At 45.8% G+C, this 71,230-nt stretch overlaps 1 protein-coding gene, 2 long non-coding RNA genes, 1 other non-coding gene and 2 pseudogenes across 9 annotated transcripts; 2 read left to right on the forward strand and 4 right to left on the reverse strand.

Annotated features, from left to right (window-relative positions):
• Window positions 1–9,401: 9,401 nt before the first annotated feature.
• On the reverse strand, window positions 9,402–13,355 carry LOC139034089 (uncharacterized). Its single transcript, XR_011486546.1, has 2 exons — window positions 11,045–13,355; window positions 9,402–10,679 (listed from the first exon to the last, which is right to left on the reverse strand). It is a non-coding gene; the product is annotated as an uncharacterized lncRNA (long non-coding RNA).
• Window positions 13,356–13,738: 383 nt separating this feature from the next.
• Window positions 13,739–47,569, reverse strand: ZNF250 (zinc finger protein 250). Of its 6 annotated transcripts, XM_070464350.1 has the most exons (6): window positions 23,554–23,618; window positions 19,792–19,856; window positions 17,877–17,970; window positions 17,531–17,657; window positions 17,329–17,442; window positions 13,739–15,322 (listed from the first exon to the last, which is right to left on the reverse strand). In XM_070464350.1, the coding sequence occupies exons 3-6, from the start codon at window positions 17,919–17,921 to the stop codon at window positions 13,998–14,000; spliced, it is 1,611 nt and encodes a 536-aa protein (XP_070320451.1). In that variant the 5' UTR covers window positions 17,922–17,970; window positions 19,792–19,856; window positions 23,554–23,618; the 3' UTR covers window positions 13,739–13,997. The 6 variants fall into 6 exon arrangements, with proteins under 6 accessions (XP_070320451.1, XP_070320453.1, XP_070320449.1 ...); XM_070464352.1 differs by lacking the exons at window positions 17,329–17,442; window positions 17,531–17,657; window positions 17,877–17,970; window positions 19,792–19,856; window positions 23,554–23,618 and adding exons at window positions 32,532–34,248; window positions 44,646–44,845; window positions 46,217–47,163 and having other exon boundaries at window positions 13,739–15,048; XM_070464348.1 differs by lacking the exons at window positions 13,739–15,322; window positions 17,329–17,442; window positions 17,531–17,657; ... (1 more) ...; window positions 19,792–19,856; window positions 23,554–23,618 and adding exons at window positions 32,147–34,248; window positions 44,646–44,845; window positions 46,217–46,424; window positions 46,752–47,152.
• Window positions 23,802–27,973, forward strand: LOC139034086 (uncharacterized). Its single transcript, XR_011486543.1, has 2 exons — window positions 23,802–24,192; window positions 26,099–27,973. It is a non-coding gene; the product is annotated as an uncharacterized lncRNA (long non-coding RNA).
• A 496-nt stretch (window positions 47,570–48,065) lies between the features above and the next one.
• Window positions 48,066–48,138, reverse strand: TRNAG-CCC (transfer RNA glycine (anticodon CCC)). The gene has a single exon. It is a non-coding gene; the product is annotated as a tRNA-Gly (tRNA).
• A 6,154-nt stretch (window positions 48,139–54,292) lies between these two features.
• Window positions 54,293–55,869, reverse strand: LOC139034076 (zinc finger protein 252-like; annotated as a pseudogene).
• A 550-nt stretch (window positions 55,870–56,419) lies between these two features.
• LOC139034082 (protein SET-like) lies at window positions 56,420–57,975 on the forward strand (annotated as a pseudogene).
• Window positions 57,976–71,230: the final 13,255 nt, after the last annotated feature.

A 71,230-nucleotide genomic window follows, 5' to 3' on the forward strand; every position in this document is an offset into this window, starting at 1 on the left:
GATAAAATGATGATAAGAAATACAGTTAAATTTTAGTTGGTTTAATAAGCTGATGATTATGAAAGCAAAGCCAGCGATCATGTAGAGACCATGCAAGCCTGTGGGTGTCGCAAGTGTTAACCTTGGTCCTTCATCTGATGTTGTAAACGCCGCTTTGTAGTATCCTGAGGTTTGCAGCAGTTGTAACCTCCTGAAGAGACTGCAATAAAATGGGTTTGAAGGTATTCTAACGATTTCCATCCACCATTCTGTGGTGAGCTCAAGGACAGAAGGACTCCAGAGGACAGAAGACAGACAGGTTGGGAAGACTTCTACTGCACTTAGGGAGAAAGGGCATGTGGCTACTCAGCCTAGTACAAGTGCAGAAGCAACACCTCAGTGATTAAACCTTTTAAAAGTCAATAAAAATGAGAACCGGTATGAAATAGCCTTCAGAAGTGCTTTCTCAGATCTCCCGTCATAGATACAAGCATAATAAAATCATTGAGTTTACATGGTCTCACACAATTAGACTAACTGATGACAATGGCTTGAGAGGCTCCTATAAGACACTGGGATTGGGATTTACTGCATGATACACCTTGGTTTAACGGGTCACTATGTGTTATGTAAGCAGAGGCTTACTAACTAATGGAGAATATGTAATCTCAAATAAAACAGCATGAAGGCTAATTTCATGAAGTCTACTACTTATTTGGCCAGGATTGCCTCTCCCATTAAGTACATAAATACATGGCCAGTTGTGATATTAGCAATTAGTTGTATCACTATTAACTCTCACTTAGAAAAATAACCTAACATTTTCAATGTTTACTACCACAAGAATTACAGTTACTGGTCCTTGTAGAAGACAGTCTGACAGATACGCTTTTGTTTTATCATAGAAGCTGCTTATGACACATCCTGCTCACAAAGAGACTGTTATTTCCAAATTTCTGGAGAGTTATGTGGAGATTATACATAAATGTGGTAACAGATCTAGTAAGTGTGTCAAGCTAATAAAAAGTAATATAAATATTAATAATCAACTTTGTCTTCTATAGTTATTCATGTCCAGTATTTGCTTTGAGAGGAGTTGAACTACTCATTGTTAAAGAAAAATGATCCTTTCTTCTCTGAAGATTTGTTAATCATTCAGTTGGGTGTGGTGAATAAAATACTTAAGGATCTAAAACATAAAATAGGATCAGGCAAAGCACATAGATTTTTCATTTACTTTCTTTCTCAAAGGATGGAATACTTTGTATTTGCACTGATTTTATGTCTTGACTCCATGTACAATTATATATTGATATTTTTAGTTGAAATACAATAGGACTAAAAATATTGATATAATACTAATAAATCATGTTGGCGTATGTAGTTGTCACATATGATTCACAGGAAGTTTAAACTCTCAATTGTCAACATAATTAATGCTATTAAGCTTCTTCATGAATCTATACCATGAACAAAGAGCATTTCTCAAAATATTTCACTGAGGCAACTACAATGAGGCATAAAACTATGTTTTGACTCACAAATTTCTGAGCATTGCTCACAATACAGATCTGATTTTCAATATTAGCGTTCTTTAAGTGCCCTTGACTACCATTTGCTCTTATGTGTACAGAAGAAAAAAATTCATTAGTGTAAAACTTGCTCACATAAAAATATTGTGTGAATTGTTATCTTCCCAACCCGGGATCGAACCCAGATCTCTTGCATCTCCTGAATCGGCAGGCAGATATTTTTTTACCAACTGCACCACCTAGGAATCAAGATACCTTTCAAGAACCACTATCGTCAGCATCTACTCTTCATGACAGAAGTAGGAGTAAGAACACTGGAAGAAGTACTCAAGCAGATATTTAGACAGAGGATTATATGGCTGGATGGAATAACTGACTCGACGGACATGGGTTTGCGTACACTTTGGGAGTTGGTGATGGACAGGGAGGCCTGGTGTGCTACAATTCATGGAGTTGCAAAGAGTTGGACATGACTGAGCGACTGAACGGAACTGAACTGATCCATCATAATTGGAGGACTTGTAAACTGATTTGTCCCGGTAATAATTGGAGTACCCTGTATAGCATTTCCTTGAGAGTCCCTTGGACTGCAAGGAGATCCAACCAGTCCATCCTAAAGGAGATCAGTCCTGGGTGTTCATTGGAAGGACTGATGCTGAAGCTGAAACTCCAGTACTTTGGCCACTTCATGCGAAGAGTTGACTCATTGGAAAAGACCCTGATGCTGGGAGGGATTGGGGGCAGGAGGAGAAGGGGATGACAGAGGATGAGAGAGCTGGATGGAATCACCAACTCAATGGACATGAGCTTGAGTGAACTCTGGGAGTTGGTGATGGACAGGGAGGCCTGGCGTGCTGTGATTCATGGGGTTGCAAAGAGCTGGACATGACTGAGAGACTGAACTGAACTGAACTAAACAAATAATCCATAGATTGTTTACATATTGGTACATATGACTTGTACTTCATGTATAATGAATTGCTAGAAATAAATCTGTTGTGACTTCATTTGCAAAATATGAAACAAATAATAGAAATTTCATTATGATGAAATATTTGATGGGGATGGTAGATCAATAACTGCACTATTGCCAATTATGATCAACATCTTTTTTGTTCAATTATGATTAACATCTTGAATTTTCAAATGTTGGTCATTACTGTTCTTACAGTCAAAACACAATGATGATTTTTCATTTCATTGCCATGTTTCCATTCCATGTAAGAATACTGATGACATTCATTGTATTCTGTTGTTAGTTTTATAAGGTTTTTTCTTCTAAATCTTCATAAATTATAGTGGCCTTGGATTTATTAACATGGTAGAATTGGTTGTGTTATCCTAATGAATTTTGATGAGTGATTTGGGGGATTAATTTTTTTTAATATATAGGGTAATTGTTAGTAGTTTTTGGTAATGCAACAGCTATGGCTACTAAGCAGGATGCTGAGGTTTGAGTTAAAAATTGTCTTAGGTATATTTCCTTTCTGTAATGATGGAAATACAGATTAAAATCACAATGCAATATTTGTTCACATTCACTAAATGATTATAATCAAGATCAAAATATTAACAGCAATGTAGAAAACTGGAAACCTTACACTTTGCTTGTGGATATGGAAAATAGTACAGACTATATGTACAATAGTTTGGCATTTCCTCAGAAAGATAAAAATATACTTACTGTTTACTTCATCAACTCCACTCTTGGATATACATGTCAATGAACTGAAAACAGCTGTTCAAACAACAACTGGTACACAAACATTCATAGCAACATTATTCACAATAGCCCAAAGGTAGAACCCATTCAACTGTCCATCAGTGGATGAATGAATATGCAAAATAGGGTACATGCAAAAGCTTCAACAATATTCTACCATACAAAAAATACAGTGAAAATGTACAGCCACTGTCCAAGGGGTTTTTTTTTTTTTTTGGTTAAAATTCATAAACAAATTGACATTATGTCAATTCCAATTCAGGTTATGTACCCAAAAGTTTTGAAAAAACAGGCTGAAAAAATAAACATATTTCTACACTCATATTCACAACAGCATTATTCACACTGGCCAACAAATGGAAGGAATCCAAGTGTCCATGGACAGACAATTCCATAAACAAACTGGTATACACACAATGGAATATGATTCAGCCTTTAAAAGTAGGTAATTCTGACAATGCTACAATGGAGATGAACCTTATAGTCATTATGTTAAGTGAAACAAACCAGACCAAAAAAGGACAAACATTCTGTGATTCTGCTAGTATGAGATAGTGGAATCATCTCAAAGCAAGTCAAATTCAAAGACAGAACAGGAGCTGAAAAGAGCTGATGTTTCATGGGTGCAGTTTCACCTGGGGAAACTGACTTCCCAAGACATCTCCAAAACCTGTTGTATAAATAACTGGAATCCATATGCAATCAAATGAAAGTAGAAAGAAATTTTATGATTTATACCAAATTCATTTAAACTTCTCAACAGACAAAATGCAAAGCTGTATTTACAGTACTTCAGTTTTGCTTATGAATTTTAACAAACAAACAAAAAAAAAAAAAACTTAAGTCTATCCCAAAAAAGATACACAACTTAAAACATGACCTTTAAAAAATTAAAAATTTAAACTCTGTAAAAGACCTTATTCAGAAAACCTAAACACAAGCCACAAACAGAGAAATACATATCTGATAAAAGGTTGTACTCAAATAATACCAAAAAATCTGGAACAAACAACCTCATTAAAGATGTATAAATCTGAACACCTGGCCAAAGGAAATATACAGATAGTAAATAACCATATCAAAAATACTCAAAATCATATATCATTAGGAAATTACAAACTAAAACAACAGTGAAGTAGCACTGCACACCTATTAGATCCAGTAAACTCAAAAAAAAAAAAAAAAAACCCAGGGGGGGGGGCTTCCCTGGTGGCTCAGTGGTAAAGAATCTACTTGACAATGCAAGAGACTCAAATATGATCCTTTATCTGGGAAGATCCCATGTGCCACGGAGCAACTTAGCTGTTTTTTTTTTCCAAAGTAAACAAGGCTCACCTGAGGATCAAACATTGCACATCTAGTATTTAGAAAACAGCTTTGAAAAAGTGTCCAAATAAAAACTATCATGCAATAATGCATAGCAGCTCTACTTGTAATACCTACAAACTTTCAAATATCAGGCTGTCTTCCATAGATGACTGTGTAAGCAAACTGGGGTACATCCAAAGTGAGGGGGAGCAAATGCAACCCCAAAATACACCTCTTCAACATGAGAATTCAGTTCAGTTCAGTTGCTCAGTCCTGTCCGACTCTTTGCGGCCCCATGGACTGCAGCACGCCAGGCTTCCCTGTCCATCACCAACTCCTGGAGCTTGCTCACACTTATATCCATCAAATCGGTGATGCCATCTCATCCTCTGTTGTCCCCTCCTCCTCCCACCTTCAATCTTTCCCAGCATCAGGGTCTTTTCCAGTGAGTCAGTTCTTCGCATCAGGTGGCCAAAGTATTGGAGTTTCAGCTTCAGCATCAGTCCTTCCAATGAACATTCAGGACTAATTTCCTTTAGGATGGACTGGTTTGATCTCCTTGCAGTCCAAGGGACTCTCAAGAGTCTTCTCCAACACCGCAGTTCAAAAGCATCAGCTTCTTTGGCACTCAACTTTCTTTATAGTCCAACTCTCACATCCATACATGACTATTGGAAAAACCATAGCTTTGACTAGACAGACCTTTGTCAGCAAAGTAATGTCTCTGCTTTTTAATATGCTGTCTAGGTTGGTCATAGCTTTTCTTCCAAGGAGCAAGCATATTTTAATTTCATGGCTGCAGTCACCATCTGCAGTGATTTTTGGAGCCCAAGAAAATGAAGTCTGTCACTGTTTCCATTGTTTCTCCATCTATTTGACATGAAGTAATGGGACCAGATGTCATGATCTTATTTTTTTGAATGTTGAGTTTTAAGCTAGCTTTTTCACTCTCCTCTTTCACTTCCATCAAGAGACTCTTTAGTTCTTCTTTGCTTTCTGCCATAAGGGTGGTGTCATCTGCATATCTGAAATTATTGATATTTCTCCCAGCAATCTTGATTCCAGCTTGTGCTTCATCCAACCCAGCATTTTGCATGATGTACTCTGCATATAAGCTAAATAAGCAGGTGACAATATATAGCCTTGACGTACTCTTTTCCCAATTTGGAACCAGTCTTTTGTTTCATGTACAGGTCTAACTGTTGCTTCTTGACCTGCATACAGATTTCTCAGGAGGCAGGTAAGGTGGTCTGGTATTCCCATCTCTTGAAGAATTTTCCACAGTTTGTTGTGATCCACACAGTCAAAGGCTTTGGCATAGTCAATAAAGCAGAAGTAGATGTTTTTCTGGAATTCTCTTGCTTTTTCTATGATCCAATGGATGTTGGCAATATTGATCTCTGGTTCCTCTGCCTTTTCTAAATCCAGCTTGAACATCTGGAAGTTCACAGTTCACATACTGTTGAAGCCTGGCTTGGAGAATTTTGAGCATTACTTTGCTAGCATGTGAAATGAGTGCAATTGTGTGGTAGTTTGAACATTCTTTGGCATTGCCTTTCTTTGGGATTGGAATGAAAACTGACCTTTTCCAGTCCTGTGGCCACTGCTGAGTTTTCCAAATTTGCTGGCATATTGAGTGCAACACTTTCACAGCATCATCTTTTAAGACTTAAAATAGCTCAACTGGAATTGCATCACCTCCACTAGCTTTGTTTTTAATGATGTTTCCTAAGGCCCACCTGACTTTGCATTCCAGGATGTCTGGCTCTAGGTGAGTGATCACACCATCATGATTATCTGGATCGTGAAGATCTTTTTTGTATAGTTCTGTGTATTCTTGCCACCTCTTCTTAATATCTTCTGCTTCTGTTAGGTCCATAGCATTTCTGTCCTTTATTGACCCATCTTTGCATGAAATGTTCCCTTGGTATCTCTAATTTTCTTTTTTTTTTTTTTTCTTTTTTTTTTTTTAATTTTTATTAGTTGGAGGCTAATTACTTTACATCATTACAATATCTCTAATTTTCTTGAAGAGATCTCTAGTCTTTTCCATTCTATTGTTTTCCTCTGTTTCTTTGCACTGATCACTTTACTGATCACTTCATCTATATACTCCAATTCAAATTTTTTTAAAGTAGAAGAAGAAAATACACAAGACATACTAACTCTATTCCTTTAGGCCATGGTGACCTGGGCTGGTATCACATCCCTGGAGCCAGAGCAGGCTTCGGTACCAAGGCTGGAGTGTTGTGGAGCTGAGGGAGCTGGGAGGATGAGGAAATGTGCCCCCACAATGGACCTGGAGTGCCTCTTGCTTTCAGATTGAGTCCCCAATCTCTGTATCCAGAAGGGCCCTCCAGCAGAGAAATCAAGCCTACTGCATCGAAAGAACGGTGGAACCTCTGGGCTGGAAGAGCTTTGAAAAGTTCCCTGGGCTCCACGTGTCCTCTGGGCTGGGGTCCCCCACCCCCCCACCCCGCCAGCACCCTTCCTTATGGTCATCCCACCTAAGAGTGACAGCACCCTCCATAGAGTGGTGTTCCAGGAATTGGGATGTGCTTTGGGAAATAAAGGGGAAGGGAAAGAAGGAATGAGATGAGACACAAGCCTTGAGCGTTGCTTCTGGCGCGCTGCACTCTTGACCATCTGCGAACAGGATCTTATGTCCCTGCCTGCGGAATGAGCCAGAGTTGGGCACGAAGAAATGCTGTCGCCTTGTGGTCACTTTTTGTAATAACTTTTGAATCTCTTGAAGGTGAAAGAGAAGAGTGAAAAACCTGGCTTAAAATTCAACATTCAAAAAACTAAGATCATTACATCCAGTCCCATCACTTCATGGCAAATAGATGGGGAAACAATGGAAACAGTAACGGACTTTATTTTCTTATGCTCCATGATCACTGTGAATGGTGACTGTAGCCATGAAATTAAGAGATGCTTGCTCCTTGGGAGAAAAGCTATGACCAACCTCAACAGCATATTAAAAAGCAGAGACATTACTTTGTCGACAAAGGTCATATAGTCAAAGCTATGGTTTTTTCCAGTAGTCATGTATGGATGTGAGAGTTGGACCATAAAGAAGGCTGAGCGCCAAAGAACTGATGCTTTTGAACTGTGGTGTTGGAGAAGACTCTTGAGAGTCCCTTGGACTGCAAGGAGATCAAACCAGTCAATCCTAAAGGAAATTAACCCTGAATATTCATTGGAAGGACTGATGCTGAAGCTGAAACTCCAATACTTTGGCCACCTGGTGCAAAGAACTGACTCATGGAAAAAGACCCTGATGCTGAGAAAGATTGAAGGCAGGAGGAGAAGGAGACGACAGAGGATGAGATGGTTGGATGGCATCACCAACTCAATGGACATGAGTTTGAGCAAACTCCAGGAGACAGTGAAGGACAGGGAAGCCTAGCATGCTGCAGTCCATGGGGTTGCAGAGAGGTGGACACAGCTGAGCAACTGAACAACAAGCCATGAAGTCAGTGGCATTTTGTCACAGCAGCCTCAACAGACTCTGACACCCCAAAGAATTGAAAACTACTCATATAAGCACTGATGAGCATGTAAGCACATGTATAAGCATATTCATAGCAGCATTATATACAATAGCTGAAAGGTGGACACCACAAATGTCCATCAGCAGATGAATGGACAAACAACTTTTGTTATATAATACAGTGGAACATTACTCAACCATAAAAAGGAGTGAAAGAATAAGACAGATACAAAAGGTAACATCATGTTTTATTCCATTTATATAAAATATCCAGAATAGATAAAATCCATAGAGAATGTAAATTAGTATTTGCAAGGGCTGAAGGGAGGGAATATTGGAAAGAAACTACTTAATGAAGATGTTTTACTTCAGCATGATGGAAATATTTTAGATTAGAGAGAAGTGATAGTTGCACAACAATGTAATTGTTTAAATGGCACTGCTTTGTGTACTTTAACATGGATAACTTTGTTATGTAAGTTTCACCTCAACAAGTATTAAGAGAGACTCCAAAGTGGTGTTCCTGTGTGTCATAATGAAATGACATTTAAGAAGCAGGTAGATCTGAGCAATGTAGGGCTATGTGGCCACAGATATTGCTGGCATCCAACCTGAACACTTTTCCCCTACCTGCTTCGAATGTTGAACTCATAGCTGCCTTTTCCTCAGAGACCTGCCCTTGCTCAAACAAAAGCCACTTTAAGCTGGACACTACAAGTCATCCCTTGCACCTCTTCCTCTTCACACACTTCACTAACTGGCACAAAAATCCCCCTGGTGGTGGGGAGTCAACCCTGCGGGACAGGCTGCCCTCCAGAGCTCCCTCAGGGAGAGGCAGGCGGAAGCTGAGACAGAGAACTGCCCCAATAATTCATCTAACCAAGATTTGTGGTCTGAGGCTTTCTTTCTACAGGAACTGATGCAAAATGGTTATGTAAGCCCAATACTGATGGTGAATTTTATCGTATTCGAATCATATCTCAACGAAGCCATTATTTTTTAAAAATACATTATTCATTTATAATAAAGGTTTTTTGTTGTTTTTCTTGTTTTTAAGAGCCCATCTCACCAGGGTAACACATTCCTGAATTCCCTAGTCAGATTGTTTCTTAAGTTGAAATTGCAAGCATCAATAATTTAAAGAGTAAAAATGTTTGTTCTTGACTCCCAAACGCCCATTCTTTTAAAACCCTAAATTCCACTGAAATGATCTCTGCAACAATAAACGAAGTTAACCTCGTCACCCCTGCTTGACAAATACAGCTGTCTCCCCCCATTAACGCAGTTGTTGATATACTCGTTCTCTTGTTACTTCTTGCTTAAAAAAAATCCATACCCACAAAGTAGGCACATTGATTCAGTGTTTATGTAATTCAACCTTTATTATAAATTTTAAAAAATTTTTAATGGAAATGATGTACAAGATGATCATAAAAGCATTCTAGTGAGCGACAAGTCCTGGAGATAAATGGAAAAGGCAGCATGACAGTTCTTAGCAGCCCTTGCCACCCAAGGAGCTACAGTGTCCACACTAGTCCTCAGAAAAATGAAGAAAAGCCTCCTATGTTGAAATATGGGTTTTTTAAATAAGTTTTCCTAAAGTCAATTTCTTATAATGCAAATGCCTGTGATGTGCCTTTACTGACCCTTGATGTTCACAATGACGTTTGTCTATTATTGTGTATGGCCAGACCAGGAACCTGCTTTCACTAGCAAACTTGGGCCTGTGATCTTGGCCTCACTGTTCATCAAAGTACTGGCCGTATCCAGAAGAGTTCTACAAAAACTTATGGAACAAACAGCTCTCCGTTCAAAATCATTTCTTAAAATGATTGGCTTAGTTGAGAGATTAAAAAGGAAAAAGTCAGGAATCAGAAACCAACCCCTTGGTGGAAATGCAATGAATAGGCCCTGACATCAGTTCTCAGAGGGGGAGAAATAAGACACCTAAAGATCCTTTTAGAATATTCCCTGATTCTCTTTACTGTCCCACATGACCTGGAGGGTCCATCCCTAATTTGGCTTCAGGGTCTGGTATGGGCCTTACACCTGTTAGTGGCATGTTCTGACGCCGACCCACAGGGGAGGGAACCATGTGGAAGGTCAGGTTTCACAGGCCATGGAAGTGGGGGGGTGGAGGGGAGGGCGGTGCAACCAGGACAGCTGGGTTTGTAGGAGGTAGAGCAGGGGACAGCCTGGAGGTCTGTCTCAACTGAGAGCTGAAGGATTCTCAAGGGAGGGGTCTTCTGAACGGCCCCCCTCCACCAGGTGAGCCGTGGAGAGGCCTCCTGTGGCTCAGGAGGGAGAAGGGCTCTGGATGTGGCCATGCTGCTCTGTCTGGCACATCCTCCTCCTTCTGCTCCAAGTCAGTGTTCTGTGAACAGGCAGCAGGTGAGGCCTGGCCTTGCATTTGCCCAGTTGTAGCTCCGACACCTCTAGGGGCCATGCCCACAATGAGCATGTTCTGCCTGCAAAGTCAGTCTACTGGCTTCTGCACTGCACCCCTATGGAGAGAATCCATTTTCTCCATGCCGGCTGACACTTGTGCTGGACCTACCTCAAGCTCCTGCAAAACCTTGTCCATGAGGTCCCGGGAGTTCTATTTGTAAGATACAGCTAATCGAATTGCATCATTGAAGAGCTGGGGTGGTGGGAAGGAAAACAAGGCTATGGGCACCAGTGGCTGGGACTCTGCCTGCCCTGCACCACTGGCCCATCGTCATCACGTGTCCACACAATACTCCACCCTAAAATCATCACCTTTTCCCCATCCCCTGACTCCATGCTGGTCAATATGTGTTTTCTTCACCAGACCCAAACCATCACCTCCCCTACTGTCGACACTCACAATGACTCCTTCCTGTCACCACGTGCTCACCAGGACCCCTCAGCAATGCCTGTCCTCACCAACAGCCCTGCAGTCAGCCACTTCTCTACCACTTCCCCAGAAACATCAGCACCAGGCCTTCCCCACCTCACTAGACCGCCTCTGCAGTCTCCTATTACCTTCACAACACTGGTACCATCGGCAGCTGAGACCAAGTACAGGAGCGGGGAGAACTTCCGAGCAAGTAGGGCCACCTTCACGTCTGCTGCAGAGAGAGGGTAGGACACTGCCTGTCTACCAAGGAAAAAGGAGAGTTTTGAAGGGTTGGTCACTGGAGGTCCCATTCTAGGAAGTGGGACAACCAGGGACAATTAGCAGACATGTCATAGAAGGAGCTCATTTAACTGGGATCTGTGTCTCAAGGAGGCAGGTTGGCTCACGTGGATATTACTGGAAGGGGAGTTATGGCAAGCAGCCAAGGGATCTATATTGGGAAGAACAGATCACTGATGGTTCGATGGCCCAGGAAGGAGGAAGACATGTCTGATGGTGGGTTCCCCTATGAATTGCTGGCACCCAGATGTAAAAAGCAAAAACACAGATGTAAAAGCAGACATTACTTTGCCAACAAAGGTCTGTCTAGTCAAAGCTATGGATTTTACAGTAGTCATGTATATGGATGTGAGTTGGACCATAAAGAAAGCTGAGCACCGAAGAACTGATGCTTTTGAACTGTGATGTTGGAGAAGACTCTTGAGTCCCTTGGACTGCAAGGAGATCAAACCAGTCAATCCTAAAGGAAATCAGTCCTGAATATTCATTGGAAGGACTGATGCTGAAGCTGAAGCTCCAATACTTTGGCCACCTGACGTGAAGAACTGACTCATTGGAAAAGACCCTAATGCTGGGAAAGATTGAATGCAGAAGAGGACAGAGGATGAGATGGTTGGATGGCATCACCAACTCGATGGACGTGAGTTTGAGCAAGCTCCAGGAATTGGTGATGGACAGGGAAGCCTGGCATGCTGCAGTCCATGGGGTTGCAAAGAGTTGGACACAACTGAGAGACTGAACTGAACTGAGATGTAGGGGTGGCCTCACTGTTGATTTAATCGGCCACCACAATGCATGGAAGCTCTGGCCTGTACCAGGTGCTCAGGTTCTTTTGTGATTTCCCTCTGCACATCAAATACCTGCAATCAGCAGAGGAAAGAAGACAGCCCAAGTGCATCAATGTCTCTGCACACCACCCCCAGGTGACATACACACGGGCTTGGGAAAAACCGGCTTGGGAACTCGGACCACAGACCATTCTGGGCTGCAGCTCCTGTATCCACAAAGGCTACACCATGCCCACCCTTCTCAGAGAATTACTCTAGAACTTTCATCTTGTCACCAAATTTAACAATTTTAACCAAACTGTATCATTTTACTTGTTGCACCATGTACTTACTGATAAGTCTGTAACAAACTGTAAGCTTTTTGGTTTTTTCCTAGTCTAATTATTGTTTAAACTTCGTTTAAAAGCTCCTTTATGATAATTTTAACTATTGCTAGAATTTCCTTTCAGTTATTTTGATTTACCTTTAATTATAAACTTTTAAATTTATATTTTAAACTTTAAAAAGTAATTTTTGCCTTTTATTATTCTGCAGCTTATCATAATTTTATGAACTGTTTACAATTTATAATTTTTACCTATTCTAAAAATATCAGCAAGAAGCATGAACACTGTGACTAGCTCTAAGGGACGCTTTCATCTTCACCAGTGACTGCTATGGACCTCAGGATCAACACTCTACTGCTTAATTTTTCCTGAGGTGATAATGCTCTTAACATCAAGGAAAAAAAATTCTTAAAAATAATGAACAGGGGCTTTTGGTGGTCCAGCGGTTAAGACTCAGGGTTCCCAGTGCAGGGGACACAGCCTCAATCCCTGGTCAAGGAACTAAGATCCCACATGCTGCATTGCTTGGCCAAAAAACAAAACTTATGAATAAACTAGATTTATCACAGTATATGACAACGGATACTAGACTCTCTTGGAACCAGAAGTAAAAAATGAAGAAAACCCTTCATCATAGGTATAGAAATATTAGAAATAGTAAACAAAAAGCTATTCGAGAATTTTGTTTTAGAAGTGTGTGCCAAAGACTTTTTAGTAACATTTCTGGGAAACACCATACTGTGTAAAAAAGAGGCACCCAGGTGGTACAGCAGCTGTGAGGTCTGCGCTCTGAGTACAAAGTCACCTCCTAAGCCCACATGGGCCCAGAAGCCTAAGACATCCTATGAATCTGCAAAGGTTTTGGGGGAAAGATCCATTTTTGAGTTGAATTTTCACTAATAAGTTAGGACATCCCTTCTGATCTTAACTAAAATTAAAGGACCAGATGAAGGGTTTTCTAAATTTATATCATTTCTCACTAATTAATCTTTAGACCATTTTCATAGAAAACAAGTAGTTCCACACAGTTAGGATTTTCAGCCATATTACATGATGACACTTGGTAACAATATTTTTTAATATCATTTTATCTACACAGTACTTTACTGTTTAACAGAATACTGAAAATATAGTCCAACATCCCAGTTTTAAGTGCAATAATCAGAACCACCATTGTATTTAGGAAGTGAGAGTGAAAGTGAAAAGTCGCTCAGTTGTGTCTGACTCTTTGCAACCCCATGGACTGTAGCCCACCAGGCTCCTCCATCCATCCATGGAATTTTCTAGGCAAGAGTACTGGAGTGGGTTGCCATTTCCTTCTCCAGGAGAGGCATATAATATTCTAAGAAAAACAACCTTTATTTGGAGTGTGAGGAAGTTTTGCTGGGACAGTGGTCCTTATGCTGAAACTTCCTTTAGTTTCTCATTTCTAACAAACTAACATTAATGAATCATAGCTGTCTTTACCAAAACTCACTACCACTGTGAGACTACTCTGCGACGTGACTTCAAGACGGTGAGAGAAGCAAATGAGGCATCCTCTGAAGTTCTTCCAGAGACGCTTCAGTGCTGCTCGTGAGTTCCTCGGTGACACTGAGTGTCACTGGCAGGGGCTTCGCCCGGACTGGAGGCTTCCCAGGGCTGGAAGCCCGAGTTCCCAAGTGTGGCTTCACATGCAGGCAAGGTCACAGCTTCCTGTGCACCTTCTGGTGCTGGATGAGGTGGCCGTGCTGGTTGAAGGCGCGGCCGCACTCCCCACACTCGTAAGGCCTCTCGCCTGTGTGGATGCGCTGGTGCTGCACGAGCACCGAGTACTGGCTGAAGGCCTTGCCGCAACGGCTGCACTCGTAAGGCCTCTCGCCCGTGTGGGTCCTCAGGTGCACAATCAGCGTGGCCTTCAAGCTAAAGGCCTTGCCACACTGTGCACAGCGGAAGGGCCGCTCGCCGGTGTGGACCCGCTGGTGCTGGACCAGGGACCTGCGGGCACTGAAGGCATGGCCGCACTCGCTGCACACATAGGGCTTCTCCCCGGTGTGGACCCGCTGGTGCTGGGTCAAGTGGGAGTGCTGCACGAAGGCCTTGCCGCAGGCGTAGCAGCCGTAGGGCTTCTCCTCCGTGTGGATGCGCTCATGGTTCAGGAGGGTGGAGCGGTGCCGGAAGGCTTTGCCGCACTCACCACACTCGTACGGCTTCTCGCCAGTGTGCACGCTGTGGTGCTGGATGAGGACGGAGCGGTCACTGAAGGCGCGGCCACACTCGCCGCAAGCGTAGGGCTTCTCCCCGGTGTGCACCCGCTGGTGCTGGAGCAGGGTCCTCTTCACGCTGAAGGCGCGACCACACTCTGCACACTCGTGTGGCTTCTCCCCCGTGTGCACCCGCCGGTGGCTGCGCAGCACGGTGCTGTGGTTGAAGGCCTTGCCACACACACCGCACACGTATGGCCGCTCGCCAGTGTGGATGCGCTGGTGCTGCAGGAGGTGCGAGAGCTGCGTGAAGGCCTTGCGGCATTCGAGACACTCGTGTGGTTTCTCCCCTGTGTGTATCTTGTGATGCTGAGCGAGATCCGAACTCACTCGAAAAGCCTTTCCACATTCATGGCACGCATAGGGCTTCTCGCCCGTGTGGATCCTCTTGTGCTTGCTGAGCACTGAGCTCTGGCTGAAGGCCTTGCCACACACACCGCACACATAGGGCCTCTCCCCAGTGTGCGTCCTCTGGTGCTGCAGCAGGTGGGAGCTCCGCCCAAAGCACTTCCCACACTCCACGCACCGGTAGGGCCTCTCCCCGCCAGGAACACCCGGGCGCTGGGTGACCGGCACGCTGGGACTCACGGCCTGGCCTTCAGGGGGGCAGGCAGGGCTGGGACTCAGACAGAAACTCTGCTCAGGTTCGTAACTTCCTGGATCACTCCACTCGGCAGGCGTTTTCCTCAGAATCATTGAAATCTCCTCTGAAGTGAGCGGCCTCAGGCTGGAGTCTATGTTCTGGTCCTGATCCTTGTGCTCACATCCTGAAACAAAACCAAAACCAAAGGGAGCGTGTTCAGCCCCTCTGAGACTGCAGAGTACATTCCACCCTGCAGGGTGGCCCTCGAGTGCCCCAGGCCAGAAGTCACCAGCGGGTGACAAACAGGAAAGTGTCCACCTGACAGTGTGGCTGGAGAAGGGCCAGGTCCAATTCGAGAGCCTGTGAGGGGCACACGTGGTCACAGCCCCAACCCTGCCCTCCCTGGAGGGTCCAGAGGCCATGAGAGGTAGAACTGAGGCGGGACTGCACCTACTACTGTGCGGGGCAGGGAGCGGGCTGCTGGAGCTAAGCGCGAGCTCCTGAGAGCCCATCCTGCAGACCCCACCTGGGGACAAGACGGGGCTGGCAGGTGGCGGTGAGGGTGGCCAAGAAGGCGGGGGTGTTTCCACACTCAGGTCAGGGGCACTGCAGGTGGTGTGGGCACTGCAGGTATGCTGAGGATGACAGATTTCAAATCTTGAAGACAGAGCCACTGAACTGACAAGACATCACCAGAAAACAGGACTGTCCCAGGATTGGCTACTCAGGACGATGCTCATCCAGGATACTTGACGGGCGAGCAGGGCCGTGACAGCAGGGGACAGGGACAGGACAGAGGCAGTCCTCCAGGCCCATCTCAGCAACGCCTCTGCTGCTTCCTCCAGTTCCCACAAGGCCTGGCTGGGGACAGTGTTAAAATGGTCCTTGAGGGATGTCCTAGAGCAAGAAGCCCAGTGGGCAGAGGAAGACCTGAGGGGGGCACACCTGGGGGGAGGCTTAGCCAATGGGAGAGAGCTGGACCTTCTCAGTCCAAAGGACCCACGTTCTGCTTCATGGCCAAGACCCAGAAGCCCTCCCTACCTGATTCTGGGGGGTTAGGGTCTCTCTGGGGTTTCTTATTAGGAAGCATACTGAATGGCAACTGGCCACATTCACTGAATTTTGCTTTTTCTGTAACACGGATATTTTCAAGCCCCATCAATTTTCCCTTTTTTTGGTGGTAACAGTATTACTGAGATGTAAGCTTCACTGTTAAACTTATTTAGAACTTAGAACAGGTGCTGTGCAACGGACTTCCTCAAACCCCAATGAGAGCCCCTGAAAAATAGCAGGCTCCAAAACCAAGCAGTCCCTACACCAAGAAAGGCACTTCCAAGACAGACTCTGCCTGAAGCATCTGCAGGGGTCTGTGCCTAGGAGGTCAACATGCTCTGTTTGCATTTTTTTAATATAATTTTATTTATTTCATTTGTGGCTGTGCTGGGTCTTCACTGCGGTGACAGCTTTTCTCTAGTTGCAGTGAGTGAGCGTTACTCTCGAGTTGTGATATGCAGGCTTCTTACTGTGGTGGCTTCCCTTGGTGCACAGCACGGGCTCGAGGCATGCGGGCTCTAGCACTTGTGGCTCGTGGGCTAAGAAGTCGTGGCTCCTGGACTCTAAAGCATAGACTCAGTGGTTGTGTCACATGGGCTTAGCTGTCCCACAGCACGTGGGGTCTTCTCAGACCAGGGACCAAACCTGTGACCCCTGCACTGGCAGGCGGATTCTCAGTCACTGGGCCCCAAAGGAGGTCCTGATCACTCTTCTCACATATGGACAATATCATGAACTACAAGCAATGCTCTTCCTCTTTCTTTCCAATTCTTACAGCTTTACTTGTGCTATTGTGTCTGGTCCTGCCAAATTTCAGATGGAACCCCCAGGACAGCTGTGGACGGTGGGCTCCTGTGATTCACGGCAAACAGCTCTAGCCGCACTAAGAGTCAGCAGCCCATGTCCCTCAACCTCTGATGTCCATTCAGAGCAGGGACCTGTCCGGGGCCTGGAAGCCACATGTGCTCACCTTGCCTCAAGGCACCCAACCCACACCCGGCTGCACTTACCTCCCTGCCCACCCTGCCCTGGGCCTCTGCCTGCTGCCCACTCACACGCAGGGGTCCCTGCCAGGTCAGACCCCAGGAGCACCTGCAGCACACCACCCTCAGTGCGCAGAGGCCACCCCGAGCTCACCTGAGCGGCTGATGCCCCAGCCCCTGAGCTGCTCACTGCCCTGCTTGTCCAGGACCCATGGCTCTTCTCCTCGCTCCAGCTGGGAGATCACCTCAGGCTTGGATCCTGGAATTCCTGCTCATGGGGAGGGAAGTCCTTTCGTCTGTACAATATCCACAAGCACCCTCACCTCACCCCACCCAAGGCCTGCAGGGGGCCTTACCCACGGAGACCACATTCCCGTAGGTCTCCATCATCACGTGTCGGTAGAGGCCACGCTGGGCGGGGCCCAGGCGGTCCCACTCATCCTGGGAGAGGAACACGGCCACGTCCTCGAAGGTCACCTTGGCCTGGAACAACAGGGGGGGCTGCAGGTTGGACTCAGAGTCCATGTCCCAGACAAGGAAGGTGCAAGCAGTGTGGGGTGTGGGCACGCGCCCCTGCACAGGGGGTGACAGGAAGGGGCCACAGTGTTCAAAACGCAGTGATGCTCAGGATGCCACCAGGCCCCTGGGAGTGGGAGGATGTGAGGATGGCAGGGGCGCCACAAAGGCCTTGGGGCTACTCACCTGAGGCACCGCTGGTGGCGGCAGGAGCCGGGCCGCCGCCATCATCTGGTCTGTGGCACGTCTGAGGGAGATGGTGTCAGAGGAGCGAGTGGGGCTGAGGAAGAGGAAGGAGCATATGAGGGGCCCAGGATGGTCCCAACCAAGACGCCTGGGGATGCCATGTGCCCCAAGGGCCATTGGACTGCCCAGCTTACCAGGCATGGCCTGAAGTACACACACAGTGCTGGGTGAGTGCATCACGGGGAGGGGGAAACACCAGGCCTGACTGCCTCCAGAGACAACCCTCATGAGGAGAGGCTGCACTTGTGGTGTGGGAACCACAACCCTCCCGTGGGCCCACTGATGCCCTGGGCATGCCTGGTCCTGCCCGGCGGCTCCAGTGAGGGCCTGCTTCTGGTGGAGCATCCAGAGTGACCCAGAGACTCGGTCTGAGCACCTGGCAGGGGGGCTGGGGCTGGGCGGGCTCCAGGGACACTGGGACAAGCACTGCTAAGGCGTGTGCCACACCCACCCTGCCAGACAGCAGGACACAAGCCCAGCAGGCCCATCACCTGGGAAAAATGAAAGGAGTGAATAAAGTTAGCTCAGAATTCATCTCAAACACTGATGTTGGACAAACAGGCATGAGGGTGCCACCAGGCATGAAGAACTAGAAACAACAAGGCTGGTCCCACCTCGACAGCTCTCAGAACAGACGGTGGGGGAGCCATTGCCTCCTGTGACTACTCCAGTGCCCACACCCCCTAGAAGAGCAGCACCGCTCCTCCAACCCTTCATGGGCTGCCCACACTCACCATCTCTCATGGACGGTCATCCTCCCTATGGCCGTATCTGGCCACTCCCTCAGGTAGTCTCCGTCCCCTCCACCCCAAGTGGCCCCTGTCAGGGTCTCCTCTGACCTCCATATGACCAAATCCTTGTCTGCTGTCAGCGGTGCGTAACGCCAGTCTCCATCAAGTCAGTCACCACGGGGCCCCTGTCCACCCTCACCAGCATGAGATATTGCCTCCCTGAACCATGCAGGTCTGGTCCTCTGGGAACCCAGAGGAGGTAGACAGTCATTTTCACGATGACCTGACCACACCTGGGCAGGATCTAACAATGAGCACCCATAGGAACCCCGTTTGCAGGCTCCCTGTGGGTGCTGGCAGCCAGCACAGCTAATCTAGGAGCTGCTGGATCATTCAGCCTGAGACCTCCAGCCAGGCAGGCTCCTGCCTGAGCCCATGTCTGTGACCTGAGCTGCTTCGGTCCCACAGGCCTGAACGTCCAGTGGAGTGCAGGGCTCCTGTTGGTGCGCTAAGCTGGCAACCCCTGTCCCCTCCAGCTGGCCATCTCCTCATGGGTATCCTAGAGCACCTCAGACACAACATCCAGCCCCAACACCCACCCCCTACCCAGGCCTGGTCTGCCCCTGGTCTGGCACCTGCATTCGATCCAGATCAGGAAGTCGCCCTCCTGCTCGCCCTCTCACGCCCACTGGACCCACCCTCCTGTAGCAGCACAGTCCTGCCCCGCCCACACGGGACGCAGAGCCCCTCCTCCGCTCCAAGCCCCACCTCCGCTCCTGAGGCTGCTGAGAGCCCTGCTCTGAGCGCCCCTCCCCGGGTGCCTCCTGCCCCCTCAGCTGGCGCTCAGCCGTCACCCTCTCACTGAGACCGTTCCCGACCCACCTTGGGGGCCTCTGCCTCATCGTTCTCACACCCCCTGCCAGTCCCAGCGGAACAGCCAGTGGGTCAAAGATGGCTGAATAAGTGTATGAAGTTATAGGAGAAATGACTCCACACTCCACCCTTCAGAACAGCAACAAGTGCCGGAGAAGCACCTACTCCAGCAGCAGTGGGGAAGCGGAGTATCTGCTAGCTCTCTCTCAGGTGAGAAAGTCACCTGGCGTATTTAGGTGCAGTAGACATACCTCTGGGCAATGCACGCCTTCCTCGGATGGACTTGAAACCAGAAGGGAAGGGGACTGAGCACAACCTTTAAAGATGAGACAAAAACTGGTTAGAACCAATTAGGCCGCTGAAGATGGCAGAAGGCTCGCCTTCCAGTGGAGGTTGAGCCTCATTATATGCTCACTGCGATACATCTGCTAAATGACAACACACCCACAGACCCCACAGCTCCCAGGCCAGACGACCAGAAAGGCTGAAAAGTGGGCAGTGACCCAATTCCTGAATTCCTGGAAGCCCCTGGCCCTCCCTGAAATGGCTGGATTAATCCTCCTATTCAGCAGCCTATGAAACTACACAGCCCATAGAAACTAACCACCTTACATTTCAGGGCCTTTTGAGACAGACACCATTCTTCTAAGGAATGTGTATCTCTCTAAATAAACCCACTTCTCACCTATCACTTTGTCACCTATCACTGTGAATTCCTTCTGCACTGAGACACACAAAACCTGAGCTTCAGTAAGTCCTGAGCAAAGGTGTGTGGTTTCAATTAAGAGACAGTGGGTTCAAGTCTCAGCTTGTGAGTTCGAATCTCACATGAATTGTGTGGTTTCGGAACAGCACCAGGATGGTGCCACCACCAAATCCACCAGTCCTTCCACACACCAGTCCCACACCATGAAGACCAAGATTCAGGCTGCACCAGATGGCCAGACAGGTCAGCAAAAGCATAGGATATGCAGGAGATGTTCATGATGCTCCTGTTGCACAAACAATGACCCCAGGACCACGAGGGGATGTGAGCCCCTGTCCACAGCAGTAGACACACCAGACTGAGATGACACAGTTCCTCTGAGGGCCTCAGGAGGACAGCGAGGTTAAAGAGAGCATGTAACTAAGTGTTACCTCATCTGATGAGATTAACTCAAACCCCCAGCCACGGAGAGGCACGGAGGGGCAGAGAAGGGGACAAGATTCCCACCCAGTGAATTCCAGAGAAGCATGAAAACAGAAAGCGTAAGAGCTCTGCCCAGGATGATCTCTTAAGTACCGAAGGAAAACAGTATATCATAAAGTATGCCTGTTGCTCTGCTCTGAATGTCTATGCCTCCAAATGACCCAAGGCTCAATGTGGGGCAGTGGGGGGTGGGGGGGGGGGGGTGCTCAGGTCCTGAGAGTGGAGTCCCCTTGATAAGAGACTCCTCCCTCCACGTGAGGACACAATGTCTGCAGGCAGGATGAGGGCTCCTGGATCCTGCTGATCTCGACCTCAGATGTCTGGCCTCCACACTGTGAAAAATGACATTTGCTGTTTTACAGGCTGCCCAGTCTCTGGTGCTCTGTTATAGCAGCCCAAATGGAATAAGACTCTATATTCTGATAAAAGAGAAAGAAAACAAATGTAAAGGTGGAACTAAAACTAGTTTTTCATTTTTCTTTACTTGTACTTTGGTAGGTAAGGTCTGGGTCTCCTAGAACAAGTCTGCGTGGAATGAAAAGACATGCAAAAAACAGTGAAGGCTACTAACTGACACCACAGGGATGACAACAGAGCCACCCAGGCACTGAAGCTGGCTTTTCCTCAGGGCCCATAGCTCAAGGCAACAGGAGTTCAGGAAGGAAGGGAGAACAGGTGAGCAGGTCAAGTCCTGTTTAGATGGTCTCTGAAGCCGGAATTAACACCATGGAGGGTCAAACTGGCTTTGAGGAGCTGCCCAGGGAAGCCATGCCACCCCCAACACAGAAACAAGTACAAAAAGCACCCACCCATGGGGTGCCCACAACAGTGACCCATCCACCCACGCCCCAGAGAATAACCCAGACCAAAGCAGAGCAGGCCAACGGTCTCTGCAGCAGTGATTACACTGCAGTGAGACACTCTTCCAAGTGAGTTCTGGCTTGGGTGGTGACCAAGGGACAGGAACTGGAAACGGGGCTGCAGAGACGAGAGAGCTTAGGATTCAACGTTATTGTTATTTTGTTCTGTAAGCTAAGCTTTAGTAACTTCTAGCTCTTGCTGGAACTGCTGAAGATCTTCCTCCCAAAGACCCCGCCAACAGTGACAGGCATGACAGGCACCAACTCGCAGTCCCTGGTCTGGGGTGGACAGCTCCAGGGTCTCCCCACCCTTCCTCACCATCTTCACCCCAAGGTTTTCCAGCTGGAAGACCCACTTCTCTTTCTTCATCTGCTCGAAGCCCAGCCCTCCAGGCTGGAAGCACCTTCCAAAGAGGCAGTTCTGATCCACCTGTAAGTCCAAACCACAACCCTGCATGCTTCAGAGGAAAATGATCACAGACATGTAACCACACAGGTAGCTTTTCTACACAGCAGCAACACAGAGTCAGAAAATATTCAGGGAAAACAGTTCCAGTCACAGATAGCAAGAAAGAAGGTTAAAGTAAACCTTAGAAATATGTTAATGTTGCCCCCTGTATCCACAAAGTCGTAATGCAGAGAGCCAAGCAGTCCTGGAATAGAAAGGGCAGAGTAGGGCCATATCTATAAACAAACAAAATAGGCCAGGCATTTTTCCTGGGGAAGATGTTCCAGTAACCTCACCCACACAACAGGTCTAAAACTAATCCTTTGCACAAAGCTCAACCAATCTCCCAGAAAGCTAAGCAAAAGCAGAAATTAGCGTCTCCTCTAAGGAGAAGCCTCCCTCATGCAGCCTGCCCTCACGCCTCAAGGGTGTACTATCCTTTATTTGCTGAATAAAACTGAGCTGTAACTGAGCTTTAAAAAAAAAGCAGAAACTAAATGAGATCATTTCATATCATATACTGAAAGCACACAGCTAATGAATGAAAAAGCTAAATTTTAAAATTACATGATAAAAAGAACCTGAATAAACTCTGGGGAGCAGAGACCCACAGATCTGCATGAAAATCAAAACCATTAAAACAACACAAATGCCAGAAATGGGCCCAAGATTTGGGAGAATTTAACACTGGACAAAGGTGGTTTTCCAAATCAACGGAGAAATGACTTATTCAGTAGGTAGTGTCAGAAATACCAGGGTTTAGGGAAAACACTGAAGCTGGATTTCCAACTTTCGCCACACCAAAATGATTCCAGATGGAGCCAACGTTTCACAAGTACCAGAGAAAACGAGTTTATTTCAGAACTAAACTTGGAGTAGGGAAAGCCCTTTAAGACACAGCACAAAGCCAAAAGCCTCGAGGGTAAATATTTAACCACTGAACACTCGAAATCTTCCATCTTAGAACAAAACATCACAACCGGAGTCAGATGATAGTCTGAGAAGAAAGTCTTCGATACAACCGTTTAAGAACCAAGCTGATCAGAACGGAAACGCCAGGCAGCGCACACCGAGGGTCCGGCTTCCCAGTCCTAAAGCGTCGCGCTGGGCAGGCGCCCGCGGACCCCGGGAATGGCTGCTCCCTCACGAAAGGGGCTTTCACAAATAACCGAGACGAGCCTCGATAAAAATGGAGGAGAGAGTGGACTCGGGACTAAGTACTCTCCCCGGAGAGATGCCGACGGCGATCCCGGTGGAATGAGTGTTCGAGCCCCCGGCCTGCACCCGGGCCCCGTGCGAGGCCGGAGCTCCGGGGGCCGCGAAAACCGGCGGCGTAGGGTTCGCCGTTCGCGGGAGCGGGGATGGGCCCGGGGGCGACGAGAGCGGGGTAGGGGCTCGGAGTGGGCAGGGAAAGGCAAGGGGCACTCGCAGGCAGCGCCCGATCGCGTGGAGGGTCCTGGGCCCCCACCCCAGCGCCCGGGTAAAGGGTGCGAGTGCAACCCGCGCCCGGACTCACCGTCCCCGCAGCTGCCTCACCCGCAGGGGCGGCCGCCCGCACAGCACTCAGACAAAGGGGGCGCCCCGCCCCGTCTGCGTATCCGCCAATCGAAGGGCGCCCCGCCCCCAAGGGCCACGCCCACGCCTCCCAGGCCGCCACTCCCAGGACGCGACACTTCCCAGTCCGCCTTGGGCCCCGCCCTCCCCGCCCTGCGCCTTTCTCCTGACTGACGCACGCGCTAGAGCCACCGAGAGACGCAGCCTCCACCGCGCCTAGATAGGCCACGCCGCGTTCGGGTCTCCTACAGGTTGCACATCCGGCGGCCTCGCGGAAGCTTCTGCGGGTACCTCGTACCTCCGGCCCTGTGGGTACAGCCCGAGCCCTAGTCGGGCCGATCCTCGCCCTGTTGCCTCCAGATGTCAGACCTGGCGCTGGCTGTTGGTGGTCGTCGTGTGTGGCGGCGACCTCCTCCCTGTCCCCCTACACGTGTTTGCGCACTTCGGCAGGGCTGGACCAGCGGGGGAGGGAGGAAGAGGTGGCTGTCGCTGCTGCTTGCCGCACCCGCTGACTCCCCCAAGGAGTCCTTCCTTCCAGGTGGCTTGTTGGCTGGGAGGACCGGCCAGGCCGAGCTGGTGCCCCGACTTTTGGACAGGAAAGGTGGTCTGGGGAGAGGCCCGAGGTTGGAAGTGGGGGGAGGATGTGGCAATAATTCTGTGGATAGTGGGCCCAGACGTCAGGGGCAGGGTTTCCACTCGGGGAAGGTGAGGTCAGCTTCCTAAAGGAAACTCGTCTGCTGCCACACACACCCCGGTGAGGCAGGGTCCTCTCTGCCAAGAGACTGAAGCTCAGGACCCAGGTTGTCCAATTTGGCCCTACTTTTGGACCATCCTGGATGGTTTTGGCCAGTTGCCAGTGTTAACGTAATTAAACGAGGAGGCCATTAGGCTGGGGGTGGCTCTGCTGCCTTGGTAGCCCCCAGCTAGACTTTCCAGTTAAGTTGACGGCTTAAGTCGTGGCCTGTCAAAGCCCTTGCTTTGCTTTTCCGTCTATAAAAATAGTAACTCCTGCTGGCAGAGCGCTCCTAACCACTATTCCATTCTGTTTGCTCACATAAGCTCTTCACAAATTCTGATATGCCTCAGTTTACCTTTTAACAATGAGGAGCTTGAGCCCAGCAACGTTGGTCCCGGCAGAGAACTGATGCTTCTAAGATCTTCTCAGCACACCCTGCTTTCTTTTCCTCTTCCCAACTATTTCAAGGTTCATGTAATCAAAGCTGTGGTTTTTCCACTGCTGAGTTATGTTAGCCTCCAAAATCACTGAACACCACAGCCATGAAATTAAAAGATGCTTGCTTCTTGGGGGGAGCGGGGGGAAGCTATGACAAACCTAGATTGTGTATTAAAAAGCAGGGACATCACTTTGCCGACAAAGGTTTGTATAGTCAAAGCTGTGACTTTTCCAGTAGTCGTGTACAGATGTGAGATTTGGACCATAAAGAAGGGCTGAGCGCTGGAAAATTGATCCTTTTGAGCTGTGGTACTGGGGAACTCTTGAGAGCCTCTTGGACAGCGAGGAGGTTAAACCTGTCATCCTACGGGAAATCAATCCTGAATATTCATTGGAAGGACTGATAAAGAAACGCCAATACTTTGGCCACCTGATGCAAAGAGCCAACTCATTAGAAAAGACCCTGATGCTGGGAAAGACTGAGGACAAGGGGAGGAGGCGACAGGATGAGATGTTTGCATGACATCACTGACTCGGTGGATATGACTTTGAGCAAACTCTGGGAGATAGTGAAGGACAGGGAAGCCTGGCTGCAGTCCATGGGGTTGCAAAGAGCTGGACACGACTTAGTGACTGAACAACTTATTTTAAAAACGTTCATTCATAAAGATTGAAAGTATATTACAATGAAATACCTGCATGTCTTTTGCTTAGTTTCAGCAACTAACATTTTGCTTTTTTTTTTTTTAAGCAATTCAACAACTAGCTTTTGTGTGTGTGTCCAGCTCTGCCAGTCTTCACAGGCATGGTATTTATTGAGTGCCTGTTGCATGCTAGGCAGTGCTCTAAGTGCTGGGGCTACATGAGTAGGTAAAATAAGCAACATTCCCAATAAGTCCCTTTCTCATAGGCTTTACCTGTGAGCGGGGAAAGCAGGTGGTACACAGAATCAATATGTGAATCAGAGTGTCCAGAGGTGGTATGAGCCATTAAAGGTCCAGGTGGGCACCACTGCTACTTACAGTGTCCCCTGGCTCATCCCCGGGTCCAGATGGAGGCAGTTTTTTTCCTGTATTTAAAATCCTGGGTTGTAATTATATAAACACATTTATTAGTTATATGTAATGATGTCAGAATAACATATGTCAACATGTGTCAATATTATTTACACTATGATTATTGAAAATAGTCTAGATTTGTTTTGCAGTTCTTGCTGTTAAGATATATCCCATATGGGATATGACCTTAACTGTACTATTTCACTTGTTTGCTTTTTAAAGTTACATTTTTTAACATTTTGATACAACTTTGTTTTATGATTATCTAAACTTAGGAGGAAAGTTACGACCAACCTAGAGAGCATATTAAAAAGCAGAGACATTACCTTGCCAACAAAGGTCCGTCTAGTCAAGGCTGTGGTTTTTCCAGTGGTCGTGTATGGATGTGAGAGTTGGACTATAAAGAAAGCTGAGCATGGAAGAATTGATGCTTTTGAACTGTGGTATTGGAGAAGACTCTTGAGAGTCCCTTGGACTGCAAGGAGATCCAACCAGTCCATCCTAAAGATCAGTCCTGGGTGTTCATTGGAAGGACTGATGCTGAAGCTGAAACTCCAATACTTTGGCCACCTGATGCGAAGAGCTGACTCATTGGAAAAGACCCTGATGCTGGGAAAGATTGAGAAGGCAGGAGGAGAAGGGGACGACAGAGGATGAAATGGTTGGATGGCATCACTGACTCAATGGACATGGGTTTGGGTGGACTCCGGGAGTTGGTGATGGACAGGGAGGCCTGGTGTGCTGTGGTTCATGGGGTCACAAAGAGTCGGATACGACTGAGCAACTGAACTGAACTGAAACCCTATATGGTTTCAAAGTCTGGTATACAAAAGAAAGTACATTCAGAAGGTTGCTTCCTTCCCTGTTCCCACCAGTCTCTTATCGCGCTACCCTGTCAGGAGCCATTTATCAACGCTATGGTTTCTGGCTCCATTTCAAAAAATCTGAGTGAACGTCAGAGAACAGTAGTTTTTTCCCACTGGCCCCACATTTTGGCTTTTTCCTGTCAGTGTCCAGCCACCTCTCCTTGGCAGTGTCTGGGCACATCCCTTTCTCCTTTATGCAGCTGCCTTCACCTCCCTTGTGAATGTGTGTTGTGTATTCAGCCAGTCTGCTATTACTGGGCGTCTGTTGCCATTAAAATTAGCACTGTAATAAGTAGCTTTAGATAGGTCTTTTCAGTTTTGCCAGTTTAATTTTAAGATAGATTCCTAGAAATGGGCATTTGTATCTATTTTTCTGTGTGTTGCCCAGTTCACTTCCACAGGGTTATAGGATCTTGCATTTCTGCTGGTGAGGTTTCCTTGTGAACAAACAATGTTGTCAAATATTTGGTATTTTGGCAATCTGACAAGCAAGAAATAGCATCTTGGTGTAATTTCCTTTTGCATCTTTCTTGGGGGGTGAGGTTGAACATCTCTTCATATGATTAAGACCCACTTTCACTGACTTTTCTGTGAACCTGGTTGTTGGTCTCTTCCCTCTCATTTTAGAAGCACTATAGAGTTAGACTGTAAAGAAAACTGAGCACCAAAGAATTGATGCTTTTGAATTGTGGTGTTGGAGAAGACTCTTGAGAGTCCCTTGGACTGCAAGGAGATCAAACCAGTCCATCCTAAAGGAAATCAAAGTCCTGAATATTCATTGGAAGGACTGATGCTGAAGCTGAAACTCCAATACTTTGGCCACCTGATGTGAAGAACTGACTCATTGGAAAAGACCCTGATGCTGGGAAAGATTGAAGGCAGGAGAAGGGGACAACAGAGGATGAGATGGTTGGATGGCATCACCAACTCAATGGACATGAGTTTGAGCAAGCTCTGGGAGTTGGTGATGGACAAGTATGCTGCAGTCCATGGGGTTGCAAAGAGTCAGACACTACTGAGTGACTGAACTGAACTGAACTGATTATGTTAACCCTTTGTGACATAAATTGCAGATTTTTAAAAACTTTGTTCTTAATGCTAAGATTAAAAATTGCAAGTCTGTGGGGTCGCACAGAGTCAGACATGACTGAAGTGACTTAGCAGCAGTACAGTCTTTTTTGATGCAACTGACAAGTTATATAAGCAATCAATTTGATACCAGAGAGATGGTATAAAGAGTAGACTCGAAAATCACTTTTAATAAATTATTTTATTATTATTTTATTTTTGGCTGCACCATGTCTTCATTGTAGTGCGGGCTTCTCTACAGTGTGTGGGCTCAGTAGCTTTGACTCACAGGCTTAGTTGCAGTTTGCAGTATCTTAGTTCCACAACTAGGGGTCAAACCAGGGTCCCCTGCATTGGGAACATGGAATCTTAGCCACTGAACCACCAGGGAAGTCATCAGGACTTCTTTATAGCATGGAGTACAAGTCCTTTTTTGGATATGTATGTTTTGCAAATATTTTCTCCCAGTTTATGCTTTGCCTTTTCCTTAAATTTTGAGGAACAAATGTTCTAAATCTTGATGAGTTCCTATTCACTGAATTCCTTCCTCAAAAGTTCCTGATCTTTGTGTCCTATTTAATAAATCTTCACCAAAGATTATTTAATAAATCTTGACCAAAGTGAAGGTCAGTAGGTTTTCTCTTATGTTTTCTTTTAGAAGTTTCTGCCGTACATTTTGGTTGATGATACATTTTGAGTTAAATTCTTTAGATGGTGTGGGGCAAGGATTGAGATTCACTTTGTTGGCATATGGTTATGCAATAATTCCACCACCATTTGTTGAAAATGAAACCCTAATTTTAAATAACCTTATGTACATTAATTTCATATGTGCTATGTATAACATAAGTTGTGAACACTTCCTCCAGTTCACCATGTCTTTTTACTTTGAATATAAAGGTGTTGGTCCTGCAAAACTTTATTTCTGTGTAATGAAATTTATCATTTGTTCTCCCTTATTGTTGCTTGATTTCAAGCTACAGTAAAATTTCCCTAACTTACCAGTTCTGGAGGAATCCACCCATGTTTTCACCCAGTACTCATTTGGTTTTGTTTCTTTTCATTTAAATCTCTGTTCCATTTGGACTTTATTCTGCTAAGAGATGTAAAGAGTAAGTCTAGTTTCTAAGAGATGTAAAGAGTAAGTCTAGTTTTGTCTTTTTTCCAAAAGGCTATCTTGTTACCCTGCTCCCACATAGGATGAGATTGGTCCTTTCCCCTAAATCTAAGGCCATCTTTCTATCACATTTCCAGTAGGCAGTGGTCTCCCCAGTCAATGTTCTGATGTCTGGAAGATTCACAGTCTGGCCCATGAGCACAGAAGAGCCTGCACACAGAATAAGCCTCACAGGGTACCTGCAGTCAGGCCACCTCCACCTCCCCCCATGCCTTTGTGTTACTTCCAGGGAAGCCCAGGGGCCAGTGTCTGCCAAGCCCCAGGGGAAAGGAATAACCTTATCCTACGTGGTTGGCTGCTCTGGCATGGCCTGCACTGTCCTCAGCCATCAAGGCTCTGTTCTCCACTCAGACCTGAGTTGCCTCCAAAGCCATGGAAACTTCAGGATGGTCCTGGACCCTGGCCCTGCTCTCACACACCACTCCAGTCTCCCTGCTTCTCCTTGCACAGAGAGGCCCTTGGTGTCAAGGGACAGTTTTTCCCCTACATTCAGCATTTGTGAGGCCTGGGTTGTGGGATCCATGGAGGAGTCTCCCAGAGCTCTGCCAGCACATGGATATCATGGCACTGTTGGTACCAGGACAGCTTTGAGCTGTTAGGGCTGCTTGTCTGTTGTTCTCAATGGAGCTGGCATTATTGGCTGAAGAGAGATGTATATGGAGGTGGAAATCAGGAGCCAGGAGATTGTCCTCCTGATCTCTAATTCTCAAGGTACATGGGAAAGGCTCCAGGGACCTTGTGCAGTCACAGCAGCCAGGCTTTTGTTAGAACAAGGAGTTGAGGGAGAAGTCACAGTAGAGAGGAACTTGATGTCCATAAACCAAAGACCAGAGTGGAAGAAGGTGTGGAGGCCAAGCAGGGCTTCTGGTTTTTTGAAGGTATGAAAAGTTTTATTATCTACATAAAGGAGGTCTCTGTGGAGGGTAGAGAAGGCATCTGGAACAGATCTGAGATGGCGTGAGAGAGCAAGAAGTGTCATCAGCCTGGGCCTCTACTGAGGTCAGCAGGTATGGTTGGAGGGAAGGTCCCTGAGCATAGGTGAGGGCCTGGATGCTTTCAGTCTCTTGCTGGCATCAAAGGACAGAGCACTCGGCTGGCTCTTCTGCTTTTCCAGATGTGGGCACAAAATGAGGAGGATGAGGCCACAAGGCGCCAGCCTGCTAGTCACCACTCACCCTGATGTTTGATGAGAGACACACCATGTTTCACTCAGCTAATTCAGAGCCTGTTTAAATGAGCTGTGTGGACTCTGCAGCCTGCAGCCTGAAGCAGGTAAAACTGACAAGAGTGCCTTGGCCACTCTCAGTAAAACCTGGGACTCTGGAGGGGATGAGGGCATGCAGGGGAGGCCTCATGTTCTGCTTAAGTATAGGGAGAGCCATCTATAGACCTTGATTGGTATTTGGGGCATCTGTGAGGCAAGAGATTCCTGGAGCTTTTTACACCAAAGGGCACAATTCTTAGGTGACAGCACAAGTTTGTAAAAATGTGCAGATGGGGCTGTTTGTGAGTCAAGTCACTGGGTGCTAAGACAACTGCCTGGTGTTTGGCCAGTCATGCTGACCCTCCAGTCTGGCCCTGTATCAGGGTCGTCCCGGTTAAAAATGAGCAGCTCACCTCTAAGCTCCATCTTCCGTGAGGGTTGGCACTTCTCTGCCTATAGTCTTAGAACTCCCACTGCTGTTCCCCCGAATTCATCCCAACTTGGAGCTGCCCAGGTGGACAGGGTCCAGCAGCCTGACATCTGGAAAGGGGCTGAGGATAGGTGAGGCTATTCCTCTTACAGGTGGAGCAGGCCAAAGGCCCAGGTTCAGCTCCATCCTGCACCAAAGCAGCTCCGCAGCCCCTAAGCTTGTTGGATACTGCTTCTGTGACCCAGAGCATAATGAGCAGCTGGGTACAGAGAGTCATGGGCTCAGGAGGTCCAGTTCCAGTAACTGCAGCTCTATGGGCATATTGTATGCGGGAAAGAGGGGAGTTTCTTGCATCAGAAGCCCTTGGACAACTGAGTGCCATCATGAGTGGTCCAGAGACTCCAGGAGGCCTAGCAGGAGGTGGCTGAAGCCCCTTCCGTGGAGGAGTCTTGCACAAATTTGGCACTGCACCAGTTTTAGCCTCTTTTGTTGGAGGAGTCTCCGACTCCGTAGCAGAGGATGTGACAGCGCACCACGTGCAGCAGGGCTGAGTGACGCGGGCCAGCAGCAAGCGGGCCAATCAGCGACAGAGCAGGAGTAGAGGCGGACACAGCTACTTACTGAAAAAAGGAATCATAAATCAAAGCCAGACTGGCGGAGGAGGAGCGTGAAGCCAGAGGAGCTGCCTGACAGCAAGAATAGGAGCAGTCTCCTCAGGCTGAGGCCAAGTCTGGAAACTGTATCCCATTAGGTGTTGCCTGGGGAGAGGGGGTGGGATGGTGCCCGAAGTGTAGGGGAGGGTATGACAGGGCCTCTGCAGGGCAGCATGGACAGCTGCTTCACGGGGCCTTGGAGGGGAGGCTGGGCAGCCCGTGCCACCCAAGCCCATGGACTTGCCTGCGCATCCGAATCACCCCTCCACCCTCTCTTCTCTCCAGCCTCAAACCATCTCTCCCTCCACATTTGCAACTGCTGGCCTTGCCTCTGCTTCCTTGAGAACTCAGAAGTCACACCTTCCCTTCCCTTCATGACTACAAGTCACTGCCTCCTTTCCTCCTGAAGAGTGCAGGAAGGGTCCCCCATCCTTCCCAGGACATTCCCAGGTCAGGACCTCCCTGGTGGCAGAAGTGTGGCTTCCAGGCTAAGCTCCCCTGTGCAGGGAGTCGGGAGCCAATGCCCACCTCTTAGGGGCACCTAGATGCCCTGTAAATGTCTGGCGATGGATCCGGGAGCCTGAGGAGAGCAAGGGAGGAGCATGTAGAGTGGCCCCTGTGGGTGAGGGCAGGACCAGAGCTCAGGAACTGCCTCATGTACAACTGTGCTGCAGCCTGGGTGGGGCCACAGGGCCTGAGCCACCATAGAGCAAGAACACACAACCACAGACTGCAGACGGACACCACGGAAAGGGGGGAGCAGGGTGGGTCAAGTCCCATTACCAGGCAGGATGGGCGGGGGCGGGCAGTGGTGACAGCAACCAGACCTGAAAACTCTCAACCTGACATTATGAAAATAGATACCAGCCACAACCACTGACAAAGGACTCAGTCCCTTGACTAGTGAGCACATGAAGGTCTGTGGTTGTCTCAAACCAAATGTCATTTACTTTCTTGGTTATGTTCCTTTACAGTAATAAACTCTACGGAGGAGTGCACAGCCTCTATAATCCTCTCCCTTCTAACAAGTACAGCTGTCTCATAACAAACTGGAAAAACAAACAACAAAGAGAAATGAGCTCACAGGAGACAAGGGTGATGGCAGGGGACTTGGGAGAAGGAGCACGACCCACAAGAGGGTCCCCAGTCTGTGGACGGTGGCCTCATGGGCGGTGACCATGGAGTGGACGGAGCGAGTGAGACCACCTCAAGTCTGGGGAGGGAGAGTGGGGCACAGCCAGGAGGTCAGGGTGAAGCTGCGAGGGCTTCACTCCCTGGTGTGGATCAGCTGATGCTTGGTCAACTTTGACCGCTGGCTGAAGGCTTTTCCACAAGCCGTGCAGTCGTAGGGCTTCACCCCCGTGTGGATCCGCTGGTGCTGGATGAGAACGGAGCGCTGGCTGAAGGACTTCCCACACTGACCACACTGATAGGGCCTCTCGCCCGTGTGGATGATCTGGTGCTGAATGAGGTGCGAGCTCTGGCTGAAGCCCTTCCCACATGCGACGCAGGTGTAGGGCTTCTCTCCAGTGTGGACCTTCTGGTGGTGGATGAGGTTGGAGCTCCGGTTGAAGGCTTTGCCACACTGGTTACACTCGTGGGGTTTCAACCCGTTGTGGATCCTCTGATGCTGAATGAGAGTTGAGCTCTGGCTGAAGGTTTTCCCGCACTCAGTGCATTCATAGGGCTTCTCTCCCGTGTGGACCCGCTGGTGCAGGATGAGGTTGGAGCTGCGGCCAAAGGTCTTTCCACACTCGCGGCACTCGTAGGGCTTGTCGCCCGTGTGCACACCCTGGTGCTGCACGAGTGCAGAGCTGTGGCTGAAGGCCTTCCCACAGACGCCGCACGCATACGGCTTCTCCCCGGTGTGGATGATCTGGTGCTTTCGGAGCACCGAGCTGTAGCTGAAGGCCTTGCCACACACAGCACACACGTGAGGCTTCTCCCCAGTGTGGATCCTCCGGTGCTGGATGAGGCTCGAGCTCTGGCTGAAGGCCTTCCCACAGTCACTGCACTTGTAGGGCTTCTCCCCCGTGTGGACCCTGTGGTGTTTGATGAGGTTGGACACCCGGCTGAAGGGCTTGCCACACTCACTACATGAGTAAGGCCTCTCCCCGGTATGGACCCTCTGGTGCTTCCTCACGTGTGAGCTTTGGCTGAAGGCCCTGCCACACTCAGTACACTCAAAGGGCTTCTCCCCTGTGTGGACCCTCTGGTGCTTGACAAGGTTGGAGCTGCGCCTGAAGGCCTTCCCACAGGCATGACACATGTACGGCTTCTCGCCAGAGTGGATTCTCTGGTGCTGGGTGAGGTTGGAGCTGCGCCTGAAGGTCTTCCCACACTCACTGCATTCGTAGGGCTTCTCGCTCACATGGGACTTCTGGTGCTTTTTAAGGCTGGGGCTCTGGCAGAAGGCCTTCCCACACTCAGAAGACACATGCAACTTCTCCCCATGGTGGGTGAGCTGGTGCTGGAGGAAGACTGTGTGTGTGCTAAAGAGCCTTCCACACTCATTACAGATGAAGGACTTGTGTCCAGGGTGCACTGTCTGATGCTGAGTAAGATCGGAGTCTCCTTGGAAGGTTTTCCCACACTCGCTGCATATGAACGGGCTTTCGGCCACATGAAGTCCTGTGAGGCTGGGCAGGTCCAGGCTGCAGGGCAGGCTCTGTATGCCACATGGATGGGGCCTCCCCACTGCAGGAGGCCCCTGACACTCCACTGGGCTTGGGCTCCGGCTGCAGCTGCTCTTGATTTCATCACAGTCCACCTCTCTCACTCCTGAGGGGCTCCTGAGAAGCATCTGCACTACAGTGAAGGCCCCCTCCGGGTGAGGGTGGTGCACCTGCCTCTCGTCCTCAAGGACCCCCCAGTCCCTTTCTTCTACACCACCACGGAGTCCTCCAAGCTCAGGTGTCTGTGGAGCATCACTGCCAGAGCTGTCTGATATTTCTACCTGTGATTCCAAGTCCTCAGAAGTGTCTTCCTTCTGAACAAACTCCTGGCCCTTAGTCCTGGTGTCCCAGCCTGAAATGACAAACAGAAAGTCACATGGCACCCCCTCCCCAATGGTCTTCATGCTCTCTCCTTCCCTTTAGCCCATCTCAGCTGAAACACCTCACAGAAGAGGACTTCTCTGACCACTGCTCCCAACAGGGCTCCGTATCCCAAGGCTGGGGCCACCCAGGGGTGCTGAGTGGGTGGGTGAAGGGCACCCCACGGTAGTCTCAGCCTCCTTGGGCCTGTTGCCCTCTGACCTGCCCCTCAGTTCAGGAATGATTACCATTCCCCTACTGGAACTTCTGGAATCTCCCCCCACAACAGCATTTTGTCTCCCCATGTCACCTGGAGTCTTCTATTCTCCTCAGTGCAGACCCAACTGAATTGTATGCTCAGCCTGACTGCCCTGCCCATGTGTCTGGTGGTGACAATCTGCATTCTGGCCACCTGACTCATGGCCCAGCTAGAAGGCCCTGCACAGAGTCTGTGCCAAGACCCCCTCCATGGAGCTTGACCATGTGGCTACACACAATGAGGCACCCTGCTTCACCCTCCTGCTGACCCTCAGGCAGGCCTGTCATCACACCTGCAGGTGGGCTACCATCTTCTCCCAAGGCCTCAGCTGCGGGGCACCTGCGGGGCTCCCATGTGTGACGGGGGCACAGTGAGGGCTGCAGGGACAAACAGGGCAGTCACTGCAGGAAACAAGGGTCTGGACAGGGTGGCCCAGGGAGCCCTGCCTTCTCCTGACTGCACAAGAAGGGACATGGCTTTTCCATGAAGGGTCAGGGAGGACCCATTCCGGGCTCTGTGGCTGCAGTCTCTGTCATAAGGTCTGCTCTGTTACAATCCTTAAAAAACTATGAACTGTTCTTTGCTTGCAGGTCATAAACAACTGGTGAGCTGGGTCTGGCCTGTGGGCCATGGCTCACTGACCCCTGAGACAAGGTCATTGGTATGGCTTCTGAGGGAGTGGAAACGGGAACTGCTTTTGGGGCCAGAGAGACTATTGGCCTGGAAGGATTTTACGGAGATGGGAAACAAGAGTGAGTCCTATGGGTGAGGGTAATGGCATTTTTGATTTGCTAGACTGGATACAATTCCCTGCAACATAAGAATTACTGGAAACAATAATGAAAGTTCTTTTTTTCAAAGGAAATATAAAATCAGAAATATGCTTTAAGAAAAATTTTCATTGAAAACACTGGGTTTAATGGTGAAGGAAAAGATGTGTAAACAAATGCGCTTGTTTGCCACACTGCCTCTGCAAGTGTGGCACCGACTGGCCAGCCAGCACACAGCAAACCTGTTAGACTTCCCAAGAGGAAACAATGGAGGCCTGTATGATTGGCTGCTCCCAGGTTTGTGAAAAGTGCCCCATCGGAGCCATGCTCACGAGTCCTCGCGTGGCTGTGGCTGTCGAGGGGCCCAGCAGAGACTCAGCAGCACCTGCCCCACCACACAAGCCCCCAGCAGCACCACAGCCTCGGCCGGGGGCTCCACCCCTCTCCATCCCCACAGGGGCTCTGTTTTCATTTTACTGTTATATATTGAGGTGAAGTTCACAAACAAAATAACTGTTTTAAATGAACACTTCAGTGGCGTTTAGCACATTTACAATGTTGTGCAATCAAAATCTGTATCTTGTTCCAAGACCTTTCATTTCCATCACCTCAAAGCCCCAGTGCATTAGTCCATATCTCCTGGCCCCCAGTGCCTGGTGAACACCCACCTGCATTCTGTCTCCATGGATTTACCTCATTCCTGACCTCGCATGTGAATGAAATCATGATACACAACTTTTGATGTCTGGACTCTTCCTCTCAACCTAATGTTTCTGCAGGTTCAGTCACTGCAGCATGTACCAGTGCTTCACTCCCTTATGGCCGAATAATATTCCACGGTACAGACACAACAGATCTGGTTTCTGCATCCATTTACTGAGGGACATCTGGGCTGCTTACACCTCTTGACTACTGTGAACAGTGTAATGAACATGACGTATGTGTACTTGATGAGTATTTGCCTTGAATTCTGCAGATATGTATCTAGCAGTGGAATTACTGGGTCACATGGTAATGCCAGGGCTTCTCAGGTGGTGCTAGTGGTAAAGAACCCCCTGCCTGCCAATGCAGGAGACATGTAGGTTCAATCTCTGGGTTGGGAAGATCCCCTGGAGGAGGGAATGGCAACCCACTCCAGTATTCCTGCCTGGAGAATCCACAGACAGAGGAGCCTGGCGGGCTACAGTCCATAGGGTTGCAAAGAGTCAGACACAACTGAAGTGACTGAGCATGCATGCATGATAATGCTATGTTTAAACTCTGAGGAACTGCCAAACTGTATTCCACCATGGCTATACCATTCTACATTCCCACTATGGTTGGTGTATAGAAACACAACTGATTTTGTGTGTTGACCTGTACTCTGCAATTTTGCTGAATTCATTTAATATTAGCTCTAGCAGGTTTTTAATGGATTCTTCGAGATTTATTATATATATAGGATTGTGCCTTATACAAACAGAGGCAGTTTTATTTCTTCCTTCCCAATTTGAATGCCTTTATTTTTTTTCCTGGCCTGATTGCTCTGGTTAGAACTTCCAATATAATACTGAAGAGCAGAGGTGAAAGCAGGCATATTTTCCTGATTTATGGGGAAAACCTTTTAATATTTCACTAATTGCTGGGAGCCGGCACACGAGATCCCACCCATGACAAGGTCATGAGGAGAAAACCTGACAGGCAAGGCAGATCAGGTTTTCAGGGATTCCGAAAAGCTGCCCCCGGCGCTCACCTTAAAGATGATATCTGTCTTTCTGATGCCTGCCTCAATAGACTACTCCCTAATTTCTGTGACACAGGCAGAAGGCCTTCCCCGATCTCTTCCCAAATAAGAATCAATTTAGAACTTTAATCAATAAGTTTCCCGGGTGGTGGTATTTTATGAGATTATCCAGGGTGAAAGGAGTGTTTTAATTTAAACTCCTTTGCTGGTATTTTAGTTTGTTTGGCAAATGCGTTTATGCCCTTGGTACTAATATGCATGATTGCTTATAATACCCTAATCATAAAATAACATAAAGAACCTGATCATATAAAGGCCCTAATAGACATAGAGCCCTTCAGGGGTGAGGAAGCCCTATTAGAAAACACAAGAAAAATTATTCTAAAGGTGGTTATTGGGTTAACATTTGCTTGCTGTGTTTTTGCTCTTAATGTGCTAAGGTTGTGTTATAGAAACCATTGTTAATATAGATCTAGAAAAATAAGAGCTTAGCCCTAGTGTGGTAACAATGAGATGGTTGCTAATTGTCAGCCAGGAGTGCTAGGCAGAGGCTGCCTCACTGAAGCCGCAGAGTCTGTGTGGGGTAAACTTCTTAGATAAACGCAACTGACAACTTCTGCAGAAGGATTAATTTTTGTGTTAACAAGGTTATACTTCTACTCTGTACTGTTGCCCTATGAGACTGCTACCTTTCAGTTAAGGTCACCATAGAAACAGAAAATAGGTTTACATTCACCTGACTTGCATAAAATGTTAATAAACCCCAAGGCCAGAAGATAATGTACAAGACTCTCATAAACAAAGAAGTATGCAGAAAACACCCTGGTTTCGTGAAGGACAAGCTGATGTAATGTTAAACTATCTTCCCCTTAGAAATGTACTAACTTAGGGTATAAAAGCTACGGTAAAAAATAAAGCATTGCCAGACTCTGCTGCACCCCCCGTCTGGTCACTCTCTCTCTCTCTCTCTCCCTCGCAGACTTGGCCCTATCAAGGCTGGTCTCACGTGTCTTCTCTCGCCGACGCCGTTCATCCTGAGGGTACCCCCTGGATCCTGCTGGGGCTGGACCCTGGCAACTAATGTACATGATGTTAGCTGTGGGTTTTTCATGAATGCCCTTTATCATGTTGAGGAAGTTGCCTTGGATGGAGTTCTCAGTGTTTTCATTGTGAAAATGAATTTGGTTTTGTCAAATACATTTTTTTTTCATCAATTGAAATGATTATAGCTTTTCCCCTTCATTCAATTAATGTGGTAAATGACACTGATTGGTTCTTATGTTGAACCACTCTTGTGCTCCTGGGATACATCCCACTTGGTCATGGGATATAACACTTTTATTAACACTGCTGGATTCAGTTTGCTAGCATTTTGTTGAGGGTTTTGTATATACAGTCACAAAATGTCTTAATGTATAATTTTCTTCTCCTGTGGTGTCTTTGATTATCCTTCCTCTTGTATAGTTTGCAAGCTTGAGAACACTTAGCATAAATCCTTTAAATGTCTTGTGATGCCATTTGGCCCTCGTTTGTTAGTTTTAAAAGTTATAGATTCAATCTTTAATTGTTATAAGTCTGTTCTTACTTTCTACCTATTCTTAAGTCACTCTTGGTAATTTGTCTCAAAAGAGAAATTTAGCTCTTTCATGCAGGTTATCTAATTTGTTGGTGTGCAACTGTTTTTTACTCATTTTTACTTTTGTATAGTCGGTAATAATGTCCCCATCCCATTTTCACTTGATTTTCAGTGTGTTGTTTTGTCATTTGTTGATCATTTCAAAAAAACTTTTAAATTACATTCTCTTATTGCTTTGCCAGAATCTATTTCTGCTCCAATGTTATTTCCTTCCATCAGCTCTGGGTTTAGTTTACTCTTCTCACAGACCCCTAGGATGTGAAGTTATGTACTGCTGTAAGACCCATCTATCCTCCTCCTAATGTAGGCATTTACTGCTGTAAATTTCCTCTCTGGGCTTTGCTGCATCCTGTGAGTTCTGGTAGTCTGTGGCTTTGTTTTCCTTTGTCTGTAGGTATGTTCTAATTTCCCTTGTGGTTTCTTCTTCTACCAACTGGTTAAGAATGTGTGGTTTTACTTCAACATATTTGTCCATTTTCCAATTTTCCTGCAGTTACTGCTTGGAGATGATACTTTATATTATTTCAACATTGATTGAGCCTGATTTTGTAGTCTAATATATGGTCTACATTGAAGAATGTTCCATATGCACTTAAGAAGACTGTGTATCTGCTCCCTTAGGCAGAGGGTATATCTATGTCTATTAGGTCTATTAATTATAGTATTGCTCAATTTCCCTGTTTCATTTCTAAACTTCTGTTTACATGTATTTCTTGACTTTTGGTAGTGAGGTATTAAAGTCTCCAACTGCTACTGTAGAAGCATCTCTTTCTTCCCTCAAATCTATGCCTGCTTCATATGTTTTGGGGTTCTTTTTAGTGTTTATCACTGCTCTATCTTCTTGATTAACTGACTTGTTTATCAACATATATCAAACTGTGGTGCTGGAGAAGACTCTTGAGAGTCCCCTGGACAGCAAGGAGATCAAACCAGTCCATCCTAAAGGAAATCAACCCTGAATATTCATTGGAAGGACTGATGCTGAAGCTGAAGCTCCAATACTTTGGCCACCTGATGTGAAGAGCCGACTCATTGGAAAAGACCCTGATGCTGGGAAAGACTGAGGGCAGGAGGAGAAGGGGACAAGAGATTAGATGGTTGGAAGGCATCAACTCAGTAGACAGCAGTTTGAGCAAACTCTGGGAGATAATGAAGGACAGGGAAACCTGGCAGGCTATAATACATGGGGTCACAAAAAGTCAGACATGACTAAGAGACTGAACAACAATCTTCCTGATTAATTAACTCCTTTATCAATATATAATATCTTTCTTTTCTCTTGTAACAGTTATTTGACATAGTTTACTTTGTCTGATATTAGTATAGTAACCCCAGGTCTCTTTTCTTACTATTTGCATGGAATATATCTTTTTTACCTTTCACTTTAAGCTTGTTTTTTCCTTTGGAAACCTCCTGAAGTAAGCCTCCTGTAGACAGTACATAGTTGGGTCATACTTTTTAAAATCCATTCTGCCCGTATCTGCCTGTTGACATATCTGCCTGTTGACAAGAGTTTAAACCATTAACAGTTAACTACTGACAAAGAAGGACTTACTTCTACCATTTTGTTTCTTGAATCTTTTCAGTGTCTTTGACCGTTGTGTTCCTCATTTGATCTATTACTATCTTTGTGTTCAGTTTATTTTTTGTAGCATATCATTTGATTTTCTTCTTTATTCCTTTTGTGTATATTTTAAAGATACTTTCTTAGTTGTACCATGGCGATTATAATTAATATTCTAACATCCTAGAACAATCTAATTTGGTCTTCCCCCTTCAGCTTTTTTGGCCCCTTGCCCCATCTTTATTGAAATAAATTGCCATATAACATCATGTAAGTTGTTATCTTTTTTTTTAATAAATTTATTTATTTCTGGCTGTGCTGGATCTTCACTGTTTTGCATCATCTTTCTTTAGTTGCAGGGGTGGGGGGGTGCACTACTCTCTAGTTGCAGTGCACAGGCTTCTTATTGTGGTGGCTTCTCTTATTGCAAAGCATGGGCTCTAGGGGCACATGGGCCTCAGTAGTTACAGCTCACGGGTTCTGGAGCACTGGCACAGTAGCTGTGGTACATAGGCTTAGCTGCACTGGGGCACATGGGATCCTCCTGGAGCAGGGATTGAACCTGTGTACCCTGAATTGGCAGGTGGATTCTTAACTTCTGGACCACAAGGAAAGTCCATCATATTAAATTTAAAGTGCACAATGGGATGAGTTGATACACATATATATGCAAATGATGAACACCATAAGGTTAACTGACATATCCATCACCTTGCACATTAACCACTGTGTGTGTGTGTGTGTGTGTGTGTGTGTGTGTGTGTTGTGAGAACTTTTCAAGATTGACTCTCCCGGCAGTTGCCAAGTACACTATACATTATTAACTATAGTCATCATGCTGTATGTTGAATCCTCAGAATAAAGTCACCAAGTTTGAACTGTTAACCAAAGTAGCCACAGTATCACACAGAAACTCCGCTCCTATACAGATATGTTGCTACCTTTATGTTGTTGCAGTCACAAATGAACCCTTACATGTTATATGTTTAGTACTATAGGTTTATGATCATTTCACACATTTGTCTTTTAAATCATATAGGAGATAAAAAGTGAGGTTATAAACCAATACAACAATACTAGCTTTTATCCTTACCTATGTGGTTAATTCTATCAGAAATCCTTGGTTCTCTGTATAGCTTTGAGCTCTTGCCTAATACCCTTTCCTCTTGGCTGGTAACACTTCCTCTGACACTTCTTACAGGGCACATCTGTTGGTGATAAACACCCTAAGCTTTTGTTTATCCAAGAATACCTTAACTTTGCCTTTACTCTGAAAGATAATTTTGCCAGATGTAGAATTCTTAGATGGCAGTTTCATTCTCTAAGCAGTTTAAATATGTCATCCCACTGCCTTCCAACCTCCAAGGGCTGATGAGAAGCTAGCTGTTCATCTTACTGAGGATCCCTTATACAAGATGGCTTGCTTCTCTCTTGCTGATTTCAAGATTCAATCTTCCAACAATTTGATTATAATGAGTCCTAGTGTGGATCTCTTTGAATCTGTTCTACTGGGAGCTTACTGAGCTTTCTGGACATGTAGGTTCAAAGTTTTTTTGCATCTTTCATCAAATATAACATGTTTCCGCCCCTTTCTGTCTTTCTCGCCTCCTTCTTGGACTCCCATGTGCGTGCTGGTCTCCTTGGTGATATCCCACTGAGAGGGTAACAGGCAGGCAGGCTGCAAGTGTCAGACATTTTTCTCTCTCTCTTAAGCAGCAGGAGGAAACAAACTACAAGTGTCAGATTTTTTTTCCCTTCTCTATACAAAATTAAAAGGAGGTTTCTTTTAAAATTCTGTGTTGCCATGACGACACCTGGCTCCACCTGAACTTAACTTTTCTCAAACCTTGAGCTAACCAATGAGTTTTTCTTATGGAAATGTTTTTCTTAAGCTATGTTAATGAACTATGTATTTACCCTAGACTCTCTTTCTTCAAGTCGGTTCCATCTATCAGAACTGATAATGGCTCAATAAACCAGTATGTTTTACTCACAAATGTTCTCTTAAGCTATGTTAATGAGACTATGTATTTGCTTGGAAATCTGCCTTTCTTCAAGATTCATGTCAATTGTTTTATGGCCCAGGATGACTCACCTTGTGCCAATGTTATCTCAAAATGCATGTTGTGGGTGAGGGGCCTGGTGCCACTCTCTGAGTTTTGAGACATTTTCTTTTAGCAACTTGCTAATAGGTATATAACTTCTTGCTGAAAACTAGCAAGGAAGCACTTTTTCTGCCCCCTTCTGATGTCTATGTCAGAAGCCTTCTCTATCTCTTTTATACTTTAATAAAACTTTATTACACAAAAGCTCTGAGCAGTCAAGCCTTGTCACTGACCCTGGATTGAATTCCTCTCCTCCAGAGGCCAAGAATCCCAGCATCTTTCACAGCTCAGCAACAACCTTTCACCACAAGTCTATTAGGCTCTGTTCACTTTTCTTCAACCTTTTTTCTTTCTGCTTCTCAGACTGGATAACTTCAAGTGCAGCAGTTCTATAGCCTGCTCAAACCTGCTGTTGAAATCTTCCAGAAAACTCTTCACTTCAGTTACTTCAGTTCTCCCTCCATTTGACTTCTTTATTTTGACTGCACCATGAGGTATGTGAGATCTTAGTTCCCCGGCCAGGGATCGAACCTGTGCTCCATGCAGTGAGAAGCAGAGCCTTAACCACTGGAGCACCAGGAAGTCCCAGCTCTAGGATTTCCACTCTGTTTCTTTTTATAATAAATAAAATGTGAATTGTATATTTACAACTATCTCTACTGACTTTTTCAGTTCATTCGTACATAGATTTTAGTCCATGGTTTCTTTCAGATCTTCGAGCACATTTAAGACAGCCTATTTATAATCTGTTTAAGTGTCTGTGCTTTTTCAGGGATACTTCTGTCAATTAATTTTTTTCCCTTGAGTGGGCCAGCTGTATTTTCGGTCTATTTGTATTCTTTATGATTTTTTTGTCAAAAACTGGACATTTGACAATATTTACTGTGCTCCACTGGGACACTACTTCAGCACTAATTATTACTCTGCATGGCTCCTGCTTCCACAGATCACAGAGATCAGCTGGAGGTGACACTACAATCTTCATAAGTCTTTTCTGAGTGTACCTTCTATCCTGGGTCTATACATGGCTTTCTAAACTCCCTGATACACAAGGGTGCTTTAGAATGCCCTCATTTCTCCGCCCTTCCCTCCTGGGCTTTAGGAGGTTGACTGTACTATTAAGTGACATCCCAAGTGCCTGAGGGAGTTCAGTTCATGTTTCTATGTTTTGAGCCCAGCAATTTCCACCAAATAATTCTGAGTTAAGCAACACAGAGACAAACACTTTGATTCAACTCTTTTTCCAACCCCACACAGGGAAGAACAAAGTGATTTCTGAATAAGTTCTGCTCTGCTTCCTCTGGAAGCAAGCACCAAGTCCCACACTGGGAACACAGGATGCTCACTTTCAATATGCTGCTGAACCAGGAAGTATCTGTGAAGCTTTCCTTTTTAAGTTGCCTTTTTCTTGATTCAGCATTTGCTTGGTTGCTGTAAACCTGTTTTCTAGATTTCTGACTATGTTGGTCCTGATAGCTTCTACTTGTTTTTGTTTTAATAGTTTATGTGAAGAACTGGGTGTCTGGACCTGCCTACTCCACTATTTTGCCCTATAGTGGCTTTTAAAACATGAGCTACCATCAACCTGTGTTCTCCCTGGAGCAAGGGTCTTGACCTAACTCGCCATTCTCTGCTTGGCACACCTTTGGTCATCTAGCAGCAAGTTTTTCCCTCAGGGCCACTTCTTGGCCCCATCATGCCTCTCATCCTCTACCCATCTCATACTTCCAACATACCTATGACCATCTCTGCACTTAGCCCAAACTTCTCTGGCCACAGAGTCTGTCCAGGATACTCTGCCCACATGTCCTCAGTATAATACTTTCCTGGTAGGTGTATTCTTGTAAAACAGCCATCATCAGATCCCAGCAAGGAAAGCTAACAGTGAGCAACCCTTGATCCCTGCTGAAAGGGCCACAGAAGAGGCAACTTGGTGAGGTGTCTCCAGGAAGGACTGTCTGGTCTCTAACAGGGATGGGAGCAGCTGGGCAGTGTGAATGCAGCCAGGAGGGAACAGGGCCAAGGCCTGGATTAGGGCAGAGACCTGAGGGCAGTCTGACTGCCACCAGTCTGGCAAGGAAGTTAGGCAGGGCTCAGCTGGTGATCATCATGTCACACCCTCTATTTCAGGTGAATAAACCAGAGTCCTGCTCAGGGCACCAGGGCAGTTGGTGCCAGGCCAACTTTCTCTCTGACCTCCAGCCTTGGCCCTGCAAGGCCACAAGGCACTCTGCCCCAAATGCTGACAGGACACCTCCAGAGGTAAGTGCAGGGGGATGTAGACCAAGTCTCCCCAGAACAAGTGCATCAGTGGGGAATGCACGCCCAGTACCTGGCTGCTGGTGAGGGGAGGTGGCTCCTGGCTCAGCGTCACAACAGAGGGAACCGTGAAGTGCAGATCCAGGGTGGGTCTTGGCAGGAGCTTCACTCCACACAGGACTGGGCTCTAGGGGCCCAAGGGGATGGTCCAGGAACTGAGAGCTCCACTGCTGCCTCTTCAGAGCATACTCTGAGGCTGGGCATGGCTGGGACCTGGAGACCAGCAAGGACACAGGTGAGTGTGCAGAGGGGGTAACTCCAGGGATTCACTGGCACACCAGGCAGGGGTCACTCCCTCCACCCCTCACCCTGAGACCTCAGGAAGGCCTGATGATTGATACCACATTTCCTGATCCTGGAACCAATGGAGGCCAGCCAGCCAAGGAGACACAGACTCACAAGCCAGGGCCACAGGTGGGAAGGAATGAGATGCTGACCGCAGAGCAAGGTGACCTACAGGGCCTATGAGCACATCTGGAAGAGCCCAAGAGTGCCATGGTAAGAGGCAGCAGCTCTCATGGTGCCTGCACCTGCGGTGGGCCACCCCGATCCTGACACAATGCCCTGAAAGTGGACCAACTGACCTCCACAGGGAGCAGCAGCTTCAGAGGCCAGGCTGCCAAGCGAGCCTCACTACAGACATGCACGGCACATCACAGTGCCACTCTACTGGCCAGCCTGAGTTCTGCCGCCCAGCGGCATCTGCAGTGGTTGTCCCCATCCCACCCTCCTGGGCTGTCCTCCCACTGCACCAGTGACTGGCTCCCTCCCAGACTCCTCCTTAGCTCCCTCTTCACGCTGGTGTCCCAGGATTCACTTCTGCATCCACATCAAATTCCCTGGCTAATCTGTCCAGTCCTGAGGTACCAACATCCTTTACCCCATGAAGACTCTAAAGACTGGGGCTCATCTCCAGCTCTAACTGGCATCTACAAGTAGGGAGGCATGCCCAATCAGGCACAGGATGGGACCCTATATGGACAAGTTACTGATTTTCTCCCCCTCCCGACTGTCCTGTCTCTGAGCAAATGCACCATGCCCTGGCCAGCATCCCACCGAGGAGGGGGCAACATCCCTTGGCCCGATTCACACTGCACCATAAGCAGGTACCACGGACCACTTTGTCCTTCAGTAATGAAGACAAGGCAGGAAATGTTGGCAGACACTGCCTCCCAACCCTTGGACTGACTTTCTCCTCTTGGACTCATGCTTTCAGTGTTTCCAAAACACCCACTATATGCCAAGGTATTCTGAGGACAGTGGTCAGTGTGACCATCACCCTCACGGATTTCAGTGGGGAGACAGATAACAGCAAATACATCAGTGAGATGGGCAGGTGCACTGGGCACAGGTAGCAGAGAAGGGGCAGAGCCTGGGGCAGGTGGGCATTTAAACCAGGTCCTGGCTGGAAAGGCAGAAGAAGGCAGGAGACAGGACAGAGGTGTGAACCCAGCTCAGAGGCAGTTCCTGGGGAAGGCGGGGTGCACAGACTGGAAGAGGCTTTGACTGCCTGAGGAAAGTGAGGTACCAGCTGCATTTCTCCACAGGGAGGCAGAATTAATGAAACATCTCAGGAAGATTCACCTGGTGTGGCCACTCGGAGAGATGGTGCACAAGTAGGGAGAACACTGACTCAAGGCACTCATCCATGAAGCAATAGAACAGAGCAGGGGGAAGCTTCACTCTCTCTCTCTCCCAGGGGAAGAGTCCATCCTTTGTAGCATTTATTCAGTTCATTTTAAAATCTTGGAAGTTATTATCACTGCCTCTGAACAGTGGCACAGTCACATGGCTCAAAATTCAAAAGGTTAAAGAGAACATAAGGTGAAACATCTCCCAGCCTGCCACAGTGCCCATCCCCAGTTTCCAACATGCCCATCCTGATTACTCTAAGCTTACACAAGCAAATACGAGTATTTTTTCTTTGCCTTTTTATTATAAATTACACCAAACTATGTCATTTTACATCTTGTTCTCCCCACTTTAGTATTTGCGGGAGCCTGTCCAAGAGGTAACAGGATGCTCCTCCCCATCCATGTCCACATCCTAATCCCTGGGACCTACACTACCTAGCAAGAGAGATTTTGCAGAGAAAATTAGGGCTATAGGCCTGGATTACCTGGTGGACCCAATCTAATCACGCGAGCCACTGCTGACTCAGATGCATGGATCATGTGCAAGGAGTGCGGTCTCCAGGAGATAAGGACAGTCAGCAAGGGAAAAGCAACCTCAGGAGTTGGATTCTACCAATGAGCTTGGAAGCTGATTCGTCTGGCTAAATGCTCAACCTGGTGCTAAGCAAATACACAACTGTGAGAATCACCAGCCACTACTCCACTGCAGACAGCCACAAGATGGGCCTGACCCATCCTCAGTCCCATTCCCCTGGGGGAGAATAAATCTGTCCCCGTTCCATGAGCCCCTTCTCCACCCGGAGGGCGAATGCACCACCGACTGGGCCTCCAGGCAGGATCGGGCGCCAAGCGGCAACCCCATTCATTTCTCCCCCGGCTCCGGACAGCTCTAACATTCGCACCAATTCCCGAGGCCCTTCCTCCGCCCCAACCACACGTGTCAGACACTATTCGCGCACACCTGCCGGTCGCTCTGCAGCTGCCTTGCCGAGCGGTCCCGCCGCCCGGCTCCAGGGCAGGGAGTGCTCGGCTCTGTCGCGTAGCGTCCACAGGGAGCCCCTCACATGCCCTCCCGTCACGGGCCCTCCGAGGCTGCAAACCGCGCACGCTTCCACGGCCCCACGCGCACCCGAAACAGGCCTCCCGGGGCCAGCACCCACCGCCGGTGCATCGGAGTCATCGGTAGCGCGATCAGCAACGCGAAGACGCCACCGCGCGAACACCCGCCACCCACAGCCGCTCGGGGAAGAGCGCAACGCAGAGATACCCAAGCGGCTCTGCCTCCAGGCTGTGCTCCGGAAGTCCCGCCTCGACTTCCGGCCTGCAGACCCGTCCAGCCCCGCCCAATATGGCTGCTCTAGGCTGAGGGAGGAGAAGCGACTCGGCGGCTCCACTCCTGACCCGGGAGCAGCCCTCCCCACGCCTCCGCGAGGTGCTGGAAACTCTGGGAGCCCCGCGGATGAGTGGGTTGGTGCAACAAGCGATTATAAATGCAGGAAGGACTAGGGACTTAGATACACAGGTGCCTGCAATCAAAACAGGTTTTGGTTGATAAAAACATGATGCTGCTTGAGGAGGAACAATCCCTCCATCAGTAAATGATCGCCCAGGTGTGAAAACTCACATTAGTTACATAGATGTGGGGCTATCCATGGAACATCTACATAAATTGACCATACGGTTAGACCTTGCTGACAAAAGACATGCAGGTGAGAGTTGTGAATTAAGTTTTGTTTTGTTTTTTAATAATTATTTTTATTTGGCTGCGCTGGGTCTTAGTTGCAGTATGTGGGATCTAGTTCCCTGACCAGGGGTCGAACCTGGGCCCCCTGCATTGGGAGCGCAGAGTCTTAGCCACTGGACCACCAGAGAAGTCCCTGAGTTACGTTTTATTTGGAGGAGAAGGGGACCACAGAGGATGAGATGGTTGGATGGCATCACCGACTCATGGACGTGAGTTTGAGTAAACTCCAGGAGTTGGTGCTGGACAGGGAGGCCTGGCGTGCTGCAGTCCATGGGGTCACAAAGAGTCAGACTCGATTGAGCGACTGAACTGAACTGAACTGAAGACCATAGCCTGGGAGACAGCACTTCAGATAGCTCTAAGAAACTGTTCCAAAGAGTTAGGGGGGAGGTCATTAGATGTGTGACTCTGGTGAAGAGGGAGTACATGTAGTCAAGCACATATCTTTTGCAGAAGGTTTCTGCTAGTCATGAAGAGCGTTGGTCACCATGAAGGATTTTAGTGCTTTTCTAGCTATGAGGAGATATAAGAATTGGGCTCGAAAAACTGGCTCCTGAAAATATCTAACTATCTGAAGACTGTTCTGCCCTTTTTTTAACCAACTTTATTTATTTATTATTGTCTGTGCTGGGTCTTTGTTGATATGCGGACTTTCTTTAGTTGTGGCAAGCAGGGACTGCTCTCTAGTTGCCATGCACAGGCTTCTCATTGCAGGGGCTTCCCTTGTTGTGGAGCACAGGCTCTAGGGCACTCGGGCTTCAGTAGTTGTGGCACGTGAGTTCGATGGTTGCAGTTACCAGTCTGTAGAGCACAGGGTCAGTAGCTGTGGTGCACAGGCTTGGTTGCTCTGTGGCATGTGGGCTCTTCCTGGATCAGGGATCAAACCTGTGTTTCCTGCATTGGCAGGCAAATTCTTTATCACCGAGCCACCAAGAAAGCCCTTTCTGCCATTTTTTCCCAGACCACAGAGCACCTCTTTTCTGCTCTCCACCCTGATCTTATTTCAGGGGGTGCTGAAAGCCAGCAAGCAGCAAATGGTTTAATCCTTGTAGAGCTAGATGGCAAGTGCAGATTTGTAGATGACAACACAAAGAATACAAATATTTTAAAGTATGCCTTTTAAACGATCAAAATTAGACTAGAAATATGTAATAAAAAGTTGACTCCCAAAAATCTAACTGTTGGGGTTTATGAAACACTGTCTACAAAACCTTTGGATGAAAAGTGATACCAGCTGGAAAATTACAGGCTATTTGTAAAGCAATGAAAGCAAAACACTTTATTCTCACACTTATGGAACTCAGTGTGAAATATAAAATATAAAATATCCACTGAGTATTTTTCAGACAAAAATATATAAATATATCACCTTAAATACTTTTTCTCTATTAAAGAAGGCAAAAGCATTTATCTTAAAACTTAGAAAAAGGAACATTTCTCTTCTTTGGCAATAAGCAACCAGATAACGTAACAAAAAATGAAATCTCTTCCACAGACAATAAGACACTCTAAAATACTGGGAATTAACAAAGAGCACTCGAGACCCTCAAAGAGCACTCAAAGAGCTCAGGTCCGACATTGCTCAAATGGAACTTAATACATGGCAACAGTAGCTCCACCATAAATGGCAAGAGGGCGGGTTGTTCAGTGGGAAGTGTTGAGAAAACGGCCTCCCTCAATGGAGAAAAGCAAAAGCAGATCCTAACCTAACAACACACACAGCGGTGGTCTCTAAATGAACTACAAACCTACCAGTAGACAGCTGAATGAGTAAAACACAAAGAAAATATTTTTCAGACCCTAGGATGGAAGGGATGTTCTGACACCACTTCATGTGACTGGGCTGGAAATGCTAGGAGCCCAGGTAATGCTGGTTAGCATGTGAAGTTCAAATACTCTTCTCACATGTAAAGTCACAAGTCTGTAGGGCAGTTTCCCCTAGGCAGTAATCAGGGACCTGTGTTCCCCACCTGAGGGTTTTCCACTGGTTAATTCAGAGGGAAGAGAATGGGTAACAGGGATAAAGGGCTGCTTCTCCACCCTTCCCACGTGGTCCCCACTGCGGCAGGACGCAGCCCCTGCCAAGAGAACAAACCAAGTCCCATCCAGTCCCTGAAGCAGCTCAGCTGAATCCCTCTGGACAAGGTGTAGCTTCTCCACCGGGTCCTTTAACTAAAGGCGACCTGGCCTGCGCCTTACACTCAACTTGCAGTGTGGAGAAGGAGGATGGCAAACAGCAGCATCCAAGCTGCCTGCTGTGTCCACGAGTTAGTATGTTGTGGGGCTGCTGCGCATATGGTGTGGATACTTTAAATGCAGTGACTGCACACACATAAGTGAGCTGAGCCATTGTCTCTGTGAAGAATGTGCTGCGTCCCCTGTGGGCAACTCCACATGAGTGCTGGAGGCCCTCTCCTGGTGGGGAGGCTTCCCCGGGATGGCACCCAGTACCCATACTCAGCTCCAGGAGGAGAGCTATGGATCCTGTGCCTCACCAGGTCTGACTTGGCTTTCTGGCGCCTTCACTGTCCATGACCTATCCTCATACCCACCCGAGGAGTGAGGCAAGAGGCTGCGCTGGCCAGGACTGCCCAGATGTAGAGGGGCCCCTGATTGACAGCTGGGAGCTGGGTTAGCTTCCATTTAGTTCCACATGCAAAGGCCCCAACTAGTCATGGGTTAAAGCCTGGGGTCCCATGTCTTGCGTTCATTGCTTTCTACGTGCCTGCGCTCCTCCTGTCTCTCTCCAGCTCACGGTACCATGAGACCACCTGCAGTGTTGGGCTTGCTGACCCAAGCACCCAAGCTGGGCTGTGCTGAGACTCGGTCAGCACAAGTCACAGGCCAGAGGCAGTGGGAAACTCCCTGCCAAGCTGTGCTCTCCTCCCCCTGTGCCCACATCTGTCTTCCTGCAGCCTAAGTCTCTCTAGGGGGGCTCTGCTGAAAGTGGCAAGAAGGAGCCAATCCTCACCAACAGTCCAAACAATTCTGAACCAACTTCTCTAGGGTGACAGTTAGAGTCGTAACTAGTCTACTCCTAATATATCTCAAGCAAGGGTCATATCAACTGTTGTGCCATACATAGCAAGGGTCACCAGCTTCCACCTGTAACACTTCTGCCCTCACTTCAGTTCAGTTCAGTTCAGTTCAGTCACTCAGTCATGTCTGACTCTTTGCAACCCCATGGACTGCAGCACACAGGCTTCCCTGTCCATCACCAACTCCCGGAGCTTACTCAAACTCATGTCCATTGAGTTGGTGATGCCATCTAACCATCTCATCCTCTGTCATCCCCTTCTCCTCCTGCCTTCAATCTTTTCCAGCATCAGGGTCTTTTCCAAATGAGTCAGTTCTTTGCATCAGGTGGCCAAAGTACTGGAGCTTCAGCTTCAGCATCAGTCCTTCCAATGAATATTCAGGACTGATTTCCTTTAGGATTGACTACCCTCACTGCCTGACCATTAAGCCAACTGCACATGGAGTAGATTCTGTTTCAGCACCAACCTACTCTCAGGTATCAAGTACTGGATTAGTTAGAATAAAGTTCAACTGATGTAAAGAGGCTTCAGTGGGGCAGAGGGCTGTTTGTGCCTTTTCAGGGCTGTATGCCTGAAGAGGGAGGAGCATGGGCCCCACTATCTGAGGGCTCTACCCTGCCCAGAGCTCAGTCACCATTTCAGCCAGTGGGAACAGGACAAGGTGAGACCCTGAAGACGCACTGTGGACCACATGCCACATCTCACAGCATTGCCCTTGGAAATATCACCTTTGCTTGGATGGGCAAGTGTCAGGTAAAATTCCAGTCTGAAAAGGACAGGGAGAATGAAAACACAGTGAGGAAGATGAGCAGGCTCTCCACATCCACCACAGGGAAAATAACATGGTTCACACAAAGCCAGGCAGCAGCAACAGGAAAACAGAAGATGAAAAACAGATAGATGTCCAAGACAAAACCCACAAAAATGTGCCCAGCGAAAGGACATCTGAATAGAATGTGGCTGATGCTAAGGTAAAAGGTAAAGGTCTGTTGACTGAATCAGCACTTTTTTTCAGCAATTGATAACCATCATTATCTCTGTGTATTAATTACAGTTTTAAGAAATGTCAAAGCTATTTGTGGTAAAGTGTGCTTAGGAAGAGTATCACCAAGAGGTGGCCTTTCCTACCAGCTTTTCAAAATTCTCCAAGTAAAGATCAATACAACCTCCAGATATACAAGAGCCTGGGAGATAAGGCCTGAGCCATAGGTCAAGTCAATGTAAGGCAAGAAGGTCCGTTAACTTCTAAGAGAAAGTTTCTTTGAAAGCAGGGAAAGTGGAATAAACTTATTACTGAAAAGTGCCTGAACAGCTCATACTGCTTATTCAACTGCATTCTCGCTCTGCCTCACAATGCACTGCCCACTGTACCCCCTCAAGGTCCCACTCATCCATCCCCTCCAAAGGGTATGCACACATGGTGCCAGCTTCTCATCAGACTCCCAGAACCACTTTCAGTTGCCAGACTTGTTTCCAGGGCTGCCTGTCAAGGACTGTTTCTGCTGAATCTCTCATAACCTATTCCAGCCAATGTGATGCTAATCTTTCCTCCACAAAACAACTAGAAGGCAGTACCATAGAAAGTTCCAGAGAAGGGTTCTGAGGACATGGGAGGGAACTCACGTGAGAAACCAGGGCAGCAACTCTGAAGACTGTGCCCAGGAAATTAGCTCCCAGGAAGCGAGCAGCACCTCAAGCACCGGGAGGCAAGAACACAGGCACTGAGACACCACTGGGCCACATAGCCCGGGGGAGAAGGAAAGCATGTCTGCAGCTCACAGCCAGGATCCAAAGCCGACAAACTCCCCACACAGTAACTGTAACCAACCCGTGGGAAGCCAGCCGGTGCCATGACTTCACCAGGAGGACCTGCCTCCCCCACCAGAGTCTCTCAGTAAGAGGCCACCCAGTGATGGGGACAGCTCTGCCCACTCACCTCCTCTCCCCCCAGAAGTGGATGGAGAACACACCAACACAATTTGTCAGCTGTCTCCCAGCCCCTTGCCAGCCTGTGTCCACCCCAGAGTTCAGCCTGTAGTAAACCCCAGTTTACAGGAGTCACTTGACTTATCAGCAGGATGTCAGCAGTTTGAATCTACACAGAAGCTTCACCTCATTTCTTAACAAACTTTGCAGTGTGCCTAAGGCTTCTCAACCAAAAAGGGACAACCCCTTTGAAGTTAAAGTTATCACATCCCTCACAATAAAACAAAACATTTTGAAAAGGCCCTAAAAGCAAACAAATAAGAAAACCCCAAGACTTCCCTGGTGGTCTAATGGTTAAGAGTTTGCCTTTCAATGCAGGCAGTGTGGGTTGGATCTCTAATCTGGGAGCTAAGATCCCACATACCTCCAGGCCAAAAAACCAAAACAAAAACAGAAGCGATATTGTAACACCTTGAACAAAGACTTTAAAAATGGTCCACATCAAAAAAGAAAAAGAAGAAAACCCCAATCCAGTTCCATCATGCTTGAAAGTCCATGGATCCCAGTTTCTTTTCTTGAAGCTGAAATAGATGATGAAGATGAAAAAAAAAGGCAGGGGATAATAAAACACCTTACTGTACACTAAGGCCTGGTGTTGTAAAAACATGATCTAAGAAAGTATTTTTGAGTTGAATTGTGTTCATTTAAAACGCTCAAACAGAGAGCTATCCTCTGAATCTGAAGGAAGGCAAGCTGCCTTGGAATGTTTACCATGTAATCTGGCAGCTTACCTTCAGTAAGCAGCACACTGACAGTTTAATTCCTTAAGGGTTGAATTTCCAAAATGTAAGTCATAAAGTGAGCTTTCTCATCAGTAGGGCTCTGCTGCTGTGAAATAAGGAAGAATTTATGACAGAATTGCTCACTGTCCACAGTGCAACTTCTGCTGCCGCAGAAATGCTGCCTGAGCACCTAACAGTTTCCCATAGTCATCATACAGATGGCCTTGCTCTCCACTGTAGAGTCTGTGAGCTTCCCTATGATTAATAACACCTCTTCTCAGACAGGTTTCCCCACATCTGCTACACATGTAAGGTTCTCTGATGTTGAGTGCGGTGACAGCTTTGTTGGAAGGATCTCCCACATTCAGTGCATTTGTAGGGCTTCTCTCCAGTGTGGATTCTCTGATGCTGAAGGAAGGATAGGTGTGCCCCAAACACTCTCCCATACTTGGTGCACATATAGGGCTTCCCTCCATTGTGAACCATCTGCTGAAGAGTAAACTGAGAATGCTGAAGGCCTTGCTGCACTTGCTGCATCAGTAAGGCTTCTCATCAGTGTGGACTTTGAGATGCTGAATGAGGGAGGAGAAGACATTGAAGGCTTTCCCACACTCACTGCATGCATAAGGGCTCTCCACAGCATGTATTCTCTGATAGTGGATGAGATGTGTGATCTGGCTGAAGGCTTTTCCACAGTCACCGTATTCATAGGGCTTTTCCCCTTTGTGTGTCCTCTCATGCTTAATGATGGTGGTTATCTTTCCAAAGGTCTTCCCATACTTGTCACACTCGTGGGGCCTCTCTCCAGTGTGAACCCTCTGATGCTGCACCAGGGAGGAGAGCACACTGAAGTCTTTGTCACACTCACTGCACTTATAGGGCTTCTCGCCACTGTGTGTCCTCTGATGGTGAATGAGACTACAACTCTGGTTGAAGGCTTTCCCACACTCTTCACACTCATAGGGCTTCTATCCAGGGAGAATTTGCTGATGCTGAATAAGGTGTCCCTTGTGACTGAAGGTTTTCACACACTCATCACACCTGTTGGATTCTCCCTGGTGTGGATTCTCTGATGTGGGATGAAGCAAAGGTGAGCCCTGAAGAGATTCCCACACTCGTTGCAGACATAAGTCTTCTCTCCAGTGTGAACCTTCTTATGTTGAATAACCTGTAAGCACTGACTGAAGGATTTTCCACATTCATTACAGTCATAGGTTTTCTTCATATGTGAGTTCTCTGCTGTTGGGTAAGAGAAAATCATGTGCTAAAGGCTTAACCACACTCACCATAATCATGGGGCTTCTCTCCAGAATGGGTTCTCTGATGGTGTCTCCAGAAGGCCTCCCCACACTCCACGCATGTGTGTGGCTTCTCTGCACTGCACACCCTCTGATGATGGATCAGGTTGGAAACATAACTAAAGGCTTTTCCACACTGACTGCACTCACAGGGCTTCGCCCCAGAGTGAACTGTATGAGACTGAATGTAAGATGGATGGGTACTAAGAGTTTTCTCACATGTGTCACACTCATGGAGTCTTTCTCCAGTGTGAGTGTTACAGTGAATTCTCTGGTGCTCTGAGCAAAAGCTTTTCCATACACAGCAGTTTTCAAAGGGTTTTCTTGACTGTTAATGCTCTGGTTCTCACTGAAAACTGAACTCTGCCTGGACACTTTCACAAACATATCTGCATAACAGGTTCATTCTCCTACACAGACACCCTGGAGGCTAAGGAGGTCCACACTTGCCTGCAAGTTTTCACCACATGACACACTCTGGGGGAGACTCTCCCTGAAGATAGCCTGCAGTTTTTGTCAGGATTCACATATGCAGTGCAGTCTTCCTCAGCAGCACCAAGCTCTGGGCCTCTCTCCTCTTTGGAGGTCTTCACACCTGCCACTGTCACTGGCCTGAACTGGGTCTTCTGGGGGAATTCCTCCTTCAATCCCTCTAATGGAGGTTTCTCCCAGAAATTCTGTATCCCTCCCTCCATTTTAGACATCTCTTCAAAATCAGGTCCCTTGGAAGTACTCCTTACATGTCCTGATTTTGTTCTCTGGAAGTCCACTTTTTCAGAAATTTCCTGCTTTGGAGTCAATTCTGTATTTCCCATCCTATATTCATAGCATAAAAGAATGGAAGAAAGAGTTTCTCATGTTTCATTGCAGGAAATACTTAAAAGCATAAAGTGGGAACACTTATATGAACCAATTCTCTCCTAGGATGATTTGGATTCTCAGAATACAAAACCAAAAAATGACCTCACTGGGAAGAGAAAAGAGAAGGCAAGGACAGAGAAGCAATTGCTCAGAGCCGTGAAAGCTGGCATGGGAGGGAGGGAGAGAGGAAACCCAAGGTCAAAGACCTCCCTCTGAGATGGACCAATAGGCAGAGGTGGGGCAAGAGCTTCCAGGTGTGACCTGAGGGAGAGGTGCCCTCAGAAAGTGAGGAGGGAGACTGGCACACTTGGTTGTTCATGGCTGACACTCAGCAGACATTCAAACATTTATTGATGTTGGGACCTGCCCAACATCAAACTGACCTGAGGGAGCGGTGCCACAGAAGAATAAAGAAAAAAGGACTCAGAAATAAAGTGGGGAGTTCTCTGAGCTCACAGTTCCTCTTTCTTCTCCTGGGAGGGTTCTTGGCTTTTTTTCCCCAGCATGGCCCCCAAACACCAGTCTTCTCTTCCACCCCAATGCGAAGAAACTGAAGAAAGCCAGGCCGACTCCTGCCTCCAGGCCAGACGAGGCATCTGCTTCTTCAAATTTGCCAAAGGAAGAAAAAGAACAGCAAGAAGCAATTGAACATATTGATGAAGTACAAAATGAAATAGACAGACTTAATGAACAAGCCAGTGAGGAGATTTTGAAAGTAGAACAGAAATATAACAAACTCTGCCAACCATTTTTTCAGAAGAGGTCAGAATTGATCCCCAAAATCCCCAGTTTTGGGGTAACAACATTTGTTAACCATCCACAAGTGTCTGCACTGCTTGGGGAGGAGGATGAAGAGGCGCTGCATTATTTGACAAGAGTTGAAGTGACAGAATTTGAAGACATTAAATCAGGTTACAGAATAGATTTTTATTTTGATGAAAACTCTTACTTCGAAAATAAAATTCTCTCCAAAGAATTTCATCTGAATGAGAGTGGTGATCCATCTTCAAAGTCCACTGATATCAAATGGAAATCTGGAAAGGATTTGATGAAATGATCAAGTCAAACACAGAATAAAGCCAGCAGGAAGAGACAGCATGAGGAACCAGAAAGCTTCTTCACCTGGTTTACTGATCATTCTGATGCAGGTGCAGATGAGTTAGGAGAGGTCATCAAAGATGATATTTGGCCAAATCCATTACAGTACTACTTGGTTCCTGACATGGATGATGAGGAAGGGGAAGGAGAAGAGGATGATGACGATGATGAAGAGGAGGAAGGATTGGAAGATATTGATGAAGAAGGGGATGAGGATGAAGGTGAAGAAGATGAAGATGATGATGAGGGGGAGGAAGGAGTGGAAGATGAAGGAAAAGATGACTAATGGAACACTGATGGATTCCAACCTTTTTTAATTTTCTCCAGTCCCTGGGAGCAAGTTGCAGTCTTTTTTTTTTTTTTCCTCCTCTTGTGCTCAGTCGCCCTGTTTTTGAGGTCTCTTTTCTCCTTTATACCATGGTTCACAACTTATTTGGGGGGGAGGTGGGGAAAATATCTTGAGCAGAATTCAGTGGGAAAAGAATCTCTACCCCTTTCCGTTTCAAATTCATTTTTATCCCTTCCTGTCTCAACAAAAACTATGGAATCAACACCACCATGCTCTGTGGGAAAAAAAGAAAAACCTTCTGCTCCCTTAGCTCTGCTGGAAGCTGGAGGGTGCTAGGCCCCTGTGTAGTAGTGCATAGAATTCTAGCTTTTTCCCCTCCTTTCTCTGTATATTGGGCTCAGAGATTACACTGTGTCTCTATGTGAATATGGACAGTTAGCATTTACCAACATGTATCTGTCTACTTTCTCTTGTTTAGAAAAAGAAAAAAAAACTTTAAAAAATGGGGTTATAGAAGGTCAGCAACGGGTGGGTTTGAGATGTTGGGTGGGTTAAGTGGGCTTTTTGACAACATGGCTTCTCCTTTGGCATGTTTAATTGTGATGTTTAACGGACATCCTTGCAGTTTAAGATGACACTTTTAAAATAAAATTCTCTCCTAATGATGACTTGAGCCCTGCCACTTGATGGGAGAATCAGCAGAACCTGTAGGATCTTATTTTGAATTGACATTTCTCTATTGTAATTTTGTTCCTGTTTATTTTTAAATTTTTCTTTCTGTTTTACTGGAAAGGAAAGATGATGCTCAGTTTTAAACGTTAAAAGTGTACAACTTGCTTTGTTACAATAAAACTGTGTACACACAAAAAAAATAAAATAAAGTGGGGATCAGGGGGCTCATTTGGCATCAGGGGATGCCATTCGCAGGCAAAAGCCCAGATCCTAATCCTTGCATGCTTTTTATTGCTAACATCTACTTCCTTGTACGTGCTCTAGAGATATCTGTTTTTTACAATCTCAGATCAGGGATAAAGATATACAATGCACAGTCCTCAATGTCAAACCTTCAGGCCTTTCATGACTGTTTAGCCCTTCAGCTAGGATGACCTTTCTCAGCAACCCCCTCAAGGCTCTCATTATGAGAACAGTCACTAATGGTTTTCCATCAGTCACATCAGTACTTCAACATCTTGTTTTCAAGATGTTTTTCCACGATGTACTTTTTACTGCTCCCAGCCCTTTGCCTGGGGGTGATGAGAAAGTCATTCTTATTTTTCAAAGAAGCCCTGTTAATTATAGTACAGGCCTGTGCATAGCATATTCCCTACAGTTGAAAAATAAATGTATCAAAAATAACTTATAATGAATGAAGGGCATACAGAGTAATGAATAGTGGGAAAAATTATTTGATCTAGACAAATCGGTTACACAGAGGTAAATTATGGAAAACAAAACAAAACAAAAAAAAACAGAAAGAAAGAAGCAATCTACCCGTTCAATAGCAGGTGCAGCACAAGGTGACAAAGCCAAACGTGTACATCAGTGCATACCACATGTCTCCAGTGTGTAAACGTACCTGAAAATTTGTAAAAACTATGACACAGAATTCTGTGATTCAATGAAAGGGAATTTACCAAAAACAAAACTATCCGTCCAAAAGCACTAAATTATGTGACTACAAAGCCTGTGGGAAGATAAGCCTTGTGAGAACTGTGAGAGGGAGGCCTGTTCTGAGAGACCATGAAAGCACAATGGACTCTCTTTGGAAAACAGTGGTTATTATTAGAGCTGTGACTTTCAGACTGTTTAGTCAGAATGGAGAAACTGGGCTGAAAATATTAACAGGGTAGGCTCTAATATGGGCCAAGTCATCTTTGCAGAACTTCTTCCAGTGCTTCAAAGGCATTGATTCCACTATTCAAGTCTGGAAGGTAAAAAGCAAACAATAATTAATTCCAGAAACAAAGGAGCAGCCTAAAGGGGCAGGTCATAGATGGTAAAGGTCCTGAATTCTCGTGGCTTCTGTCAGGGGCATCTGAGGAGTTAAGAGTCCTCCACAAGATTTCTTAAAAAGCTGGAAATAGAACTGCCATATGACCCAGCAATCCCACTTCTGGGCATACACACCGAGGAAACCAGATCTGAAAGAGACACATGCACCCCAGTGTTCATCGCAGCACTGTTTATAATAGCCAGGACATGGAAGCAACCTAGATGCCCATCAGCAGACGAATGGATGAGGAAGCTGTGGTACATATACACCATGGAATATTACTCAGCCGTTAAAAAGAATTCATTTGAATCAGTTCTAATGAGATGGATGAAACTGGAGCCCATTATACAGAGCGAAGTAAGCCAGAAAGATAAAGACCATTACAGTATACTAACACATATATATGGAATTTAGAAAGATGGTAATGATAACCCTATATGCAAAACAGAAAAAGAGACTCAGATGTATAGAACAGACTTGTGGACTCTGGGAGAAGGCGAGGGTGGGATGTTTCAAGAGAACAGCATCGAAACATGTATATTATCTAGGGTGAAACAGATCACCAGCCCAGGTTGGGTGCATGAGACAAGTGCTCGGGCCTGGTGCACTGGGAAGACCCAGAGGGATCGGGTGGAGAGGGAGGTGGGAGGGGTGACCGGGATGGGGAATACATGTAAATCCATGGCTAATTCATTTCAGTGTATGACAAAAACCACTGCAATGATGTAAAGTAATTAGCCTCCAACTAATAAAAATAAATGGAAAAAAAAAAAACAGTCCTCCACATTCTTGGACTAGAGTCTGAAAAGATAATCCTCATCAAGAGGTGTTATTTCACCAACTAGAAAGCAGAATGAAGGCTGTGACAAAACAAGAGACCACAAAACAGTTGAGAAGCAGTGTCTCACACCAGTTCATGCTGCCTCAGATGTTGGGAGTCCTTGGTTGCCTGTTTGTATTTTATATATTTTAAATTTTACTATTTCTTTAGCTCTTTTCAAAACATTGAAGTATAATTGATGCCTGTTTATATTTTAATTAAGGCAATAAAAAAATACTTGGGAACTCTATGAATGAGTGTGTTTATGAACCAAAAATGCATTTGAGTGAGATGGTGCCTATAAGGCCAGGACACCCCTAAATGTCAAAATTTGGAAGACTTTACCTACAGTTATTTGGTTTTTGAAGCAATCCCCTTGTTTTTGCCCTGCGTAGACGATATTTTATTGCTGGGTGTTCTTTTTGCAGGACTAGAGGAAGGATATGGAAGGATCAGCTGTCTTCTTTTTTTCTTTTTTTTAGCTGTCTTCTTTATTTAGTGTTTTAGCTGGTATCTAAGGATTCAGGTTTGACTTTTTTTTTTAAATCCTTCATAAGTGACAGAATATTTTTCATCAGGAGGTGTAAAATGTCTTGTTGTCTCTCTTTTTGTGATATTAGTAGCCAATAAAAATTATAATTTATATTAATTTTAAAAATTGAAAAAATAAAAATAAAAATTGACATGTGCCACAACTACTGAAGCCACATGCAGCAACTACTGAAGCCCATGTGCCTAGAGTCTGCGCTCTGCAACAAGGAGCCACTGCCATGAGAAGCCTGAGCACCGCAGCTAGAGCAGGCCCTGCTCGCCACAACCAGAGAAAAGTCCACGTGCAGAAATGAAGACCCAGTGCAACCAAAGTAAATAAAAAGAAATAAAGTGAAAATTTGGAATTGCAGGAATTTCCTGGCAGTCTAGCCCTTCCACTACTGGGGCCTGGATTCAATCCTTGGTTGGGGAACTGAGATGTCACAATTCAAGCAGCATGGTCAAAAAATAAGCAAATTTTTTAAAATTGGAGTTGCAAAATACTAATTTCTAATGTGGGCCTCGCTGGTAGCTCAACTGGTAAAGAATCCACCTGCCATGCAGTACACCCCGGTTTGATTCCTGGGTCCAGATGATCCCCTGGAGGAGGGGTAGGCTGCCCACTCCAGTATTCTTGGACTTCCCTGGTGGCTCAGATAGTAAAGAATCCACCTACAATGCAGGAGACCTGGGTTTAATCCCTGGGTTGGGAAGATCCCTGGAGAAGGGCATGGCAACCCACTCTAGTATTCTTGCCTAGAGAATCCCCATGGACAGAGGAGCCTGGCGGCCTACAGTCCATGGGGTTCACAAAGAGTTGGACAAGACTGAGTGACTAAGCACATATACAATTTCTAATTTGGTCATTCATTCTCTTTTGGCTAGAACTTCTATGAAGAACTACTCATCAATTGTCTAGTTATCCTGAGGGATAACACACTTAGTAAAAGCAGAATCAATCCTTTATTATTTTACTTGCCAGTTTTCAGAATAACAAATCAAGTCCCTAGCATTCCTCAAAGGGGACCAGTGAGTCAGGAATTCTCCCCTGAGTATCGGACCAGCCCTAACAAGCCCTAAGACCAACCCCTAGATGGGACAAGGTGATCAAATGGTATTTTATCTGTCTACCAGAAGGAGACTTAATCCTCTTTCAAGAGTGTAACATCATATAAAGTCTCTATAGCTTTTAATCTATAATAATTAACAATTAAATGACAAGAAACCAGGAGAAAAAATACACAACTGAAACAGCTTCATAGGTGATTCAGATATTATTAAGAAACAGTTTAAAACAAACAAAACAATGATTAGTATATGTAAGAAAACAAAGAGCTACAGAATGCACTAGAAGTCAAATGAAAATTAAAATTCAGAGTTCAACAGACAAGAGAATTCATTGGCAGATAGCAGGTAACAAAACAGAGGATTAGGTAACTGGAAAGTACATAAGTAAAAGTATTCAGGTTAAAACAGTGAGAAAAAAGCAGGATGGAGAATACAGAAAAGAGCATAAGGAGTAGGCACAACCAGGCGTGAAGCATATTGTGAGTATCTCACAGTCCTGGGAAGAAAGGAGAAAAGGAACAGGTATAAGAAATAGTTTAAGAAATGTTGGCCTAGGTGATTCAGTGGTTAAGAATCTGCCTGCCAGCACTATTTACAATAGCTAGAACATGAAAACAACCTAGATGTCCATTGACAGATGAATGGATAAAGAAGTTGTGGTACATACACACAATGGAATATTACTCAGCCATAAAAAGGAACGCATTTGAGTCCATTCTAATGAGGTGAATGAACCTAGAACCTATTATACAGAGTGAAGTGAGTCAGAAAGAGAAAGATAAATACCATATTCTAACACATATATATGGAATCTAGAAAAATGGTACTGAAGAATTTACTTACAGGGCAACAATGGAGAAACAGACATAGAGAATAGACTTATGGACACGGGGAGAGGGGAGGAGAGGGTGAGATGTATGGAAAGAGTAACATGGAAACTTACATCACCATATGTAAAATAGACAGCCAAAGGGAATTTGCTGTATGGCTCAGGAAACTCAAACAGGGGCTCTGTATCAAGCTAGAGGGGTGGGATGGGGAGGGAGATGGGAGGGGGCTTCAAAAGGGAGGGGTTATATGTATACCTTTCGATGATTCATGTTGAGGTTTGACAGAAAACAGCAAATTTCTGTAAAGCAATTATCCGCCAAGAAAAAATGAATTAATTTAAAAAAAGGATCTGTCTGCAGCCCAAAATAATAAATAAATAAGTCATAATAATAAACAAATAAAAGATCTAGGATTTTATTTTTAAAAAAGAAATATTGGCCTACATTTTCCCACAACTGACTAGTGTCTATAAGCCATAGATTCAAAACATTTGAGGAACCCTAAGTAAGGTCAATGCAAAGAACACATTCATGGGCATAATATAGTCAAACTGTCAAAAACTGAAAAAAAAAATCAAAAGTAGCAAGAGGAAAAAGATGTATCATCTTCAAAGCAAAATAATACTGCAAATTGGCTTTTCAACCTCAGAAGTGGGAGATAGCAGACAAAAGGACAATTTAATGTACTGAAGAAAATAACTGCCGACCTAGAATTTTAGGTTCAGCAAAAATATTCTTCAAAATTGAAAGTCAGAACACTGTGATAACAGTGGAATTAACTCTGTGAATCTATATCACAGCAGAACACCACTGGAAAGTGTCATTAAAACAGAAAATCCAGCCCAAACTAACACCCTTCTTAATGTCTCTGGAAATTGTACTAAGGGTGAATAGCAAATGAAGAAATATTTATTCAACAAAATCTACTAAAACTTGGTCAGAAAAGCAAGAGTGTGTGGCATCTGAACCATGACTCATTGCACACTCACCCAGTTCAGCATGATGGATGCTCTGCTGAGATGTAACTGAAGGGGCTTCCTCTCTGCTCCTCATCCAGGGAAAATGCCCACATCTCACCAGGTTAGGCTGCCAGCATTTATCACCCCCTCCAAGTCCATCTGTTGATCTGTTGCTACTGGGGAAGAGCAGAAGGCAATTACTAACAGCTCCAGAAAGAATGAAGCAGCTGGGCCAAAGCAGAAACAACACTCAGTTGTGGATGTGTCTGGTGGTGAAAGTAAAGTCTGATGCTGTAAAGAACAATATTGCATAGGAACTTGAATGTTAGGTCTGTGAATCAAAGTAAATTGGACATGTGGTCAAGCAGGAGATGGCAAGAGTAAACATCAACATCTTAGGAATCAGTGAACTAAAATGAATGGAAATCAGTCAGTTCAGTCACTCAGTCATATCTGATCCTTTGTGACCCCATAGACTGCATCACACCAGGCCTCCCTGTCCATCACCAACTCCCAGAGTTTGCTCAAACTCATGTCCATTGAGTTGGTGATGCCATCCAACCATCTCATCCTCTGTTGTCCCCTTCTCCTCCTGCCTTCAATCTTTCCCAGCATCAGGGTCTTTTCCAATGAATCAGTTCTTCGCATCAGGTGGCCAAAGTATTGGAGTTTCAGCTTCAGCATCAGTCCTTCCAATGAATATTCAGGACTGATTTCCTTTAGGATGAACTGGTTGGATCTCCTTGCAGTCCAAGAGACTCTCAAGAGTCTTCTCCAACACCATAGTTCAAAAGCATCAATTCTTTGATGCTCAGCCTTCTTTATTGTCCAACTCTCACATCCATACATGACTACTGGAAAAACCAGTTTTGATTAGGTGGACATTTGTTGGCAAAGTAATGTCTCTGCTTGTGAACATGCTGTCTATGTTGGTCATAACTTTTCTTCCAAGGAGCAAACATCTTTTAATTTCATGGCTGCAGTCACCATCTGCAGTGATTTTGGAGCCTAAGAAAATAAAGTCTGTCACTGTTTCCATTGTTTCCCCATCTATTTGCCTTGAAGTGATGGGACCAGATGCCATGATCTTAGTTTTCTGAATGTTGAGTTTTAAGCCAACTTTTTCACTCTCTTCTTTCACTTTCATCACTTTCTTCTTTGATTTCTGCCATAAGGGTGGTGTCATCTGCATATCTGAGGTTATTGATATTTCTCCTGGCAACCTTGATTCCAGTTTGTGCTTCATGCAGCCTGGCATTTTGCATGATGTACTCTGCATATAAGTTAAATAAGCAGGGTGATAATATATATCCTTGATATACTCCTTTCCCAATTTGGAACCATTCTGTTGTTCCATGTCCAGTTCTAACTGTAGCTTCCTGATCTGCATACAGATTTCTCGGGAGGCAGGTCAGGTGGTCTGGTATTCCCATCTCTTTCAGAATTTTCCACAGTTTATTGTGATCCACACAGTCAAAGGCTTTGGCATAGTCAATAAAGCAGAAGTAGATGTTTTTCTGGAATTCTCTTGCTTTTTCAATGATCCAGTGGATGTTGGCAATTTGATCTCTGGTTCCTCTGCCTTTTCTAAATCCAGCTTGAACATCTGGAAGTTCACAGTTCACATACTGTTGAAGCCTGGCTTGGAGAATTTTGAGCATTACTTTGCTAGCATGTGAGATGAGTGCAATTGTGCAGTAGTTTGAGCATTCTTTGGCATTGTCTTTCTTTGGGATTGGAATGAAAACTGAAAAATGAATGGGAATGGGCTAATTTAATTCAGATGACCATTCTATCTACTACTGTGGACAAGAAACCTTTGGAAGAAATGTAATAGCCCTCATAGTCAACAGAAGAGTCCAAAATGCAATACTTGGGTGCAATCTCAAAAATGACAGTGATCTCAGTTTGCTTCCAAGGTGACCCATTCAACATCACAGTAATCCAAGTCTATGACCCAGTCACTAATGTAATGACTCTACCCATGGACATCACCAGATAGTGAACACTGAAATCAGATTGATTGTGTTCTTTGCAGCTGAAGATGGAGAAACTGTATACAGTCAACAAAAATAAGACCTGGAGCTGACTGTGGCTCAGATCATGAGCTCCTTATTGCAAAATTCAGGCTTAAATTGAAGAAAGTAGGGAAAACCACTAGGCCATTCAGATATGACCTAAATTAAATCTCTTATGATTATACAGTGGAGGTCACAAATAGATTCATGGGATTATATCTGGTAGACAGAGTGCCTGAAGAGCTATAGATGGAGGTTCATAACATTGTACAGGAAGCAGTGACCAAATCCATTTCAAGGAAAAAGAAATATAAGAAGACAAGTGGTTATCTGAGGAGGCTTTACAAATAGCTGAGGAAAGAAGAGAAGCAAAAGGCAAAGGAGAAAGGGAAAGATACACCCAACTGAATGCAGAGTTCCAGAGAATAGCAAAGGATGAGAGATAAGAAAGCCTTCTTAAGTGAACAATGCAAAGAAATAGAGGAAAACAATAGAATGGGAAAGACTAGAGATCTCTTCAAGAAAATTGGAGATATCAAAGGAACATTTCATGCAAGGATGGGCACAATAAAGGACAGAAATGGTAAGGACCTAACAGAAGCAGAAGAGATTTAAAAGAGGTGGCAAAAGAACTATACAAAAGAACTATACACAGAAGAACTATACAAAAAAGGTTTTAATGACCTGGATAACCATGATGGTGTGGTCACTCACCTAGAGTCAGACATCCTGGAATGTGAAGTCAAGTGGGCCTTAGGAAGTATTACTACAAACAAAGCTAGTGGAGAGGATGGAATCCACTTGAGCTATTTCAAATCCTAAAAGATGATGTTGTCCAAGTGCTGCACTCAGTATGTCAGCAAATTTGGAAAATTCAGCAATGGTCACAGGACTGGAAAAGGCCAATTTTCCCAGTCCCAAAGAAAGGCAATGCCAAAGAATGGTCAAAGTACTGTACAGTTGTGTTCATTTCACATGCTAGCAAGGCTATGCTCAAAATTCTCAAGGTAGGCTTCAGCCATACATGAACTGAGAACTTCCAGATGTAAAAACTAGATTTCAAAGAGGCAGAGGAAGCAGAGCTCTATGTGCTGACACTCGCTGGATCATGAGGAAGGCGAGAGACTCCCGGAAACTCCTGCTTCTGATCCATCCACTTCTACTCCTGCACAGAAGCCTCTGACTGTGTGGGTCACAATAAACTGTGGGGGTTCCTAAAAAGAAAAGAGTGCCAGATCACCTTACCTGTCTCATCAAGAAGCAACAATTAGAACTGGGCACAAAACAATGGGCTGGTTCAAAACTGGGAAAGGAGTACATCAAGGCTGTATATTGTCACCCTGCTTATTTAACTTATATGCAGAGCACATCATGTGAAATGCCAGATTGGATGAATCACAAGCTGGAATCAAGATTGCCAGGAGAAACATCAACAACCTCAGTTATGTGCAGATGATACCATTCTAATGGCAGAAAGTGAAGAGGAACTAAAGAGTCTCTTGATAAGGGTGAAAAAGGAGAGTGCAATACCTGGCTTGCAACTCAACATCCAAAAGATCATGGCATCCAGTCCCATCACATCATGGCAAATAGAAGGGGGGAAAGGTGGAAGCAGTGACAGATTTTATTTTCTTGGGCTCTAAAATCACTGTGAATGGTGACTGCAGCCACAAAATTAAAAGACACTTGCTCCTTGGAAGGAAAGCTATGATAAATCTAGACAGTGTATTAAAAAGCAAAAATATCACCTTGCCAACAGAGGTCCATATAGTCAAAGCCATGGTTTTTCCAGTAGTCATGTACAGATGTGAGAGTTGGACCATAAAGGAGGCTGAGCACTGAAGAACTGATGTTTTTGAATTGTGATGCTGGAGAAGACTCTTAAGAGTCTCTTAGATAGCAAGATCAAACCAGTCAATCCTAAAGGAAATCAACCCTGAATATTCACCTGGAAGGACTGATGCTGAAGCTCCAATACTTTGGCCACCTGATGCAAAGAGCCGACTCATTGGAAAAGACCTGATGCTGGGAAAGATTGAAAGCAAAAGGAGAAGGGGTGGCAGAGGATGAGATGGTTAGATAGCATCACCAACTCAGTGGACATGAATTTGATCAAACTCCAGGAGATAGACAAGAACAGGGGTGCTGCCATCCATGGGGTCACAAAGAGCCAGACATGACTTAACAACTGAAGAACAACAGGAGAGACCACAAGTGATACAGGAAACCTGGATCTACCTACAGAAGGAAGAAGATCTGAGAAGAAACAAGTGAAGGTAAAAGAAAATCTTTTATTTGTCTTATTCCTAATTAAAACAAAAGGTCACTGGTTTTCAGAGTAATAGTCTTGACAGTGTATTGGGTAACTGTTGCCTGTGTAAGGTGGATGGTGGCAGTGTCCTGAGGACAGGAGGGGAGTCGGGACTGGGTTGTAAGTACCTGTGTTGCCTGTGAGGCAATGCAGTATTATTTGGAGGTAGACTTACTTTAGTTCTAATACACACTGCACACTTTAAAACAAACCTTAAAATTCTTTAAAAGTATCATTGATATGCTAAGTAGTAGAAAAAAATGAATCCGATAAAACGCTCAGTTAAACCAGAGAAGACAGGAGAAGAGGGCAAGATTTCTAAAAAGAAATCAAGTGTAGTGAATAAAAAACAGTAACTACCATATTAATAATCACTTTAAAAGTGAATGTCTAGCTACACCAATTGAAAGACAGAGACTGCCAAAGCAGATAAAAAAGAAGACCTAATTACACGTTGTCTGTAAGAAACCCACTTTAAATACAAAAATACAGATTAAAAATAAAGGGAGGAGAAAGGCATACCATGCTAACACTAACGAAAAGAAAGTTGGAGTATCTATATTGATTTCTGACATTGGAGCAAATAAAGTTATCAGGGACAAAGAGGGGGTATTAAGTATGACAAAGGGATCATGTCTACAAGAAACACAAGGCACCTTGCCGTGTGTGCACCTAACAACAGAACATCAAATACCTGAGACAGAAACTAATAGTACAGCACACTTACTAACAGCATTTGCTCACGTCCTGTTTGGGTGTCAGGTTTTTGTATTTTGCAATATTTCAAACCTATCATTATTATATTTGTTATGGTAATGCACAGTCAATGATATTTGATGTTTTTAATACTACATGACTTGCTAAAGACTCAGATTATGGTTGGCATTTTTAGCACTATTTTTATTAATGTACATACATTGTTTTTTAGACATAATGCTATTGCACACTTAACAAACTAATAACTTTTATATTCACTGAAAACTAAAAAATATATGTGACTTTTATTGTGTCATTCATTTTATTGTGGTAGTCCAGAACTGAACGTGTCATATCTCCAAGATGAACCTGTATTTTAATTGCCATACTTTTTTTTTTATCTTTATGCTCTATGTTGGGGGTTTCACTGTTTAAAATTGCCTCAAGCATAGTGCTGAAGTGCCATCTAATGTCCCTAAGAGCAAGAGAACTGTGACCTGATGTCTTTCTGGAGAGAAAAATGTGCTACATAAACTTCACTCAGTACAAGTCATAATGCTGTTGGCTGAGTTCAATGTTTAAGAATCAACAGTATATAGCAAATAAGCTGTCTTTAGAGAGAAACACGCATAAAAGAAGGTCATGTATTGATTGGTTAATGAAGATGTTGTGACCAGAGGCTCCTAGAATCCTAACTGCATTTCTTGCAGGAGCAGTGGTTTGTTATTTCCTAATTCACTATTCTCAGCTACTTTATAGAACTACCAGGAATGATGAGAATGGACTGTACATAAATATTTATATCTTAAACAGGCTAGGGGAATGTGCCAAGGAAAGACTGTGTTAGTGACACAAGTGTGTCTCATGAGACAGGAAGCAGCCATGACGGTTGAGAGTGAAACGTTAGGAGTGGTTTCTGGAGTGGCTGTGGGGGTGCATACAGCCAGGCACAGCTAGATGAAGGCTTGCCGTCCATTTTCTGAGCCTTTATGACATACCAGGGTGGGAGGCAATGAAGAGGAGATTTGATGACATGGAAGACTAGACTTTCTACTTCTTCCTCGCTAAAGTTCTGCAAACACCTACTGCCTGATTCTGGGGGTTTGAACAGGTGCTTATATTGTCAGGGAAGAAAAATGAGGTGGCTGGTCAAGCAGAGGACAGTGGGGGTTGCAGGGGCCTGTAAGGAGAGGTGGGGGGTGAGGCTCAGAAGGCTGGCAGATCACCAGGGCCAGAGCAGTGAGGTCTGGAAATAGTTGCCTCTGCATGATTTATGGGGCATGTGCTGGTTAGAAGTCAGGAGCTTGGACTTTATGCTGGAAGAAATAGAAGATTTCTAGGCAGGAGAGCAACACAGTTTTGTTTTCTAAAGACTACTCCCACCACATGGTGGTTCAGAAAAGACAGGAGGGAGGCAAAATGCAGCCAGAGAGATGAACAAAAGTCTGATGCTGTAAAGAACAATATTGCATAGGAACCTGGAATGTTAGGTCCATGAATCAAGGTAAATTGGAAGTGGTCAAACAGGAGATGGCAAGAGTGAACATCGACATTTTAGGAATCAGTGAACTAAAATGGACCAGAATGGGTGAATTTAATTCAGATGACCATTATATCTACTACTGTGGGCAAGAATCCCTTAGAAGAAAGGGAGTAGCCCTCATAGTCAACAAAAGAGTCCAAAATGCAGTACTTGGGTGCAATCTCAAAAATGACAGAATGATCTCAGTTTGTTTCCAAGGCAAACCATTCAACATCACAGTAATCCAAGTCTGTGCCCCAACCACTAATGCCAAAGAAGCTGAAGTTGAACCATTCTATGAAGACCTACAAGACCTTCTAGAACTAACACCAAAAAAATATGTCCTTTTCATCATAGGGGACTGGAATGCAAAAGTAGAAAGTCAAAAGATAGCTGGAATAGTAGGCAAATTTGGCCTTGGACTACAAATTGAAGCAGGGCAAAGGCTGATAGAGTTTTGCCAAGAAAACACATTGGTTATAGCAACCACTCTCTTCCAGCAACATAAGAGATGACTCTACACATGGACATGAACCAGATGGTCAATAGTGAAATCATATTGATTATATTCTTTGCAGCTGAAGATGGAGCTCTATACAGTCAGCAAAAACAAGACCAGGAGCTGACTGTGACTCAGATCATGAACTCCTTATTGCAAAATTCAGGCTTAAATTGAAGAAAGTAGGGAAAACCACTAGGCCATTCAGGTATGACTAAATCAAATCCCTTATGATTATACAGTGGAAGTGACAAATAGATTCAAGGGATTAGATCTGATAGAGTGCCTGAAGAACTATGGATGGAGGTTCATAACATTGTACAGGAGGGTGTGATCAAAACCATCCCCAAGAAAAAGAAATGCAAAAAGGCAAAATAGTTGTCTGAGGAGGCCTTACAAATAGCTGAGAAAAGAAGAGAAGCAAAAGGCAAAGGAGAAAAGGAAAGATATACCCATCTGAATGCAGAGTTCTGAAGAATAGCAAGGAGAGATAAGAAAGCCTTCCTCAGTGATCAATGCAAAGAAATAGAGGAAAACAATAGAATGGGAAAGACTAGAGATCTCTTCAAGAAAATTAGAGATATCAAGGGAACATTTCATGCAAAGATGAGCACAATAAAGGACAGAAATGGTATGGACCTAACAGAAGCAGAAGATATTAAGAAAAGGTGGCAAGAATAC

Source organism: Odocoileus virginianus, unplaced genomic scaffold (genome assembly GCF_023699985.2).
Source record: "Odocoileus virginianus isolate 20LAN1187 ecotype Illinois unplaced genomic scaffold, Ovbor_1.2 Unplaced_Contig_23, whole genome shotgun sequence".
NCBI classification, from domain to species: domain Eukaryota; kingdom Metazoa; phylum Chordata; class Mammalia; order Artiodactyla; family Cervidae; genus Odocoileus; species Odocoileus virginianus.

Coding starts and splice junctions, on each gene's coding strand:
- ZNF250 (XM_070464352.1), bottom strand. CDS start 46,278: ATGAGTGCCTTGAGTCAGTGTTCTCCCTACTTGTGCACCATCTCTCCG. Junction 44,846..46,216: donor TCTCCGAGTGGCCACACCAG/GTGAATCTTCCT, acceptor GCTGGTCTCCAG/GTCCCAGCCATGCCCAGCCT. Junction 34,249..44,645: donor CTCCCCTCACCAGCAGCCAG/GTACTGGGCGTG, acceptor TTGTCATTTCAG/GCTGGGACACCAGGACTAAG.